We start from the raw sequence: 64970 nt of genomic DNA, 5'->3' as shown, positions 1-64970 counted from the left end.
TTAGGGCTTATGCTCAGGGGATGTCCTCCTGAAAAATCATGCTAACCTTATTTTCCGGTTAGGTCTTATTTTCGGGGAAACACGGTAAGAACAATAACGACCTAGTCTTTGGAAAGTTTAAAGTTCATACCACAGTATTGTTGACTATAATCATTCTGTTTTGCATTAGATTTCCGGGACTTATTTATCTACAAGATGTAAGTTCGTGCCCTTAAACAGCATCTTACCACTCCCACACCCCCAGCCCCTGGTAACCAGCATCTACTCTACTTTCACCAGTTTGGCTTTTTCAGATTCCACATTCAAGTTAGATCCCACAGTGCTTGTCTTCCTGTCTGACTTATGTCACTCAGCATAATGCCCTCCAGGTCCACCCACATTGTTGCAATCTTTCTCTTTTTTTTAATTGAGGTGTAATTGAACTATAACATTATATGAGTTTCAGGTATACAACATAATGATTCAATATGGTGTTCACAGTATATACAATTTGTATATATTGTGAAATGATCACCACAATAAGTCTAGTTACTATCTGTCACCAAACATAGTTACAATTTTTTTTTTCTGGGGAAGAGAACTTTTCAGATCTATTCTCTTCTCAACTTTCAAATATACAAGGCAGTGTTGTTAACTATAGTCATTATGCTGTACATCACATCCCCATGGACTATTATCAATTATCTTATAACTGGAATTTTGATTCAGTTTGTAATCTCTTTTCCTATATGTCTACCATGTTGTCCTTTGCACAAAAGTACTTTATCCTCTGCAACTTACCACGTAAATTATTACTGAGTCAGAAGCTGCGTGCATAATTTCATTGGGCCAGCAGGGAGCCTTATGATGGTGAACGAAGACAGATGTCTGCCACCAGCGTCTGGAAGGAGACTTAAGAGAGCTTGTTCCTGCAGAGAAAACAATTGTCTCAACTGCAAAGATAAAGATACATGAATAGCAATTATTGACATGCCTCGAAACAGGCAGCTGGAAAGAAGGCCAGAATAGGAACCCATGATCTCCAGACTTGGGCTGTATCACTGGGATGTAGGTTCTGTGAGTTGGGCTGTGTCCACCCCAGCAGACTGGGAGCTGCTCCAGAGCTGGCATCACATCCAGTTCCTCTCCTGGAACAAAGGTCCTTGGTGGTTTACAGAACCATGTCTCATTTCCCAGATAAACTTAGGCCTGGAGAGTTGGAGAGTGAGAGACAGAGCTAGTCTGAGGGCCCTCACCCCTCGTGATCTCTCTCTCTCTCTCTCTCTCTCTCTCTCTCTCTCTCTCTCTCTCTCCTTAGACATGAGTCTGGGGCAGGGTGTTTCTGGAAGGAAATTAGGCCAAGTTCTATGTGTAAATCTGAGCCCCATGAGGAAACTTTAGCACTGAGATCTCCCTCAGGGGTGTGTGGTGAGAAAAATGCATTTATCCTAGATTTTTATAAAGATGATAATGATTCTTTCTTTCATTCTTTCCTTCAGCAATTACTTATTGACTGTGTACGATGGTCACAGGCACAGGGGATATGACAGCGGATAAGACAGACGAGGTCCCTCATGGGCTACATTCTAGGGAGTGAGAAAGATAATACAGAGACAAAGATATAAATAAGATGCTTTTAAATATAAAAGATGCAATATGTGTAAGGATATACAAGGGTCCTGGGAGGGAGGGCGTCCCACTTTCAGCTGACCAGGCAGGAAGGGCCATGTCTCAGATGGGAACATCTGAGCTGAGAACTGAAAGATGGAGAGGAATCAGCCACTTAAGGACCCTAAGGAAGTGTGGCCCTTTCACTCACATGGAAGAATTAGCATAAGGGTCCTTCATAAAAGGAATATGATTTAAATGTGTGGAAAAGAGCCCGAAGGCTAACGTGGCAGAATGGAGAGAGGTAGGAAATGAAACGGCTAAGGTTAGCAGAAGGCGGATCATGGAAGTCCTTTGGGGATATGATAAAGACTGGGTTTCATTCAGGGTGGAAAGGGAAGCACTTAGAGGCTTTTAAACTGTAAATGACATAATCTGATTTCTGGGTGTAAAGAATCTTCCTGGCTGAAGAAAAGACAGCAAAGTGGCAAGAGGAAAGACAGGAAGTTAAGATAGGCTTCCAAAGCAAGCAGGGGTCCTTGGGAAGGTGCTTGTGTTTTTGGTGGGTGGTAGCGGAGGACACAGAGGTAAGTGGGCTGATCTCAGTCAGCAAATATTTATAGAGTGCACTGTGCCCTGTTATGGGCACTGCAGGTAAAGTCATGAAGAAAACAAAGTCCCCATCCTCGTGGGGTCCCTCTACCAGGGGAGACTGGTAATTAACCACAGGAGCACATGGGCACATCACCTGACGTCAGACAATAATGGATGCAATGGAGGAAATTAAATTAGCACCTGGAGCAGAAGTGACTTTGTGCAATGCCAGGTATGGTGATCAGAAGTGGCCTCTCCATCTGGGGCCTGAACACCTGGAAAAATAGCAAGTTCAGATGTGGGAAGGTGGGAGTATTTGGCTGGTTCTAATACCATAATAGAAACAGCTAAAGAAGAAAACCAAAACAATGGAACAAAAGAAGTAATAAAAATAAACTTTCCTGAAAGAAAGGATTTGGGCCCTCAAGTGGAAGGGCCCAAACTAGGAAAACTGACAAAGAGGCATCAATAAGACACATTCCAGGATAACTACTAGTTGTTGTTTTTTTAAGAGGAAAACAATGATTTAGACATCGGAGCAACAAACCAAGTTATTTTGAAGGGCAAATAAATCAGATTAGTGTCACATTTTTTGACCATAGTACTGTGCTCCAGGAGAAAGTAGTCTAACAAATGTACGCCACTTGGGCTGGCCCGGTGGCTCAGGTGGTTGGAGCTCCGTGCTCCTAACACCAAAGGCTGCCGGATCGATTCCCACATGGGCCAGTGCCAGATGGCTCAGTTGGTTGGAGCACAGGCTCTCAACCACAAGGTTGCCGGTCTGACTCCCACAAGGGATGGTGGGCTTCACCCCCTGCAACTAACAACAGCAACTGGACTTGGAGCTGAGCTGCACCCTCCACAACTAAGATTGAAAGGACAACAACTTGACTTGGAAAAAGTCCTGGAAGTACACACTGTTCCCCAATAAAGTCCTGTTCCCCTTCAAAAAAAAGGAATAATGTATGACACTTGGCAGCATATTAAAAAAAAAATCCTGACTAAGTGGGGTTTATTCTAGGAATGCCAAGATGGATAAAACTAGGAAATCATTAACAAAATGTGTCATCTTAACAGAGCTAAGTAGAAAAAAATTGTATGATCATCTCCAGATATGCTAAAGGGGCACTTGACAAAATTTAATGTCTATTAATGTTAACACAAAATTAAATAGGAAGTGATAATTCTTAACAATATTAGGTATATAGATATCTAGATAGATAGATAGATAGATAGATAGATAGATAGATAGATAGACAGATAGATAGATATCTTAGCCTAAAATTCAGGATCTCGATGAGTAAATATTAGAGGCTGTAATAAAAATAACACTAGCAGCTGCATTTAAATCAGGAACGAGACAAGAACGCCCACTACTTTCACAACTACCTAGCACTGCACAGCCTGTCTTCCCCTGTGTGCTAGATCAGGACTTCCATACTATTTGATGGTCCCCATTTGGGAACATCTATTGAGAACCCACTGATCTGCCATGGGTTTTTCCCACTTTTCATAGACAAATAGGTGGAAGGAATTCCATTTTAAATGACTTGGCACGTTAGTTTGCCAAACATTCTTGATGAAACAAGTAAAGAGTTAACAGGAACAAGCTTGTGGGCTAACAGGAATGAGCTTAAACATTAACCGATTGGCTCTAATTCCCCTGGCCAGCACTGCACCTACAAACTGACAAGCACCTTACATTCATCATAGAGGAGAACAGAACAGTTCCCAACCCCAAATGCAACCCCCTGCAAAATGACATTCATCATAGTTGGGAACAGGACAGTTGCCAGGAGAAGATAATTGTAACGGCAGCCCCCCTGCAAGCTGACAAGCACCCTACATCCTGCATGTAAAAATATAAAACCCCAGCACTTCTTCTTATAGGGGCAGCTGTCCCCCATCAGACTCTACCCTGGCTAAACTCCATTTGCCAGTATTTCTCTCTCATCCCTCTGTCTCCACAGCTCTCCCTCTCAAACTAACCTGGCAAAACTTCTGCCAGTTGCAAAAAAGAAGTCTCTCTCACCCTTTTTAACTTTCAATTAATCTTTTCTCTGGAAACTCGTGTACAGTCTCGTAAATTCTTTTCCATTCTGCCAATGACCAGGGGTTAATTCTACACCAAGACAATTCTTTGCGCATCGCCAGTTTGTTAGGCATTCTTTGAGGTTCGAGTGATGTCAGGGTGAACCAGACAGGATGAGGACCCTGTGGTCATGTTGACAGTCTATACCCATTCGACTTTTGCTTTCCTAAAGGTTTCTACTAAGACAGACAGCAGCCACTTTCTTCCTAATCTTCTCCACGTGGGACTGTACCTACCTGAGGAAAACCAAGCAGGGAGACTAAACCTACTCCTTTCTCTGCCCCTGACTAACTCCTGGGGTGATTAGTCTCAAGGTAATTATGCATGATTTGATACTGTCATCAACTAGTAGACAGAAGGGACACTGCTCAGCTGGTGTTTTCTTCTGCTCCCTCCCTTCTTCCTTCCCTCCTTTGCTCTCCCCCAACCCTTTCTTCTTTCCCTCTTCCATCCTCCTTTTAAACTAAACAAGTTGTGGGGACAGAGCCAGGAGTGCAGTTTCCAGGCTCTCGCCCTCACGTGGAAAGGTGCTCACTCAGGTAGTAAATGTCCATCAACTGTGATTGGATGGCCATCAGCTGTGGCTAGTTGGCCGGCAGCTGTAGCCAGTGAGCCACTGGCCACTAATATAACTGCCATGGCTACACTAGCAGCAAAAATGGGGGCTAGCAAGAAGATGGTGGCTGACCTAGCAAAAGCAGATTGCAGCTAGCAAGTGTGGTTGGTTGACAGAGAAGTGGATGGCGGGTTGCGGATAGTGTGGCTTCCTGTGTCTCAAACCCAGCCGCCAGCAAGATTATAGTGGTATGACTCCCCTATCTATGGCTCCATGGGTGTTCCTTTTTGGCCTCACTGTATCCTGCATTCTTATGTGGGGAGCGGGAGCTGAGACCCTGCATGACACCCTGCATGACACAACATTCATTGCTTACCCTACTTTTAAATACAGGCACCTCATTTTATTGTGCTTTGCTTTATTGTAGTTCACAGATGTTATGCTTTTTATAAATTGAAGGCAAGTTCTTCCCCAGAAAAAAGATTCCGACCTGCTTTATTACAGTGGTCTGGAAACGAACCAATGATATCTGAGAGGACTGCCTGCTGCATTGAAAATCTCTTACCTCAGAGTTATTCAACTATCTACCAGAATCACCTCCACAAATGGTTTGCAGAACAAACAGAATTGCTGCTAGAATCTTGATACATGTGATCCTATTAACTTCCAAAGCCGCCATCTGACCTTGTGAACTGGCTTTACCCGTTGCTGGTAATCACCGAGTTGTAACAATTGAAAGTTGTATATTTTTTATATTTGTTTTTTTTTTTTTTTACCTAAGACAACAATGGCATCATTTAGCTTGCATTTCTTAGTGTTTTATTACTATGTTATCTGACCTTTACTACTTTACTAGTTGGCAACTAATGCCATTGTTCATTGACGGTTTTTCTGTTTGTTTGTTTTTTTCTTTTTTTAGCTCTCACTTCCTCAGTTTTACTCGGGGGAGTTCTTTAAACGTTTATGGAGCAACGATTTTACTTCCTCCTGCAAGGCCGGCTTTGCTTTGCTCTTGCTGTGTCGGAGCGCCCTCTATACGCGAAGCAAATCCTCTGCAGGAGCAGGCGCGACCGGCGCAGCTCTGGAACACAGACGTCAGACGTCAGCCTTTAAAACTCAAACAGGGCACTCCTGGTTGACCCATAGGAAAATAATTTCAACTTTGATTACCACCATCCACGAGAACTCCAATTTTTTAAAATATTCTTGCCCTAATTGACTGCTGGGCAATGAGTCTCCAGGTAAAATTGTTTATGATTTTGAATTATAATTAACTATGTAATTTAAGCCTCAATCTGCTCGATATATAAAAACATGACTCCTACCTCCCCTCTGTATTCATTAACTTCCTTGAGTGCATTCATATGTGGAGCCTAAGGTTTACCACCTTAGTGGTACACCAGCACTGGTCCAGATGGTTTTATATACTAACTTCAACCACTACAATTGTTCCTAAAACCAGCGGGTTGGGTTGGGAGAGTTATGGTATAGAAAGCGTATCTCTGCTTGGCAATAAAACCAGGATGCTTTCTATTGGAAGCCTGAATCAAGAATGTAGTACTACATTTTGGATAAAGTGACGTGGTATTTTTTTTTTGTAACTGCGTCCCACTTTCTTTTTATTTATTTATTTTTGTGGGTTCTTTTTTTTTTTTTTAAGTATGGAAGCTCAAGTATGATAGTTTTAAGCTTTACAAAAAAATAAAAATAAGAAAATAAATGGACACAACAGCACCTGGCCAGAAGAGCAGACTATCAGCACCTCCTCCATGGTACCGGGCACTCTGTGCAGGACAATGCTGAAGGCCCCCTCTTTTCTCCCAGAGCTGTCCCCTGTCACCCCTAAACCCCAAACATATGTGGAATCAGATTTCCAGGTTTTCGTCTATCTGTCACACACCACAGTTATTTCATTTAAAAAATTTTTTTTTGTTTTACATTTTTACACCAATGTAACAAAAAGGTGGTAGGAAAGGGGAGGCAGACAGTGTATTTTATGCCTATAAATGGGTGGGGGGAGACACGGGGCTGGGGCAAACAAAAAACACACCGTCTATGGGAACATGGTACGTGGTGGGAAGCAGGTGGCAGAGATGTATAAGTGTGTTTTGGGGGCTCTGTTCTCAGGGAGAGATGGCACTGTGCGGTCATGATGCAACTTGCTATGTGACCTGTCATGGAAGGGAAAGGGGAAAGGGAACAGAAAATGCGTTTTCTAAGAAAGGACTCCAATGAGTGCATGGCCTGTGTGTTCCATGAAACAGAGGTTTAACAGAACCAGGTCTTTTCTACAAAAATTCTTGTTTTCGTTTGTCTGCAAAATCTGCAGTGACCTCTGCCCGTTTGTTTTCCCGAATAGCACTCACTCAGCATACTTGTGATTTTATTTGCACGTCTTCTACCAGGTGCCCAATATTGGCTATTTGTGGGGAGCAGTCGCTCAGCTTCATCTTTCTCCCTCTGTCTGGTCAGGCTGTCTCCCAGGTTCATGATGCCAGAAGTGGATTTGTGGGTTTGCAGGTGTGGGAGAGGAACAAACTTTCCTCTCCCCTCAAGGTTCTTCTGGCTGGCCTAATAATCAAATAGACACGAGACAGATTAGCAAGAGAAAATAACCAAATTGATTACACACATATGTGTGAGAACCCGACACACATGAGTGAGCCAGAGACCCCACAGGCACGAGAGGGTCAGAGATAGAAAGGGAACATGGGTACAAAAGACATCCTGAGCTGAGGGTGAGGTAAGGGGCCTTGGGGGCTCTAAAGAGTCATTGAAGCATGATAAGAAGAGCAGAAGTTTGGTAAATAGAAGTTTGCCCTGCCCTATAGATAGGGGGAAAAGGTTATCTCTGATGATAATCTCTTATCAGGGGCAAGGTTCCGGATTCAAGTTCTTCTAAGTAGTTAAGGGAGGGGCAGAAGTCTCTCTTGAGCCTGCAGCCAAAGTTGCCTTGAGCTCAAATAATCCACATACCATAGAGGCACTGGTTGGAGTGGCCGGCTCTGAACCCCCACTGCAGCCTCAGCATCACCATGGAGGTCAGCTTGCAATGGGCGGTGCGACCACCAGATTCTCCTGCATGTCCAGCACGTGAATGGAATCCCACCAGCCTTTGATTTCTCTGCTCCATCCCCAGCCTTCTTTTTGAGGGTCACTACCGCAAAGCCAGGATCCAGACCTCAGAGGTAGACAGAGGACACATCGCCTTCCAGACACAGGTCTCCATACTGGTCAAAGGCATTGCTGGCTTCCACCTCCCAGTTTCTCAGCTCAGCAGAAGGCATGTCCCCCTCTTCCAAAGGAGGGCCCTGCTTGTTACTCCATGGTGACCTAGAGGAGTCCCCATCTCTGTTGTAGTCACACAAAAGGTAAAGGTAACCGTTTCCTACCACCTTGTGCAATTTTCAGTGGCTGGTAAACAGAAGACAGGAGTTCACATAGATTGGGATCAGGTCGATCAGGGCACTGAGGATTTGGGAATCCTGAGACTTGGGGAAAGGAGATGGGTGAGCTCCATTCTCTCCCTTCCCAGAGCCCCTGTCCCAGCTCAGGCCTTGCCCTAGTTTTCCTGGAATAAACCTGACTTTGTTGGCCTGTAGGTTTGCTCCTGGTGGTCATGGGCTACTCAGGTAAGGAAAATATGTCATTTCATATCAGGCCATACATTCTGTCCTGGGGTCTAAGAGAGCTAGTAACAGGGAGACAAGACCTGGTCTGAGATGTTAGGAACGTTAACAAGTTTTCCTTAAGAGCCGTTCACTTCTCCCTTGCACCACAATGTTTTAACATCCTCAGCAAATGGCCGAGCTGTCCAGCTTGGTCAGGTAGCCTGGAGGGCTAGGATGGATCTCACCGTCCCTGCAACCCGATGGGGGAGGGGCCAGCCAGGCTGGGAGCTTCCTGCCAGGGTCTGTGGTCAGAGACGGTGAGTACGCAGCTGTAGAGGAAGTTTCACAACCCCTGTACACAGGCCTGAGTAAAAGTATGACTGACCCTGGGACAATCAGGTCCTGGGCAGTAGGCATAGCGATTGGCTGTCGTTGACAACTTTGAGGTGCTCTATGGTGTTCTGCAGGTGACTTCACTTCTTTGGGCCTCAGTTTACCCCTCTTTCAAATTGGAAGTATCACCTGGTGGGTTAGTAAGTATCCTTCCAGCTGATAAGGGCATAAAAGCTTGAACTTGGAGCCAGATAGAGCTGAATTTGAAAATCGTCTTTATCGTTTTCTAGCTGTTTAGGACACACAAACAAACAAGCAAATAAACAAATGCAAGAGAAAGCAGAGCTAAGAGATTCCTGATGGCATGGTGGTTTACCTAGGTCAGCTATCCCTGTAGTGAGGACCACCCCTGGCCTTTCCTTTTTCACATATAATTTTTAAAAATTGAGATATAATTCATATACCAGAATTTCACCCTTTCAGAAATGCACAATTCAAGGTTGGGTGTTTGGTTTTGGGGCGGGGGCGGGCGGTTAGTATATTTGCAAAATTGTGCCACCAAAAGAGACCCCATAACTGTCAAGCCCACCACCCCCCACAAACACTAGTCTATTTTCTGTCTCTATGGATTTGCCTATTCTGGACATTTCAGATCAATGGATCACACAATACATGGCCTGTTGTGTCTGACTTCTTGCACTCGGCATATTTTTAAGATCCCTCCATGTGGTAGTGTGGGTCAGTGCTTCGTTCTGTTTTATGGCTGAATAATATTCTACTGTATGGAGAGACCACAGTTTGTTTATTCATCCATTGATGGACATTTCAATTGTTCCCACCTTTTGGTTATTATGAATAATGTTGCTGTGAACATTCATGTACAGATTTTTGTGTGGACATATGTTTTTAATCCTTTAGAGTACATACTTAGGAATGGAAATTTAACTTTTTGAGGAACCGCAAAATTATTTTCCAACAATTTGGAAAGCCATTGCTACACCATTTTACAGTCATCCCTAGATTCTTAAGGTTGAGCTTTGACTAATATAGTGTGTCTTGCAGGAGCAAAACAACACATCATTTTTACCCACATCGTGAAGAATAGCTTTCTCCTTCCTCTTCACCCTTAATACTCATCTTTCTCATCCAACTGTTAGGCACAACTGGAAGAATGAGTCGTGGGAGACCAAGATTGGTCTATTAGAATTTATTTGGCATGTCTGAGCTGCGGGAGGTCATGGAGTTTTACAGGAGGGGGTCAACAAGCCTCTTCCACCTTCAATGCTTCAGGGGGTTTTCATTGACAAAGGGTTTCAGGGCATGACCAAGCCCTCTAGCTCCACACTCTGACCCCTGGTCGCTGTCCAGCCGGCCCACGGCCACTGAGCACAGGCCCCTAGGAGATAAAGCAAGACAGGATTGAGACAAGATGGCTTTTAGGACGAGGTTTCTGCTCATGGCCTAAATATGGCTTAACACCAGCCTGGTCATCACTGTTCTCTTCCAAACAGACACAGCTCTTTTAACTTCAATCCTGGGGCTAGTCCTCATGATAATAAACATTCTTTAAACCCCTTACTTTTCTCTCCACTTAGTAGCTCACTAGAATATTTTATAATTAAGATATGGCATTTTTGTAATCAGAAAAATTACATTTTCTTGGTGAGAAAAAAAAAAAAACTCTCAGGAAGCATTTTCTGTGTTTCCCGAACGGGCTGCCATGGGAAATCATCTTTACACTCTGAGGCCCCTGAAGTCAGGGGCCGGAAGGGATCCATTCCTGTCGTTCCAGAAACCATGCTGACCTACAGAAGTTGCCAACTCTTTGTCTTCCCCCATCAGAAAGAAGGGTTTTCTTGAAAGGGGATGTAGGAAACAGGTAGTTACTGACTCAGCTTTCCCCACCATCCCTCTGAATTCCTAGAAATTTGTCTTTTCCCTCCTGAGACAGTGGCGTGGATGGACGTGAGATAACGAAAGCTCAAATGTAAGCCACAGAAAGTACAGGTCAGCAGCATCTTTTTCCTTCCCCACCTTAGAATCTTTGCTGCTCATCCCCCATGTCCCTTAAACACATCCAGTGCCCCCACAGAGGTCCCTGAGCCATAGCTCCGGCCTCCTTCCTGGCCTAGCAGCTTCCCCCCTTGGTCCATCCTCCACAAGGGCCCTGAAGGACCTTCCTGAATATGGATTTGACTCCATCCCTCCCCTGCTCAAAACTACACCACACAATGGAATGTTACTTGGCCATGAAAAGAACTGATACGTGCAACAACATAGATGAACCTTGAAAACATTATGCTGAGTGAAAGAAGCCAGACATAAAGAGTCACATATTATATGATTCCATTCATAGGAGATATCCAGAAGAGACACATTCATAGAGAAAGTAGATTGGTGGTTGCCAGGGCCTGGAGGAGGGGGAAATGGGAAGTGACTTGCTTCATGGGTATGAGGTTTCCTTTTGTGGTGGTGAGAAAGTTCTAGAAATGTATAGTGGTGATGGTTATGCTCCACTGCCAATATATTTAATATCTCTGAATTGTACATTTTATTTTAATTGTACACTTTAAATTAAGTGAAGTTTATGCATTGTGTATTTTACCTCAATTTTTAAAAAGACACTCCATGGCTCCCCCATTGTCCTCAGAATAAAGTCCAAGCTTCATGCAAGGTGTTTCTGACATGTCCTCTGATTATCTCACCTACTCCATCTATTCTCCCTTTACTCTCCAGACCCACCTGACTACTCAGCAATTCCTTACTTCCCTGCCACATCCTTGACCTGCAAAGGTGGTTTTCCCCTCTCCGTTGAAATACTTTCATCCTTCAAGACTCATTTTAGATACATCACGCCCTCTGGAAATCTTTCCTCAACGGTCCACCCCATATTTTTTTCCTTCATTGCATTTTTGTTTTGTTTTTCAGTTTTTTCTTTTCTTTTCTTTCTTTCATAGCATTTTTTATATCATCTTCATAGCACTTCTCATTATCTGAAATACAAATGCCCGTTTCCATTTATTTGTGTTCTGGCTGTCGTCTCTACTAGGTAATAAGTCCCATAGAGAATGTGTCCATCTCCATGGTTTGTGTCTGGCACCTCGAACAGCAGCATGCAGTGGGTGCTTAATAAAGAACTGTTTAAATGACTGTCACTCAGATAGCAGCTGGGACATCTTTGGCTTCTAAAACTCTCAACTCCATGGTTTTGGAAAACCCAAAGTTATCCCATACTTTTTTTTTTTTCACTATATAAATGCCCTTTATTTCTTTTTTCACATTTGCTCTATACCAAGACCTTTTGGAGACAGTTTACAGAGGTTTGTCCTCTACAGAAATCTGGCTCCTTGCAAATGTGAACTCAAACGAGCAACATCACCACCAACTGGGAGCTTATACGGAATGCAGACTCTCAGACCCACTAAATCAGAATCTTTACTTTAATAAGATCCCCAGATGAGTCACACGCACACTCAGACGAGAGTCTGAGAAACCCTGGGGAAATGATTTTGAGACTGTACCTAGAAACAGTAATTTCCTTCGTTTGCCAAGCTTTTGGGGGTTTAGAGTGAAGGTAAGGTGACTTTTCTAGGGTCACATGGCTAGTAAAGTAACAAGGTGTGGGATAAGGGTCAGACGAATGTGTAAAGCCTGGAGGGTCTCCACAATGCTCCATTGTCCCTGGAAAGACAACAGAAACTCACTCATGTCCCCAAAACAGCTTGTGGGGACAGAGCCCCAGAAAGCAGTTTCCAGGCTCTCGGCCTCACGTGGAAAGGTGCTGGCTCAGGTAGTAAATGGCCATCAACTGTGATTGGATGGCCATCAGCTGTGGCTAGTTGGCTGTCAGCTGTAACCAGTGAGCCATTGGCCTCTAATATAACTGCTGTGGCTACGCTAGCAGAAAAAATGGGGGCCTAGCAAGAAGATGGTGGCTGAGCTAGCAACAGTGGATTGCAGAGAGGCGGATGCCGCCAGAAAGAATGTAGTGATATGACTCCCCTACTTATGGCTCCGTGGGTGTTCCTTTTTGGCCTCACCATATCCTGCGTTCTTATGTGGGGAGCGGGACCAGAGACTCTGCATGACACCCCGCACGACAAATGGCGCAGAGAGCAGGGCACCCTGCACGACACAGCTTCACGTTGGTGCCACGCTCAAAACCCTTTATTGCCTCCCTGCTACCTATGACGGCCGCCAAGTTTTATGAATTCTGGTGGAATAACACACTCATGGTTCCCTCTGTCTCCTGCTTTGCACTAACTCTTTTATCCCTCTAATCAAACAACAACAATAATAATAACAATAAAAACCCTTCACAACTTTCCACTTCAGTGTCTCCAGCATGGCACACTCCTCCAGACTGTGTCCCTTTAACTCATCAGAAAGCAGCACCATAGTCTGAAGGAGATCACATGTCATCTCTGCTCTCTTCTGGCTGTGTGATGTTGCAGAAGCCATGTACCTCTCTGGGCTTCTGTTTCCTCATCTGTAAGAGAAAATGCCTGGAAGAGAAATTTGCTGACATTGCCCACATTTCACAGTCACGTTGGCTCACATCCCATTAGCCGATGAGAATTACCTGTCCAAGTCTGACACCAACGGGAGGAGGCAAAGTAATTGTTTTGATGATAATCTAATTGACTGGGGACACTAGCCAGGCACGGGCAAATAGCAGGTAGGACAAAGAAAAGAGCGCCTATTTGGTCAAGGGAGCCAGAGAAGGGAGCAGAAGTGAAGGTCTTTCCTGTGAATCGAATGGCCCCAGCGATTTCCTAATCCCTCCTCACTTCCTCTTCTAACTGAACACGCAGTTGGTGGAAGGGGCAGGGCAGGCGGGAATTGAAGGGTGAGGAAGCACTATTTCAACAGCAGGACTTTCCTGTCTCTCATTCCTGCAGCCTCTGCCTGCGCACGATGAGATGGTGGGCACCTTGGAATCGCTCATCCTGTGTGTAGAAACATCCTGGTCTGCAGCTTTTTTCCTCCAGGGCTCACAACGACCCCATGCCCCGAACCACAGTCAGGGATGGCCTATGTCTCCTGTCCGCCTACTTGGAAGAACTGGAGGCTGTGGAGCTGAAGAAATTCAAGTTATACCTGGGTCCAGCGACAGAGATGAGGGAGGGCAGGATTCCCTGGGGGCGTATGGAGACGGCTGGTCCCCTGGAAATGGCCCAGCTGCTGGTGGCCCATTGTGGGACAAGGGAGGCCTGGCTGCTGGCTCTTAGCATCTTTGATCGGATCAACAGGAAGGACCTGTGGGAGAGAGGACAGAGAGAGGACCTGGCCAGGGGTAAGGAGATGGTGACGGGACTGTCATGGCTGTAACCCACCAATTCCCTTCTCCTTTCTGATAATCACTGAGCTCACAAGGCCTGGGTTCTAACTTTTCCTTCGTTTTCGTTCACGCTGCATTGTGCCTAGAACACACTCTATCTTCTTTGCCTGGATAATTCTTATCTGTCCATTAGAATCTTGGAGGCACTACTTGCTCTGTGAATTCTTCGCCCCTCTTCTCCCTCCTTTTGTCCCTCACCTTCACCCACCCTAGCTGGCTTAGAGACCCCCCTTTTGTGCTTCTTTAGCACTCAGATTTCTTTTATTATATCTTCTGTCCTAGAAAATAATCACAAGGGTACTAACACTTATTGGTTCCCTCTTGTAATAAGGCATCCATTGTGCATAATAATGCATCAACACATTCAATGTTTAAAATGCTGTATGATAGATTTTATTATTATTATGCCTATTATATGGATGAGAAAACTAAGGCTCAGAAAATAAATGATTTGCTTCTAGACAAAAGCTCTTGAGATCGTACATGCCAAATGCTTAACACAGTGCCCAGCAGACAGTAAGTGCTCAGCAAACACCAGCTTTTGTTGGAAGGGGCAGAGATGGCATTTGAGCTCTGGTTTTTAATGTCATTTGTCACCTCAAATAGAACATTGGTCCCCCAAGAGCAAGGGTACTTCTGATTCTTCTATGTGATTCCAGGGTCTGGCTATGGCCAGGACCAGAGCAAGTTTGGCTAACGTTTGTTGAATGAACGTTCAAGTTGTGCCAATACCTGGCTATACACAGTTGCTTCTGTGAGGCTCGGTGTCTCGAAGGAGGTGTATGGCAGTGGTGTGCCAGTAATGTTGAACATCTCTGAAAAAATGAAGTATTTAATGACTCCCAAAACACAAAGGCTCTGGTTTGTGGCATTTGCTAATTTCCATTGTGTAAGTACCCCCAGCGTGGCTGATTTTAAGTTATTGATGTGATGTGTCACCTGGCTTGTAATTCACAGAAATTTAACAGCAGGCTCTCTTGAGCTGGAAATATGTGATGGGAAGAGATAAGCTCTTAAAGCCGTCTCAGATATTATCACATATGATTCCTTCTCTCCCTATCCCCATTCTTGGAGAATATTGAAGATGCATTGGACTTGGGGATATGAGGTTGGGTCACATTTTTACTTAGAGACAGATGAAAAAGTGCTACCAGCAATGAAGAAAGAAAAAGGCATAAATGTATTCATGTATGATTCTATAGAATTGCATTTATTTATAGACATTTTACATATTTATTAAGAAATTCAAATAATATCTAAGTATAAAGTGCCTCTTTTCTCACCGTTTCACATAGATCTCTCCCTGGCACTAACAGTTGGTAACTATTTGGTGAGCATCCTCCGCCAGGCTACGTTCTTTTACTTCACCAGGAGGTGAAGGAGTTCAGATGTCTAGCTTTGCTCTATTCTAGCTGTGTGATGCTGGGGAATCAGTGTACCTCTCTGGGCTTCTGTCTCTTCATCTGTAAGATACTGCACTAGATCAGCAGTTCACGTGTTAATAAACATAACAGTCATCTGGACACCTTGTTGTGAATGTAAAATCAAAGACCCACACTAGGGATTCTGATTCAGCAGGTCTGGGGTACCAGGCACCTGCATTTGGATGTAGGTGGTGCTCTTGGCATGCTTCAGAAAACACTAAGGTAAAGCATCTTTGAGGTCTTTTACAGCTTTAACACTCAATAATTACTTTTTTAAAAATTGTGATAAAATTATCTGATGTTATATTGGTGTTTATTTTCTATGCCCTGAGCTCTCCATGCCGCTAGAATGTAAGGTCCATGGAGCAGATACTTTGTGTCTTGGTTATTGCTATGTATCCAATGTCTAGAAAAATGCCTGATGCCCAATATATGTATATTTGTTGGATGAATGGATGGATGGCTGCATGATGGATGGATGGATGGATGGATGGATGGATGGATGATGGATGGATGGATGGATGATGGATGGAAAGACGGATGAATGGATAGATGGATCAGACATGGCCAAGGGCTGAAGGGGAAGGAGGAATCCAAGCTGGCTCAGAAGTTCCTGCCTGAGGAGATTCATCGAATGGATGGAGGTACCAGTCACCATGACGGGTACCCAGGAAGGAGAGTGGGTTATGGAAAACAAATGTTTCAATGATAGTGTTGTCACTGAACATTCTGGGGTGTGGGTGGGCAGGGAGTTATCATGTAGACAGTTTGACGTAATAGAAGCTGTTATTGAGTGCTAGGCAGGTATGTGCTAGCTGATCTCCCCCAAATTTCTCTTCCAGGTACTCCACGAGGTGACCCGTCTTCCCTGGGGAGCCAGTTGGCATGTTCCCTGGAAGTCTTTCCTGGAGCTCCAAGAAAAGGTGAGCCATGAGCCAGGTGCCCATTAGAATGCATTGGGCTACATGTATCAAACTACAAATGGAGAGTAGATCAAGCAAAAAAGCATTTATTTCATGTTTGCCTATAACAAGAAGTCTTGGGGTGGGTGGCTACAGAACTCACGGGGTGGGGTGGATTAACATCATCAAAGCCCCAACTTCCTCCTGTTTTTCAATTCTATCAACCTCCCAACATTGGCATTTTGTCCTAAGACTTATCTCCTCATGCTGCAAGATGGTGACCAAACCATCTCATATGAAATAATTCTTAGCAGGGACAAAAAGGGAGGCAAAAAACTTTCTTCCTCAAGTGGCTATCATTTTTCCAGGAATAAAATCCCCTGCAGTCAGTCAGCTTCTTCCCCTAAATTAGTCACCTGCGTAACTCTCGGTCAGGACCAGGATGCCTGGCCAACCCCAGACCAGCTACTGGCAAAGAGGAATGAGATCACTAGTGGTTTAGCAAAACCATCCTCCATCCCTGGGGGACTTCTGAAGGGACACTTACTGGAACCCGGGGGTAAACACCCGCTGCCTGAATAGAATCAGGATTTTTGGCAAGAAAGAAACAGGAGTATGGGAAAGACAGCAACACCGCCAACAATAACACTTTCAAGGGCACCTTAAATGCATTGGATGTAGCACCTGTTCAAGATATGGTAACTCTTCATTCTTGTTCTCATCATTATTTTAAACTTTTCTATTTCCCTAATAGTCCCCATGTCTCAAAATAAGAACCCTTTCTCTACAAGAACAGACTGTAAAACTTTTACAAAATCCAAACATCACTGTCCCAATTACCTTTGTTCCATTCAAAAGTGTTTTCTCATGAGAATATCAAAAGAGCAGTAGTACACTTGGTGGACTTTGTAAACTAGGAGTTTTAACATTGTTTGCCAATACACACTGAGAGCTAAAAAGATAACTTTGTCTATGAATAGATGAATGGATAAACAAAATATGCCATATATATATATATATATATATATATATATATATATATATATATACATACCATGGACTATTACCCAGCCTTAAAAAGCAATGAAATTCTGATACTTGCTTCAACATAGATGAACTTCAAAAACATTACGCTAAGTGAAATAAGCCAAACACAAAAAGACAAATATTGTATAATTCCACTTACATGAAGTACCTAAAGTAGTCAAATTCATAGAGACAGAAAGTAGAATGGCAGCTGCCAGGGGCTGGGGGGAGGGAAGAAATGGTGAATCAGTGTTTGATGGGCACCGAGTTTGTCGAGCATGATGAAAAGGCTCTGGAAAAGGACAGTGGTGATGGTTATACAACATTTTGAATGCACTTAATGCCACTGAGTTGTACAGATAAAAATTGTTAAACTGGTAAATTTTATGTCATGTATCTTTTACCACAATTAAAAAAATAAAACAGTACATGCATTTGTTTTTGAGAGAGTTCTGGAGCCAAATTCAGATATTTTTTTACCTTCCCTTGGGCTGATGTTATAGGCCTCTGGTGACATCCAAATCCAAAGGGATACATTTTGTCTAGATCAGGGTTTTTCCTCCTTGGCACTATTGACACTTTGGGCCAGATAACTGTAGATCACAGGGGTCTGTCCTGTGCATTGTAGGATGTTGAGCAGCGTCCCAGACCTTTATCCACTAGATGTCAGTAGCACCCCCCAGTTGTGTCAACCAGAACTAGCTCCAGATCTTGCCAAATGTCCCCTAGGGGGGGACACAATCACCCATTGAGAACCTACACTATTCATAGACATCTATACCAAGCACACTTTCCCAAAGAGACTTTGGGCAAAGAGTTTATAGAACGGGTAAGTTCTCCGTTGTAGATATGCATTTACCTTTTTTTCAGAGGAGGGGTGGAAAACTTGGAAACCCTGCTTCCCCAAACTCTAACGTGCATGCAAATCATGCAGCGATCTTGTTAGCAATACAGTTTCTGATTCAGTTGGTGGGGAGTGGGACTCAAGATTTCGCCTTTCCAGCCAGCTCCCTGGTGGGCCACATGGGGTTTAGTGTTCTTTCACAAGGCGGGGCCAGGTACAGGTGGTGGAAGTTGGCTCATTCTTCTAGGGGCTCACAGTGGTCTTCCCTCAGCCTGAATAGTGAGGCCCATACTGCTGGCGCTTGGACCCTCATTCGCATAGCAAGAATAGAGTACTGTGTGTGAGAACATTTTCATGTTAATGCCTCTGTTTCCCGTGGTAGGGGAAGATCTTTAAAGGGAAGTATCAAGGTTCTCTGCTCTATCTAGAACACTGTTCCAAGGATATTGCACAAGTAGGCACTGGGCCCTAGTGTGCTTTCACTCACGAATCCATGAAAGATTGCTGATGACTCTTCCACGAACCCTTTCATTCCTCTCCATTAGATCCCCAGGAAACCTACAAAGACTATGTCCGCAGAAAGTTCCGGCTGATGGAGGACCGCAATGCGCGCCTAGGGGAATGCGTCAATCTCAGCCACCGGTACACCCGGCTCCTCCTGGTGAAGGAACACTCAAATCCCATGTGGGCCCAGCAGAAGCTTTTGGACATGGGCCAGGGACACGCGAGAACTGCAGACCACCAGGCCAGCTTCATCCAGATGGAGACCCTCTTCGAGCCAGATGAGGAGCGGCCCGAGCCCCCACGCACAGTGGTCCTGCAGGGAGCAGCAGGTATGGGCAAATCCATGCTGGCCCACAAGGTGATGCTGGACTGGGCCGATGGGAGGCTCTTCCAAGACAGGTTTGATTATCTCTTCTACATCAACTGCAGGGAGATGAACCAGAGCGCATCTGAGCGGAGCGCGCAGGACCTCATCTCCAGCTGCTGGCCTGAGCCCAACGTGCCGCTCCAGGAGCTTGTCCGAGCTCCTGAGCGCCTCCTGTTCATCATCGACGGCTTTGACGAGCTCAAAACCTCTTTCCACGACCCTCAGGGCCCTTGGTGCCTCTGCTGGGAGGAGAAACGACCCACGGAGCTTCTTCTTAGCAGCCTGATTCGGAAGAAGCTGCTGCCTGAGCTGTCTCTGCTCATCACCACCAGGCCCAGGGCCTTGGAGAAGCTGCACCGTTTGCTCGAGCATCCCAGGCACGTGGAGATCCTGGGCTTCTCTGAAGCAGAAAGGAAGGAGTACTTCTACAAGTATTTCCACAACGTGGAGCAAGCTGGCCAAGTCTTCAACTTCGTGAGGGACAATGAGCCCCTTTTCACTCTGTGCTTTGTCCCCTTGGTGTGCTGGGTCGTCTGCACCTGCCTCAAGCAGCAGCTGGAGGATGGGGGGCTTTTAAGACAGACGTCCAGGACCACGACGGCAGTGTACATGCTCTACCTCCTGAGTCTGATGCAACCCAAGCCAGGGTCCCCAACCCTCCAGCCCCCGCCCAACCAGAGAGGGCTGTGCTCTCTGGCAGCAGATGGCCTCTGGAATCAGAAAATCCTCTTTGAGGAGCAGGACCTCCGGAAGCATGGCCTGGATGGGGCAGATGTCTCTTCCTTCCTCAACATGAACATCTTCCAGAAGGACATCAACTGTGAAAAGTTCTACAGCTTCATCCACCTGAGTTTCCAGGAATTCTTTGCGGCCATGTACTACATCCTGGATGGTGGGGAGAGTGCATCCAGCCCAGACCAGAACCTGATGAGGCTGTTGACTGAGTATGGGTTTTCAGAAAGGAGTTTCTTGGCACTCACGGTCCGTTTCCTGTTTGGACTCCTCAATGAGGACACAAGAAGCTACCTGGAGAAGAGGCTTTGCTGGAGAGTCTCACCTCACATCAAGGTGGAACTGTTGGACTGGATCCAAAGCAAAGCTCAGAGTGAGGGCTCTACCCTGCAGCGGGGTGCCTTAGAGTTCCTCAGCTGTCTGTATGAGATCCAGGATCAACATTTCATCCAGCAGGCCCTGAGCCACTTCCAAGTGGTGGTGGTCAGCAACATGGTCACCACGATGGAGCACATGGTCTCTTCCTTCTGTGTGAAGAACTGCAGGAGCAACCTGGTGCTGCACTTGAATGGGGCTGCCTACAGCGCTGACAAGGAAGATGGGGTGAGATGGACTTCAGGGCCCAGGATGCTACTGACACACTCGTAAGTACTAGCTGGGGCTTGTTGTCCAAGTCCATGCTCTTAGCCAAAGTCATGTTCTTCATGGGCATGAGTTTTCCCTTGCCCCAAGCAAGACTTGACAATATCTGGAGAAATACCTGGTTGTCACAACTTGGAGAGATGGGAGGAGTGCTCCTGGCATCCAGTGGGTAGAGGCCAGGGATGCTGCAAAAACATCCTACTGTGCACAGGATGGTCCCTGAAACAAAGAGCGATCTGACCTCCAAATGGCCATAGTGTCCAGGTTTGTTTCCTGCTCTTAAATAATACTTATTAGGACTAAATTGGGACCTATGTCAAGGAGAATGTATTCAATCAACAAATATTAACCAGGCTGTTGTCCATTGATGGATGACTGAATAAAGAAGAAGTGGTTCATAGATACACTGGAATACTACTCAGCCATAAAAAAGATGAAATACTGCCATTTGTGACAACATGGATGGATCCTGAGGGTCTTATGCTGAGTGAAATAAATCAGATAGAAAAAGATAAAAACCTGTATGATTTCACTCATATGTGGAATATAAAACAAAAAAATAACCAACAAACAAAACGAAACAAAAATAAGCTCAGACACAGACAACAGATTGGTGGTTACTAGAAGGAAAGGGGGGTGGGAGTGGGTGAAATAAGTAAAGGGGGTCAAATATGTGATGATGGATGGAAAACTAGACTTTGGGTGGTGAGCACACAATAGAGTATACAGATACCAAGTTATAATGTTGTACACCTTGGGGTGTCCGTTTATCTCAATTGGTTAGAGCGTGGTGCTAATAACACCAAGGTTGCTGGTTCGATCCCCCATTGGCCACTGTGAGCTGTGCCCTCCTTAAAAAAATAAAATAAAATAAAAAGCCAGCTAGGATTTAATAATAATGTTGTACACCTGAAATGTATATATTGTTATTAACCTGTTACCTCAATATAAAATATATATATATTTCATCTGTGAGATGAAAGGCATATTCCAACCCTAGTCCAAAGATTTTAGCCTGGTCTCTAACTACTTGCTAGCTACTGTGTTTCCCTGAAAATAAGACCTAGCCGGACAATCAGCTTTAATGCGTCTTTTGGAGCAAAAATTAATATAAAATCTGGTATCATATCATATCATATCATATCATATCATATTATATCGAGTCTTATAGTAAAATATAAGACCGGGTCTTATATTAATTTTTGCTCCAAAAAACGCATTAGAGCTGATTGTTCGGCTAGGTCTTATTTTCAGGGAAACACGGTATGTGACCTTGGGCAAGTAACACAAAGTCATTCAGAAGATAAATTAACATGAAGATGATAGAATACTTCATAAATTATGAGGGGACAATTGAGTGCCAAACATAATCATTGTAAATTGACTGGGTAAACTAGACTTGACCTGTTGTTGCTTCACGCAGGCCCGAGAGGAATGTTTTGCCGGATGCCTACAGCGAACAGCTTGCCACGGCTCTGAGCACCAATCCGAATCTGATAGAGCTGGCTTTGTATCGCAATGCCCTGGGAAACCGGGGGGTGAAGCTGCTGTGTCAAGGACTCAGACACCCCAACTGCAAACTTCAGAACCTGAGGTGAGTCTAGGCTGGTCTGGGAGCTTCTAATGCTCCCACCACACCCTGTCATGGGGCTCAGTCAGAAAGAACACAGGATGGTGTGTTAGTTTGCTCAGGCTGTCATAACAAAGGGCCATAGGTTGGGTGACTTAAACAACAGAAACTTATTTCTCACAATTCTGGAGACTGGAAGTTCAAGATCAAGGTGACGGCAGGGTTGGCTCCTTCTGAGGCCTCTCTCCTTGGCTTATAGACAGCTGTCTTCTCCCTGTGTCCTCTCATGATCCTCCCTCTGTGTGTGTCTTATCCAAATCTCTTCTTATAAGGACACCAGTCAGATGGGACTGGGTCCCACCCTAATGACCTCATTTTGCCTGAATCACCTCTGTAAAGACGCTATCTCCAAATTCAGTTACATTCTGTGGTCTGGGGACTAGGATTTCATCATATGAATTTCATGGGGGACACAGTTCAGCCCATAACTGATCAAGATCAATATTAGTTCAGGCGTCATTATCTCTCACTTTTCTTGTTTTTACTTCCTCCTTTCCAGGCTTCCTATCTCCAATCACACTTCTTGATTTCAGACTACTAGGGGTGCCAAAAAATATATACACATAACCTGTATTCAACCTTTGTTATCGGTATATATTGAGTATTACCATTTTAATACAGTTTTTTTTTCCTTTCTTAAAATGTGTATACACTATTTCATCTTTTCTTATGGCAGAATAGTATTCTGTTGTGTATATATACCACATCTTTTTTACCCAATCATCTATGGAAGGACACTTTGGTTATTTCCATGTCCATCATAAATAAAGCTGCAATGAACATCAGAGCACATATATCTTTATGGATAAATGTTTTCAGATTTTTTTAAAATTAAAGTTTATTGGGGTGACAGTTATTAGTAAAGTTACATAGATTTCAGAATTACAATTCTGTAATACATCATCTTTATATCACATTGTGTGTTCACCACCCAGAGTCATTTCTCTTTCCACCATCATATATTTGATGTTTTCAGATTTTTTTGGTATATACCCAGGAGAGGGATTGCTGGGTCACATGGTAAGTCTAGTCTTAATTTTTTGAGGACTCTCCACACTGCCTTCCATAACGGTTGCACCAATCTGCATTCCCACCAACAGTGTATGAGGGTTCCTTTGAGATTATTATGCTAAGTGAAATAAGTCAGACAGAAAAAGTTGAGAACCATATAATTTCACTGATATGTGGGATATAAAACTGAAAACAACACAGGAACAAGAAAAACAAATAAAGAAATAACAAAAACTCATAGACACAGACAATAGTTTAGTAGTTACCAGAGGGGAAGGAGGGAAATGGGTGGTAGATGAGGGTCAACGGGATCAAATATAGGGTGATGGAAGGAGAACTGACTCTGGATGGTGAACACACAATGTGATATATAGATGATGTAATACAAAATTGTACACCTGAAACCTATGTAGTTTTTTTTAAAAAATAAATTTAATTGGGGAATATTGGAGAATAGTGGTCTCTCCAGGGTCCATCAGCTCCAAGTCGTTGTCCTTCAGTCTAGTTGTGGAGAGCGCAGCTCAGCTGCAAGTCCAGTTGCCGGTTTTTTTCAATCTTTAGTTGTAGGGGGCGCAGCCCACCATGGGAATTGAAGCGGCAACCTTATTGTTGAGAGCTCACTCTCTAACAAACTGAGCCTTCTGGTGACCCCTCCAGAAGCTCAGTGGCAGCTCGTTGTCTTCAGTCTAGTTGTGGAGGGCGTAGCTCACTGGCCCATGTGGGAATCTAACTGGCAACTCTGTTGTTCAGAGCTCACGCTCTAACCAACTGAGCCATCTGCCTGCCCAGAAACCTGTGTAACTTTACTAACCATTGTCACCCCAATAAACTTTAGTTTTAAAAAATGTGTATACATATTTTAGCACCCTCTATATATGTATTACAAAGCTACAGTAATTAAAACAGTATGGTACTGGCATAAAAATAGATATACAGACCAACAGAACAGAATAGACAACTCACAAATAAACCCGTGCATATACAGCCAACTGGTCTTCAACTAGGGTGCCAAGAATACCTATGGAAATGTGTAGAAGAAGCAGATCCATAAGGATAGAAAGTAGAATGGTGGTTGCTAGGGAATGGAAGGAGGGGGAATGGGAAGGTATTATTTAACAGGTACAGAGTTTCTGTTTGGGATGGTAAAGTTCTGGAGATGATGGCGGTGATGGTTGCACAACAGTGTGAATGTACTTAATGCCCTTGAACTATACACTTAAAAATGATAAATTTTATGTTATGCGTTTAAGGCATGGTGGCCCTGCCAATCAGCAAATGTGGCCCAGAGAGCACCTTGGGGCCTGCTCAGGACATGATCCCTTCTTCTTCTCATAGTAATGGAGAAAAAAGAAGTGGAAAAGAGCGAATGTGAGGGGTCTTAGATTCCTTTCTTAAGAGCAGCCCCTATGAAAGCATTTCCTTGACTGCAAAGATCCAAAAACGTTTTACACTATTCTTATTGCTTTTATTATTTTTTTTACTGAGATATAATTCATGTACCACACAACTCAGTGATTCTTTTCTTTTTTGAGTATATTGCACAAGACTATGCAAAACATCACCAGGATCTAATCCCAGAACATTTTGATCACACCTAGGAGAAACACCGTACCCATGAGCAGTGACTCCTCTGATCCCCACTCCCCCCAGCCCCTGGCAACCATGAATCTCCTTTCTTTGGTTTTAGAAAAAGGGGAAAATAGATATAGACTAAAATAGGGAGGGAGAGAAAGGATAGGGGACAGAACCCGCAGACAGACCATGAAGAAAATGACTTGGCTCTTTTCTCCTTTTTTTCCATTCCAGGCTGAAGAGGTGCCTGGTTTCCAGCTCTGCCTGCCATGACCTCACAGCAGCTCTGATGGCCAATAAGAATTTAATGAGGATGGACCTAAGCAGCAATGACCTCGGGCTGCCAGGCATGCAGCTGCTTTGTGAGGGGCTCCGGCACCCCAAATGCAGGCTGCAGATGGTCCAGTGAGTCTTAACCTGCATGGTCTCCCCGGGCAAGGTCGTTGTCTCCTGGGCATGAAGTATCTCCTCAAACAGTGGTGATCCCCAAGTCTCTATCTTGAAATTAGGGCTGCCTTTTGACCGATGCCCTCAGACTCTGCCCTGGACTCTGCATTCAGAGAACCTCTTTCTGGTTTCCAATGACCCCACCATTTCCACATGGTGAGGAGTCCCTGGGACCACTTGTCCACCCAGAACCCACACCCGTCCTGGGTAGTCAGAACTCCAGAGCTCCCATGCCAAGAGTTTTTGGCTATGCAGTTCCCTATTCTTGCAATGCCACCGTTCTAGAAAAACAACCCAGGTTCCCACCTGTGTGCCTTCTTTACTACTTACACACTTCATTTGTGACACTTCTGGTCACCAAATGTGTGGGGTTTTCCCATACAAAGCAATTCTCTGAGACACCAGCTGGGTATCCTACAATTTAATGCCATTCTGACACTATCTGCCTGGAGTGTCACATCCCATAGATTAAGGGCTCAGTCCCAGGAGACTGCTCTCCTCAACTTCAGACCACAGTTGCAAGTCCAGGTTGTCACCTGTGCTTCTGACTGACTGCCTACAAATCAGAGGTTCCCATGACCTCCCATGACCCCCCCCCCTTCTATTAATTTGCTATAGCGGCTCACAGAACTCAGGGAAACACTTAGGTTTACCAGTTTATTAAAGGATGTGACAAAGGACACATATGAACAGCCGGGTGAAGAGATACTTAGAGAGAGGTCTGGGAGGGTCCCAAGCATAGGAACTTCTGTCCCTGTGAAATTGGGGTGCATCACCCTCTCATTTGGTGCATGGATGTGTTCACCATCCTAGAAGCTCTCTGAGCCCTGCACTAGTGGGATTTTTGTGGAGACTTCCTCACGTAGGCATGACCAATAAGTAACTAACTCCATTTCCAGCCCTTTTCCCCTCTATGGAGGTGGGGATGGGGCTAAAAATCCCAAGCTTGTAATTAATCATGGCCTGGTCTTTCTGGTGACCAGACCCCACCCAGGAGCCCACCCAGAGTCACCTCAATAGAACAAAAGATGCTCCTAGTGTTCTCATCCCTTAGGAAATCACAAGGGTTTCAGGAGCTCTGTGCCAGGACCCGGAGACACAGACCGAGATATATATATATAGATATAGATATAGATATTTCTGTTATATCACAGCCTCCCTCATTCTGTTCCTCTGATTGAAGCTTACTAGCCTTTGAGAACCATCTCAGTCTCCAGAGAGCCTTCCCTAAGTGCACACGCTGTCTGCTGAGTTGGGTGAGCCCTCCGCCATGATGGTGGTGATAAACAGTAGCTCCCTCCATGTGCCACGCCCAACTCCACACCCTCTACCTCCAGTAAATCACGTAATCCTCACAATAGCCCTATAACATTGGCACTATTATTAACCTTAGAGTCAGTGAACCTGAGACATGGTAGCCCATGAAACCGAAAACTGAGACTTGATGAAAACCTGCTTGAGGTCACAGGGTTGGCAGGTAGTGGAGATGAAAGCAAACAGGCCACTGAGCTCTAGAGCCCCCTACTGCTGTCAATGGCACCCCCTACATTGGATTTTAATTGTTTACCTTTTTGTCTTATTAGACAGGACACTCCTTGCTGCAAATGATGAAGTCTTGTTCTCTGTAGCTTTAGTGGCATGTGTGGGTTCATGTTGGGTAACTAAATGGTCCCGGGGAAGAGCCATCAGGATGCAGAAAAGCAAGACAGCACCCTCTCCAATGTTTCTTTCCTCCTGAGGTTGAGGAAGTGTCAGCTGGAGGCTGGAGCTTGCCAGGAGATGGCCTCAGTGCTCAGGACCAACCGACACCTGTTGGAGCTGGATCTGACAGGAAACCCGCTGGAGGACTTGGGTCTGAGGCTGTTGTGTGAAGGCTTGAGACACCCAGTCTGCAGGCTGAAGATCTTGTGGTAAGTTCTTCATGGTGCAAACTTAAAAGGCAAATCTACTTGTATCGAAGGATGGTATAAATATGCATTCACTATTTGTACATCCATGTTCATAGCAGCATTATTTGCAGTAGCCAAGAGGTGGGCACAACCCAAGTGTCCATCAGTGAGGGGATGAATAAAAAAATATGGTATATACATTCAATGGAATATTATTCTACCTTAAAAGAGGAATGAGAGGCAGCCAGGTATCTCAGTTGGTTAGAGCACGATGCTTGTAACACCAGGATTGCCGGTTCAGTCCCCGCATGGGCCAGTGTGAGCTGTGCCCTCCACAACTATATTGAAACAACTACTTGACTTGGAGCTGATGGGTCCTGGGAAAACACACTTAAATAAATAAAAGTTAAAAAAAAAAAAAGGAATGAAATTGTGATACATGCTACCACATGGATGAACCTGGAAGACTAAATAAAATGTCAATCATAAAAAAACAAAATTATATGTTTCCACACATGTGAGGTGCCTAGAATAGTTAAATCCATAGAGACAGAAAGTAGAACAGTGGTTGCTAGGGGCCAGGGCAGAAAGGGATGGGGAATTTAATGGGTACAGAGTTTCTGCTTAAGGTGATGAAAAGTTCTGGAGATGGGTAGTAATGATAGGTGTACAACAATGTGAATATACTTAATGCCACTGACCTATACTCTTAAAAATGGTTAGAATGGGTAACAATTGAGATTTTTCTCCCCAGCATATATCATCAGTTTGGCTCAAAGAAAATGTTTTAAAAATTCCCTTAAAAAATGGTTAGAATGGTAAATTTTATGTTATATATTCCATTGTATGTATATATTTTGTTATCCATTCATTCATCCATGGATGGACACTTGGGCTGCTTCCACCTTTTGGGTGTTGTGAATAAGGCTGCTATGAACATGGGTGTACAAATATTTCTTTGAACCTCTACTAACAATTATTTTGGGTATGCAACCAGAAGTGGAATTGATGGACCATAAGGCTATTTTTATTTTTTTGAGGAACTGCCATATTGTTTTCCCCAGCAGCTGAACCATTATGCATTCCTACCAATAGTGCACAAAGTTTCCAATTTCACTACATCCTTTCCAACACTTGTTATTTTCTGGGTTTTGTTTTTGTCTTTGTTCACTTTTTTTTTCTTTTGCATATAATAGTCATTCTAATAAGTGTGAGGTGGTATCTCATTGTGGTATTGATTTTCATTTCCCCAATGATTAGTGACATTAAGCATCTTTGTACGTGATTCGTGGCCATTTGTGTGTCTTCTTTGCAAAATGTCTATTTTAGGCCTTTGCACATTTTTAAAAACGAGTTGTTTGTTTGAAAATGCATTGTTTTGAAAATGGGCGTAAGGAGGATAAAATTAGCTTTGTATAGAAAACATTCCATAACGTATGTTCAATAGGTTGAAGATTTGTCACCTCACGGCTACTGCCTGTGAAGACCTAGCCTCCACCCTCTGTGTGAACCAGAGCCTGATGGAACTGGACCTAAGCTTGAATGACCTGGGGGACCCTGGGGTGCTGCTGCTGTGTGAGGGCCTCAGGCATCCCCAGTGCAAACTCCAGACCCTCCGGTGAGTCCTGCTTTGCTCACAGCCATAGGAATCCAAATTCTCAATCCTTGCTCTCCTGTCTGGGCTCCCGGGAGCCATGCTCCCTCCCCTCTTCTCCTAACTTCTAGCTCCATCTGCCTCCTTTCAAAGATTTTTCTGTCACAGGGCCTTTGCACCACAAGCTCTTTCTTCCTGGAATTCCTTTCTGCTCTGCCCTTTTACACCCCGATAACATCTGTTTTATCTGTTAGGACTCAAAATAAATCTTCTTCTCCATGGATGCCTTCCCCAACTCCTAAGATAAGATCTGGGTTCCGAGTTTTATGATCCTGTTTGACCTTATACTTCTCAGCATCGCTGTTCAAAATGTATCATTTGTGTGGTATTCTAAAAGCTCAGGAGCTATGGCAACTCTATATTTCAATGACTGTTATAAGACCAGAGGTCCTTAGAAATACGTATGTTTTTAAGTGGATGAACAGATGAATAAACAAATGAACAAAAAGAAAATGCAGCAAAGCTGTCCATTTTCAGAAAATTCTTTTTCTTTGTAGACCCAAAAGAGAGTCTTTCTTTTTTCTTTTTTTTTTTCTTGTCCTACAGTGACATCCTCAATTATCTGATGTTATTCTTTCTGGGAGATTTTTTTTTCCTCTTAAGCCAAAGTATGGCTTCTGTGGCTTTTTTTATTTTTAGAGGATTAGGATAAATCTGTGCCCCATTTCTTCACACTGTTCTCTCTACTGCACCCTTTAAACATTTTTTTTTTTTTTTTGGAGTGCAGGTACACATAATTAGAATGTTCATAATTCTTCATTGATACCATAATATCACTTTGGCCCTCACATGTCCTCTTTTTATTTACATCCCCTTCATTATACTCCCCAAATGTCATCTATAGGCACTCACGTCTGTATTTTACATAAACGATATATCTCATTAACCTGTTTTTTTTTTCAATTATCTTTGTACCTTTGAGATCTGTTCAGTTTCTGCATGTCGGTATAAGAATATCTATTTCATTCCTTGAAATTGACTATATTCCATGATTTGCAACATACCAGACATCATTGATCCATCTCCCTATTCTGTCATTTGGGTTGTTCCCAAATAACTTTACTGTTATGCACAGTGCTGTGATGTGTATTGTTGTAAATGTCTCTTTCTGAACAATTATAAGATTCCACCTAAGGATATAGAATTGCAGGATCAGATGAATTTGCACACTGGCTATCTCAGAAGAATGCCAAATTGCTCTCGAAAGATGGAAGTAGCAACCATCCTGCTTCCCCCCCATATCTTTATGGTTTTCCAGCTTTCTAGTTTTCAAACTCTGGTGGGTGGGAAATATTCTTCAATTGTATTTTTCTCATAATTAGTGAAGTTGAGCATCTATCTCTCCATATGTTTATCAGCTTTTTTGGTTTTCCCACTCTGTGAATTGCTTGTGCATGTAATTTATTTTTTATGCAGGCAGGCAGTTTATTTCTTTAGTATGTGTTCTATAGTTGTGGATTTGCAGTCCCTTAAATATTTTAAAGACTCATCCTTCATTTACTGCATATGAAGCAGATCATCAACCTGTCACCTTGTTCATGGACTTTCAAGCAGAAGTCTTTATGCTTTGAAGGCAAACCCATACATACTTCTATGATTTATATTTCTTTTTCCCCCCCTTTCTTTCCCCTCCCCCCACACACTCTGGTTCAAGCCATTGTTTCTCAGTCTAGTTGTGTAGGACACAGCTCCCTGGCCCATGCTGGTATTATGAGCCCTGTGCTTCCCCCGCCCCGAGTCAATCAGTCGCCAGTAGTCGGTCTGCCACTCACAGCAGCTCACGGTAGCACATAGCAGCTCATGCTGGCTGCTGGCCAGTCACGCTGGGTGCCGGCCACTCATGCTGGCCACCGGCCACTCATGGCAGCACAAGCCCACAGCAGCACACAGTAGCCCACAGCAGCTCACGCCAGCCTCCAGCTGCTCACGGCTACTCTCCTCCAGGGACAGCTGTTGTTCACAATCTTAGCTGCAGAGGGCGTAGCTCACTGTCCCATGAGGGAATCGAACCGGCGACCTAAGTGTTAGGAGCACGGGGCTCCAACCACCTGAGCCACCGGGCTGGTCCTGATTTATATTTCTGTGACATATCTAAGAAATCCTTTGCCAATGCAATGTCCAAGACATATGCAAGTTCTTCTTTATGTTTATATGTAGAGTTAGGCGTGGTCCAATGTCTTTCTCTCCAGTTTTTGCAACCCCATTTAATAAAGAATCCATCCTTTCCTTGCTGATTTGGAATGCCAATTCTATTATAAACCATTTTCCCATACTGTGTTTGCTTCTATCCTTTCCATTTGTCTCTGTTCCTATTCCAATTTTTCGCTGTTGTAATTGTTATGGTTTGTAAATGCCCTATTGTCTTTTGTTTTTTGTGTGTGCGAATTTTCATAGCTATTTGTAGACATTTATTCTTCCATGGAAATCTTAGAATGCGTTGGTCCAGCTACCTCAATGTGGCTCTCGTTGCCCAGGGCTGGGTCCTTTGCTCTTGTCCAGTGGCAGTTGGTCAGTCAGATATTCATATTTATGTAAATCCCACATGTCACCTAAGAACACTGACACTCGAAGGAAAGGGGAGTTCAGGTTTTCACAGTATAGTAGCTATATCTAAGGAAATGCAAGGATCTCTGAAAATTAGGGGAAGAAAACTACATATAATATAATAGCACTCTGACTCTCTTAAGCCCTCAAACACTCTCCCAATTGCAACGGTGGACACACTAACTGCATAGACAGTGGTTAAGCATGGCACTTAAGTCATGGACGTAGGCCCTAGCTCTGAGACCTGAGCAGAGCCTCAGTCCTCACACATGTGCTAACAGTGGATAATGATGTCATTTTCCTCCTAGCGGCTGTTATAAGGAACAAATGAAGTGATACCTATAAATCAGTTGGTGTTATGGGTTCATATGTTCAAATAATTTGTATGTTGAAGTTCTGACCCCAAATATCTCAGAATGTGTATTCATCTGTTAGTTTGCTTGGACTGCCATGATAAAATAGCAAAGTCTGGGTGGCTTAAAAAATACACATTTATTTTCTCATAGCTCTGGAAGTTTAAGATCAAGGTGTCAGCAGGTTTGGTGTCTTCTGAGACCTCTCTCATTGGCTTGCAGATGGTCACCTTGTCACTGTGTCCTCACATGGTCGTCCCTCTGTACACACACATCTGGTGTCTCTGTATGTCCGAATTTCCTCTCATAAGGACACCAGTCAGATTGGGTAAGGGTGCACCTTAATGGCCTTATTTTAACTTAATCACGTCTTGAAAGGCCCCCACGTCCAAATACAATCATATTCTGAGGTACTAGGGGTTAGGGCTTCCACAAATGAATTTGGGGAGGGACACAATTCAGCCTATAACTGGATCATTGCAGATGTACTTAGTTCAGATGAAGTCATACTGCAGCAGGGTGGGCCCCTAATGAGGGCTCCTTATGAAAAAGGCAAATTTGGACACAGACACACACACATGAGAAAGCCATGTGGAGGTGAAGGCAGAGATGAGGTGATGCATCTACAAGCCAGAGAATGCCAAAGACCGCCAGCAAATCCCCAAAAGTGGGGGGGAGGGGAATCCTGGAACAGTCTTCTTCGCAGCCTCAGAAGGAACCAACCCTACTGCCACCTTCATCTCAGATGTCCAACCTCTAGAATTGGGAGACAATAAATTTCTGTTGTTTACCGCCCACCCCCACTCCCACCCCTGTCTACGGTGCTTGTTACAGCAGCCCTAGCTATTAAATATTATTCTTTATCCTTTCTTTATACTATTCTTCCTTCCTATTCCCCCCCTTCTTAAAAATTTCTCTCCTCCACCCTCCTACCTGCCTGCTCCTTTCTTCCTCACCCTTGTTCTCTCTCTCGAGGGTCACGATGGAGTCTTATCACTCTCTCTGCACTGAGCACAGCACCTGGCGCATAAGCCTCCCCAGGAGATGTCCCCAGAGATGTCATGTCTGCTCTGTGCATTGTGTCTTTCCAGGTTGGGCATTTGCCGGCTCAGCTCCACAGCCTGTGAGGGTCTGTCCACTGTTCTGCAGTTCAACCGTCACCTCCGGGAGCTGGACCTGAGTTTCAATGACCTGGGAGACCGGGGCATGTGGCTGCTGTGTGAGGGGCTGCGACACCCCTCCTGCAGACTCCAGAAACTGTGGTGAGTGACTGGGGTGGGGGGTGGAGTCCCTGGAGAGCCAGTGTGCTTGTTCCTCCATCGTTTTGGAAGACACAGGAGTCTACAGGTAAAAAGAAAAACTGTGCAAAGAATTCACTCTGGGGGAATACAGACATGAAATGCTGAATTTTTCCTTCAATCATTGCCTCTAAACTTTTTCTGTAAAACCCCCTTTCCCTGGACATTTACTTGGGCAGATGCCTGGCTTTTCTGTAACCCTCATTTAATAAAAGTTCAAAGTATAATAAGCTCCAGTCAAATGCGAATTATCACTTCCTCCTTCTTCCAAGACTAGCCTGAGCCCCAACCTAAAAGACTTAGAATGAGGTGAGGTATATTGACTTTTTAAAATTGTCTTCCATTTCTGAGTCTTGCTTATCTGGGGCATTGGGTAATAGGAATGAAAATGGGAATTTAGGGACAGGATTTCTCCCTTAATTGGTGCTACTGGGGTTATTCTAGGGTGTCAGTACCTCCCCCTGATCCAGCAGGCATCCCACTGCTCCCCCTCTCGTGGGGACTGTGTGTGAGTTCTTGAGGGAACCCCATGGGCAGTGCCTCCAGGCTCCTGATGTGGATTAATTAATCTGGGTCAACCTCCTCGTACAGCCCCCTCCCCAGCTCTCACTATAATCTACTTCTGACCTTCTGTACCTGTGATGTGGGTGGCTATATGTCAGCAAGCTGTTTGGTTTTTGTTTTTTTCCCTCTTCCTTTTCAAGTCTGTTCTCTTGTACCTTTTGGAACCTGGCGTTTATCAGCCTCACAGTTTCAGTCAAACTAAGATTAAAATATTTCCATTTAACATCCCAGCTATGATAGCACTGTGAGGAATAAATGATACAGTACATGTAAAGCCCTTAGAAACTTTCTGTTCTCAATAAATGCTACCTATTCTTACTTGTGTTGTAACAGCAGAGAATACAGTAAAGAAACACAACTGGAGACAGAGTAGGAATAGAGAGAATCAGATGATATACTGTTGGGGTAGGCGACAGCCCATTTCACACTGGTTTCTAAAAATAAAGGATTTGTTAACTTGTGTAACTGAAAATATATGCTTCAGGCATGGCTTGATCTAGGTGTTTGCAATCTTTCTTTTTTTTTTTTTTTTTTTTTTTGGTGTTTGCAATCTTGATGATCATCTTCTGTACCTAATGCTGTATCGGCTCCATTATAAGATAAGGTTAACCTTGACTCTGCTTAGTAGCAAAATGCCTGCAACTCTATAGATGACGTCTTTCCAAGTCCAAGTTCTGAAAGAAAAAGCTTCAGGAAAAGTATGGTTCCAATTCACTGGGTTTGGGTGGAACCTGTGTCCAGATGGAACCATTCATGTGGCTGGGGACACGGAAGCCAACCATCTTAGGCATGGATCTTCTATCCACTTCTAGAGCTTGAGGACAATGTGAGCCCCAGATGGACAGAGATAGAGGTTTCGATGAGAAATTGTGGTATAATTACCAGAAGGGATGATGGGTACCTGGCTGCAGAGTCAATGGGTACCCATTATAGATGGAGCTGTGAATTAAGGAATGTCTTTAAATGCATCTCTTAACTGCTTGCCATCAAGCACCTTGACCTAGACGGGTTTGGTTCTACTCTGCTTTCCTGTAAACTAACCTTCTAAAAACTTTACCCTGATTTCCTATGAAAATAAGACTTTCCAAAAGTAGCTCTTGGTAGTTTTTGTTTGTTTTTAAGATTTTATTGGGGAAGGGGAACAGGACTTTATTGGGGAATAGTGTGTACTTCCAGGAGTTTTTCCTACTCAAGTTGTCCTTTCAATCTTAGTTATGGATGGTGTAGCCCACCATCCCTAGTGGGAGTCGAACCAGCAACTTTGTGGTTGAGAGCCCGCAACTGGGCCATCTGGCCACCCGGGAGCTGAGTTGCAGCTCATTGACTTCACTCATTTCTAGTTGTGGAGGGCGCAGCTCTCTGGCCCACGTGGGAATCGAACCAGCAGCCCCCTTGCCCAGAGCTCGGGCTCTAACCAACTGAGCCACCCGTGCTCCCCTGCTCTTGGTAGTTTTTCAACTACTGTTTATCTTTAACAGGCTGGACAGCTGTGGCCTCACTGCCAGAGCTTGTGAGGATCTTTCTTCTACCCTGGGGGTCAACCAGACGCTGACAGAGCTCTATCTGACCAACAATGCCCTGGGTAACACCGGTGTCCGGCTGCTGTGCAAGCCGCTGAGTCATCCTGGCTGCAAACTTCGGGTCCTCTGGTGAGAGAGAGTTCGTGGCTCTGGAGGAGGCAGGATGTGGGGCTTGGAGTTGGGAGTGAAGATCAATAACTAATCCCCCAGTTTGGACAAATAACCTAGAAAATTTGGAAATATTTCATTTGTCACTCATTCACCTCATATATGCAATTCGTGTGGAATATAGAGGACTGTACTTTGCATCTAATGGTTGTGTGACCTTAAAGAGTGTGCTGAATATCTATTTCCTAATCTGTCAAATGAGGCCATCGTAGTTTAGTGAGAATCTGTAATGCCTCGGCCTTGAATTCTCATTCCATCACTTTGTGATTTTTGTGACATATTTTTGCAAATTCTTCACCCTCTTAGCACCTCTTGACTATAAAAATGAGGAAAATAGTTGCTTCCTCACATAACAATTACAAATTCAATGAGTTAAAACTGTGTGTAGCTTAGAGTAAGCCTATTTATCAAGAGGGTTTGGTTTTAAATGAAGTACTAGGTAATGGAATTATTTTAACAGGGCAAGACACATAATATATTTGACATATCAATTGAATAATGCCCTGAGTGGCCTGGAATAATATTTGCCATTCTGTCCTCAGGTTATTTGGAATGGACCTGAATAAAGTGACCCACAGAAGACTGGCAGCACTCCGCATAACAAAACCGTACCTGGACATTGGCTGCTGACTGATTCTGTCTGCTGCTGCTTCTCTGGAAGTCTGGGACCCACTAATCAACATGATCAGGCTCTGTGTTTCCTCAAGAGACATAGTCATAGGCAGAAGTCCTTTTTGCTTGGGGTCTATATAATCCACGTGTGATGGAGCTTGGAGCTCGTTTTGGGAATGTTGGTGTCATGGAGATAATTTAGGGCAGGGCCAGATTCTAGAGCAGAGGTTCTCAGCCAGGGGACACTGAGTGTCAGGAGACATTGGAGCAGGGCGATGCTGGGGAAGCCAGGGATCCTGCTGAACCTCCCGCCCTGCACAAGAGCCGCCTACAACAAAGCATTTAACTGAAAATGTCAATAGTGGCAAAGTTGAGAAACCCTATTTTCAAAGAATAATGGTGCACTAAGTGTACTAGAAATCTTGGAAGGCTGGTGAGGGCAACAGCCCCAATAACCCTTGCAATCTGGTTTTACACCATGATTCTGCCCTGACTGGAGCTCATCAAACCGTGACTGGACACCTGCCACATTTAGGCTGGCCAGTAACCTACACCAGTCTTGGGATGAAAACGTGAAGGAAACCAACCAGTTTCACTACTGAGGACTTGGACTAGGGAACTGGGGACAGAGCCCCAGAAAGTAGTTTCCAGGCTCTCGGCCTCACATAGACAGGTGCTGGCTCAGGTAGTAAATGGCCATCAGCTGTGGCTAGTTGGCCGTCAGCTGTAACCAGTGAGCCATTGGCCACTAATATAACTGCTGTGGTTACGCTAGCAGAAAATGGGGGCTGGTCAGGAGATGGTGGCTGAGCTAGCAAGAGCTGATTGCAGTTAGGATGGCGGGTTGCGGACAGTGTGGATCCAGCCTCCAGTGAGTATAGTGCCGCCAGCGAGTATATACTAATATGGCTCCGCGGGTGTTCCTTTCTGGCCTCACCATATCCTGCGTTCTCTTGTGGGGAGCGGGAGCAGAGAACACGCCGGACGCCCCGCACGACAGGAACGTAAGACTCAGCCAATGGACTGTTGGAAGCCTTGTGAGTGGCGTCATGCTGAACCCATTAACTAAAGACATCCAGAGACCAGAACTCACTAGGGAGACTTGTAGAGGGCAGGTGATTTAGTGACCCTGTAACCTATGCAAGGTTGGAAAAGGAAGTAACAAGATTCTGAAGTCATCACGCCTGTGGACATACATTCCATAACTATTGAAAAACTTCCTTGAAATAAAGTTTTACTCAACTTTCTTTGCTTACTGGGTCTCCAACTCCCTTTAACAGTGGCTTCTGAAACTAACCTTTCGCATTAAGCTGACTAAACAAGAAACCTCAGGGCTGCCTTGTAAAGACGAGGGCCAATAAACTGAACATCTTAGTAGTATCGATGGTGGGAGTTGACTCTTTAGCAGGAAAAAACTCCTTGAATTTAAGAGCTCAGTTCAGTTACCTGGAGGCCCAATAGCTGCTGTGGTTTGGGGAAACCCTCCAAGGCCCAATGGGAGTCATGTGTATCTCCCAACTCGGGGAAAGATTTGTTAAAAGCGACCACCTTGCCCTGAGGTCGATTTAAATGCTGTTTCTGAAGGACACTCATATTGTACTTTTACCTTATTGTTTTGGCTAGGTTCAGCCCTTCTGGCAAAACTCAGATCTTCCCTTTTCCCAATTTTGTCCCCTCCCAAGTCTCAGTTCACCTTCTACCAACCTCAATATCCAGGAGCACAAACCTAAGTCAGAAAGCTGCTATTCCTTGAAATTTGAGGACACAATTCGTACTTTAGGTATCCAATTCCTATGAGATTTGGGTTATTAATGGCCAAAATGTATCTAGTGAACATACACCGACATAAAACTACAAATATCGTGTGTGAAGTGTAGGTTATGGAGAGCAAGCTTGTTCCGTAACCAGGATTCCAGCGTTCCATACCTATGAGTCAAGGTCTCCCACCCCACCCCCACGGTCCTATGATAAGTAGCTGAGACTACAGCTCACCAGGCCCAGGGCCCTGCCCTTCCCCCCACCATTGCTGTGTACGAGTAAATTGTAACCTTATTTGCCAAAGCTCCCACAGGGAGACAAGTTACACACAGAAGTATTACATGGGTACTTTCCACTTTATTTTACTTTATTAGGTATTGCAGAGTATTGAATTGAGAATCCCAGTTGTACAAAATCCCTGTGTGAGACACGCAATGTGTCAATCTGGCTAGTGGGGGGGCTGGCCAGTCTGAAGCGAGCAGACTTGGAGGGGCTGGGAAATTCATGAGTTTTACCATATCAAGTATTCAAAAACCCTCGTTTCCCAAACCAGCTCCTCGGATGCTTTTCTCGAACAGGGACACACAAAAAGGGAGCACTTTCCAGTCCTAAACACGGCAAGTGCGCCCATTTTGAGTATCCTGGCCTGAGGTGTCCACGGAGGTCACTGATGTAGGGGTCCCATTCACAGGAATCTGCAGAAAATGCTGGAAATGTACTCATGGGTCTAAAACAGCAAAGTAGTCAACATTATACAGCTTCATAAGTGGGTTTAGTTAACAGCTAAGGAATTCAATAGCTGCACGATTGGACGATGAACAAACGGGTTTTATAACTGACAAAGCTTTTCATAACCAATTTCAGGTTCCTTTCCCATCAGCAACTACTGCGGCCGTGTCACCGGGGAGGTGACCCAAACCATTCCGGAACCAACCAGAGCTCCACCGGTCACCCTGGTAGCAGTTCCGTGTGACTAAGGCATTTCCTGTCTTCGAAGACAATTTACTGTTAAAACAGGAGCCAAGTAAAAACACTTATTAGGAAAAAGTTGCATAGGAAACAGCCTGACCCAGCCGTCAAGATTTGGTTCCTTTGATGGTGCCCCACCGGTGACACTCAAATATTGCAGCACTTTCCGCCTAGACATCCGAAGAGTGCTTCCACATTTGAGTGCCACAGGCCGAGCAGCGCCCCCCAATACCTTCAGGACCAAAAAGAAGGTCGACAGCCATTCTAATCTTCAGAAGTTACTATCTCAATCGGTAAAACTCAAAAGATGGCGGCACTTTCCTCGACAGAACAGAAAGTGCCCCCACAGTTTGAGTCCCACAGGTTGAGAAACTCCACGAGGGACCGCAACACCAACCGAAGGTCTCAGACAAGGAACTCGTACAAAGGGTAAAAAGGTTAACATCGCCTTAATCCTAAAATCTGGAAAACAGATGGAGAATTAAAACGGTAATTTGTTGAGATCAGGGCACTTTCACCACCTCCAGTTTGCACATTAGAAGGTATCCTAGAATTTAGTGCATGCACCCACGCCACCAAACCGAGACTTAATACTAGAGTTAATTACAGTTTCGGTTTGGTGGCCTGGGGTTTAGCCCAAATGGCTCCATTTTGGGGCTGTTTTGTATCCACTTACAGGCACTTGAGGTTGTCAGATATACAGTCAATGCCTCAGAATACTGCACCAAGGAATGCCACTGCCAGACATCCATGGATATAAAGGACCCCATATCTCCACCCATATCTTCTTGTTCCAAGAGCCCAGACACAAGAACAGAAATAACAAGGAACAGGGTATTGCAATTATGGCATCTTAAGTAGAATTTTAGAATCTAGAAGGCAAGGTAAAGCCCCAAAGTACAAAGGCATAAAGGAGTAACCATGCTGGTGATACTTACAAAAGGTGAAGGAAAAGTCTCTAGGCAGTAACAGGTGGGCGCCGCCGGGCTCTTATATAAGCAGAAAAAACCTCATTCACCCTCCCCAACTCTGAAGCAAGACCACTCCCCGCCCTTCGTCTCCACCCAGACCCACCCTGCTCACTTTGATTGGAGCTTGTCTTGGTCAGAGATACCTCACATATTCTTTAAACTGTTTATTCCTTTATTGTTTATCTCACCAGAACTAATCATAAACAATGGGAAAATGCAGAGAATTACCCAGAAGAAAGTAATTCCATGTCCTGGGGGGAATATAACAAATTTGTGCATTTAACAAATTTTTTACAAATTAAAAAATTTTCAATTACAGCTAATATTCCATATTATATTCAATTACAGTTAATATTCCAGTTTCAGGTGTACAGCATAGCGATTAGACATTTATATAACTTACGAAGTGATCTGCAATATTTAAATATAATATTTGTTATACTTATTGAGCAAATAAGATACCAGGAGCTCTGTTAGTTCCTGGGGGGAAGGGGTGGCTAAGACCATGGATTTTATAGTCTAGAATAGTGGCTTTCAGCCTGGGGTGACTTTTGTTTTTCCTCTCCAGGGGTATTTGGCAATGTCTGGGGACATTTTTTGTTGCCTCAACAGGGTTGGGGGTGGGGGGGGCCACCAGCATTTAGTGGCTAGGGGCCAGGGCTGCTGGTAAACATCCTACGCTATGGGACAGTCCCTTATGATAAAGCATTGTCTCCAGCCCAAAATGTGAGTAGTGCCAAAGCTGACACTCACTGGTGTAGCAGTAGGGTGATAGGCAGAAAAAAAACCCAAAAGACAAAAAAAACACTCACACATACATATAATTGTGTTCATGTTAATTTGTTATATCTCCGTCTCTGCATATTTACATAAACACGTATACTGAGAACATACTTCTGTGCTCTTTAAATCCAACAGTCTGTTAAAAAGTATTTAAAATGTGTTTGGACGGCTATAAATATTAGAATACAACTTCTCAATGTATTTCCAATCAGATTTTTAAAGTGTGTACAGTTTTACTTCGTTCATACATATGAACGAAGCCTTACAATTCTCCCTGTGACAAATCTTTGAGAAGGAGTATCTCAAGTGCATGGGAGTTGCTGAGAATGATTGGATGAATTCCAGGAAATATATAAATAAGATAATAGAAAACAAAATGTGTTTCCATGGTTGAGTGGCAATAGAGTATGCTTTTACCATAATTTCACTAACCCCGTACTATTAGACATTTACAATTTTTATACATTTAGGATAATGTATTAGTAATGCTGAAACATTTTTGAGAACTTTGATAAGAGGGGAGGCCTCCAGAATAGCATGTTATCTCTAATAGCATTCTGTAATCTCTTTTGTGATTGCAAATTTTCTGTGCTCAGCAGTTTGTCTAATAACTTGCTTACTGGTTGGTTCTCAATTATTTGTCATAGTTTGTCTCATATGATTAGTTTCTGAGGGGACAGTGGCTTGCCTATCTTGTTCTTCTGTGTCCCCCAGCCCCAAAACCAGTCCTGGGCCTTGTGGCATTATAGTAAACAGGCATGGGACATTCATTCTCTTTAAGGATAACAAACTTTATTAATGTGATTGAATTGAAGGAACATTAAACAAAGATGACATTCACAGATGATTTTGAGTAAATTTAAAGCAAAACACCCACTTTCGTATTTTTCTATGATTCTTAACATTGTAAAATGATGTGTTTCTCCCACTTTCACTCCTCAGCATTGACAATTCTATGCTTTGTCTAGTCTTTGCTGTTTTGGTCATTTAACATGTGTATTTAAGGTCTCAAGTTAATATCTTAACTATTTTTTTCAACATTTTGTTTTCTATTTTTCCCAGAGTTACTAAGGTATACTTGGTTTATTAACTACTGATTAACTTTAAGTCTCAAGTTAATGTCTTTACTCTTTCATGAGTTTTGTTTTTTTCAGTTTTGTTTTTTCGGCTCCTGAAGGAATTAAATCCCAAAGAGCTAGGAAATGCGATTTGATGGCCTGAGATGGTTGGGAGCGGCTGGGGGTAATCAGGAATTCTTCCTGCAGCGTTGAAAGGTCCTCATTTGCAAATCACTAGAACTTGTTGTCATTACAATTACCCTGGACTCTCCACCCTCCCCACCCTGTCCTTAGCTTTATCTGACTGGTCTCCATACCAATAAGAACAGTTTCTTTTGTAAAAATTCCAGCCGTTTTTTGAAATCCTTTTATGCACAGTATTCACTCCTCTAATGCCTAATTTTCTTTGGAACAGTTTTAGCTATAGCCTGGGGGTAAGTGGATGGGCGATAATCCCATTTCTGAGGTTTAGGGAATTCTACCATTTTATCTACATTTACTGCTCTGGGGTGAGGTTAAGGGGAAAAAATGGGGGAAGAATTCTTTCCAGACTAGAGGAGATGCTTGTCAAGGGCACTTTGGTGTCATGTGTGTCAGACACCTCCAAGCCTTAATACATATCACTTAATATATACTGTGCATCTAAAATATGCTGCCCTCAATGTTTTCTGTTTGTTTGTTCGGTCCTCAGTCTTAAGTGCTGGGAATAAAATGATAAATAAAGGCAAACATAAAACCCTGATTCAGGTGTAGTCTACACAAAAACAAACAAGGCCACATAATAATTTTGTTTCAGCGCATGCACACACGCACACACACCCCGAGGTCACTGGTGTCACGAAAGGCCGTCTTAGAATTGCTCCAGCTTTCTGAAGTTCAATCCACAGCAACCCCTTTGCTACCTATCGTCCTCAGACCCTTCCCCACAAAACCCACTCAAAGCCCAAATCCTATCATAGGTTCCTTCCAACACCCTTTAGCTTGAGGCTTAAAGTTAACATCTGTTTTTTGCCTTTTCAAGTGATTGGGGGAAAAAAATCTGAAAAGAAGACTTAACACTTAATGACACATGAACATTACATCTGAATTTCAGTGTTCATAAATTAAGTTTCATTGCAACACAGCCACGTTGATCCCTTCATGTGCCCTTTGTGGCTGTCCCCTTGTGACAAATGCAGAGTTGGGTAATTGTGACAGAGGCCACGTGGCCCCCCAAACCTAAAGCATTAGCTCTATGGCCCTTTATAAAAAAAGCTCTGGCCGGTCTTTGTATTAGGGTGACCGGGACTAGACTAAGATGACATGGCGGTCTTTCTTGGGAGCTCATGTTTGTAAGCACTGTGCTCAAATAACTAGTAATTTTATATTAAGATAATGTGGATGGTGGAAGAGAAATACTCTTACTCCGATGCTTGTTAAAAATGCTAAGGAAGAGGTTATTCAAGATTTGCAGTATGGGGTGGAAGGAGGCAAACTTTTACCTTTATGTTCTTGGAGGGTCTTTTTGGCTGGGCCTGAGAATTAAATTGACATAAGACAGATCAACAGGAAGCAAGCAAGCAATTTTTTTTCTCCCATCTTAGTTTGTAGGCCTTGATTACAAATGGCTTTCCTTCAGCGAAAGTAGGATAGCTTTCATATGGAAATTTTACCTCTTGCTTTTAAGGAAAAAAAAAAAGATCAGAGTGTTTTTCTTGTATTTGCTGTGTTTTCAGGTACCTTTCACTCAAAATAGTTGATATGCCGAGTGACAGTTTGAGGTGGCATGTTCCAAATTCCTTCAGGGTCAAGACTTTCTCCATAGGAGCGGCAGACTGAGCTCAACTCCAATTATAAGAAGGAAAAATGGGGATTTGTAGCCAAAGAAGAGAGCAAGGGGTTAGTGGACGAAAAATTACTAAGAGGAGATGCCGTGGGTAAGGGGATTCTTACGAAACTGGCCTTACAAGATTCTTGCCCATGGCAGGTCAAGGACTTAAACAGTAACTGCTGGAAGATGAGGAAGGTGATCAGATATCACGGTGGATCAGACATTAAGGGTGGAGGGACTGACTTAGCTAAGACTGGGCTGGACAGGCCAGAGGCACATCAGGGGCCAAGGTCGAGGTCATAATTTTCTCCATTACAAACGTGACTTGTGGGATTGATGGCAAAGCTGGGGGCCAGGGCTGAGAGAACGGATGGGAAAACTAAGGGCAGTGGGGGCGGGGGGTGGGTGTGGGTGATCTAAACCGGAAATGGGGGCTTTGAGGCAAGAATTCTTTCCTCTCCAGGATTCAGGAAAGACATTTAGACCCTCATTCAGGGCAAAGAATGAGATTTGATGAGCTGTTTAGAGAATATGTAGACTATCTCAGAACACAAAGAGTAGGCTTACATCTGTTAATGGCAAATTCAAATTCTATTTACTATGGAAACCTAGGGGTGGAAGTAGGGACAATGAATGGGACATACTTCCATTCACTGGATTTCTAAGAATTTATTTCTAAGACTTTAGCAAGCCAGAAAGGTTTTAAAAAACAAAACAAAAAACTTAATTTTAGAACAAGTTTAGATTTACAGAAAAACTGGATAATGCAGAGTTCCCATCATAGCTGTGCTCAGTTTTTCCTATTATTAATATCTTACATATCTTAGTGTGGCATGTTTGTTACAATTAATGAACTAATATTATGACTTATTATTAGCCACAATCCATTATTCATATTTCTTTAGTTTTTTTCTTTAACCTAATATCCTGTTTCTATTCCAGCATCCCCTCCAGGAGACCACATTACATTTAGTTGTCATGTTTCCCTAGGCTTCCCTTGGCTGTGACGGTTTCTCAGATTTTCCTTATTTTTGATAAACTTGATAGCGTGATAAGCATACTGCTCAGTTGTTTTGTAGAATGTGCTTCCACTGGGATTTGTCTGCTGATTTTCCTCCTGATTAGACTGGGATCATTGATTTGGGGGAGAAAGACGATACACGGAAATGTCATTTCCATCACATTTCAGGAGGACGCTGACCAAGACCCTCTCTGTGGCCAAACTTGAGTCAGGTTTTCCTAACAAGGTCTCAGCTTTGGACCTTGACCTGCTCCTGGCCTGCCCTGTCCAGTCTTAGCAAAGAGTCCTGAGAAGTCATCTTCCATCCTTGGTATCTGATCACCCTGATATCTGACCAAGTTCCTTATCTTGCACTTGATGTCCAAGTCTTTGACCTACCTTTTAGCAAGACTCCTGTTAGGCTCCTTTGGTAGGAGTCCCCTCACCCATGATATCTCTTCTTAGCAATTTTCTGTCCACTGACCCCCTCACTCGATTTGTTGGCCTGGATCCTTCCTGTATTTGGAGTTGAGCTCAATCTCTCTCCCCTATTGCAATAGTCTTGACCCTGTGTCATTTGTCTTGAGTGGGAAGACTTCCTTATTTTTAACAAGTGTCCTGTGGATAACTTTCTCCCCCACAATTGTTCCAGAGCCCACACTGTCAAACTCAGCTGTGTGATTTACACTAAGACCTCATGCTCAAACATATGTTACTGATGGGGTACTTGTTAAAAAAAATTCAGAGAGCACATGACAAAGCCGTGAGGGACAGAGACACAGTTTGCGGAGAGAAGATGCGCTATGAAGGACTTCTCTGGTCTGTGTTGGGAAGCCAACATGTCAGTGATCTGGGTTCTGCCGTCTGCCCTCCTGGTCTGTGCTGTCCAGTACAATAGCCATTAGCCACCACGTGTAGCTTTAAACTCTAATTAAATTAAGAACTCAGCTCCTCCATCTAAAGTCACCAGGCAAAATAGGCTGTGCAGCTCAATCTGACGCTCAGGTGAACAACGAACGGTTTTTTGGTGCAACTTTCCAATGTAAGTGTGTCCCACAACATGCGTGTGTATCTGAAATGCACATTTAATGGCGTGCCTTGCATTTCTTTCGTCTTAAACCTGGCAGCCCTCCTTCAGCCACAGCAGGCAAATAGTAATAAGTAGTGCCCCGTGGTTACCACACCAGACCGGCAGACATAGAATATTTACACCCTCCCAGAATCTTTTATTGCTGACCTATGACATGGCTGCTATGGGAAGAATCAGGTCTGGGATGGAGAGGGACACTGCAGAAGGAATGCAAGGTTTGGTGAGGGCAGGTATAGGGGAGAGGTCTAGAAAATGTGATTAGATTCCAATATATGAGTCACACACTTTACAGCTTCTGGGAAAAGAGATTTCAGGGCCAGTCACTTCAAAGAGTAGGTTCTGATGAAGTTGGTGGCAATTTTTTTTTTTTTTTTACACACAGAACAGTGACAGGGAATTCCTCTTCATATTAGTGGAGACTTTAAGAGGGATCAGGGTGGGGTACAATCTCATTTTCTCTATCTGTTGAGGATTTACTAGGCGGACTGTTTTTAAATGTCCAGACTCCATGTTGCTGGACATTCCTAAAGAATCTTGTAATGTATTTAGTTGTTCAACAAGTATTAATTGAAGTAAGTTATTTTCCAGGTCTTAATTCAACAGTAAGAAAGGGAGATAAAATTTCTTAGTACTTGGGGCCCATTGTCAAGAGCTCATAATTTGAAAAGGGTAAAACCTATGGCAGTTGCGTGGAGGGGGTCAGTACAGGGGTGACTCCCCACAGTTGGGGAAGTTTTATGAAAGGTGTTCTTAAGAAAGTGTGGGGAGAAAAAATTTTTCCTCTTCCAACTTGGGTCCAGTAGTTGGGGAACCTGAAAATGAACTAACAATAGCTGGATTAACAGAAGAAAAGATAAGGTTTATTTAAATTCTCATGAGGGATCTTCCTGTAGTGTGAACCTTGGAGGAATAGCCAGAAGAAAAGTTTCTATCAACTTAACAAAAGGAGGGGTGTTAGGGCTTCATTGGGAGCGGATGGAAGGTTCTCTTAGGCTTTTTGATGCTAAAGAAAATGGGCAGTCTGTGTTGGCCTCGGACTTAGCAGGAAACTCGCTCGGAGGGGGGTTAAGAGCAGCTGTATTTTGGTGTGTGTGGTGGGGGTGTAAATGAGGGAAGTTCATGTAACTTCTTTGTGCATCTCCTGCAGTGCAAACATTTGAGATTAAAGACAAAATAATCTTTATCCCGACCTCTGGTGTCTGTGTGGGTCCCCACGTTAAAGAGTGGGAAGACTGGCAAGCATGGTAAGGGTGAGGGGTCTGTAGGAAGGTGCTGTGAGACTTGCCATTAGCAGGATAAAGGCTTTGACCTGAAAGGCTTTTGAAAGGATACCCTCAAGAGGCTGGAGTCTGGAATCCTGAGGTCTGTGAGGAGGGTTGACGCTTCAGTCGGAAATGACCTTGGGAGGAGAGAACATGTCTGAATTAATCCATAGCATCTTTCTGGGGCAGCTGCATCTGCGCTCAATGTTTGATGAGTCAATTATGAATAGAATCTTGTTAAGTTTGATTTTTATCGTGAGCAATTGGGAGCCAATAAAATATACTTAGATGGCCACTGTCCCCATTTCACAGATGGACACACTGAGACCCCAGCAGAGTCTGAAATCCCAGCTGTCACCTCCTCTAACTGGACAGGAAAGAACATTTTGGGTGAACATGGAGAAGAAAGAAAGAACATGGGTAGACTAGAAATAAACATTGAGGATGAGGTATAAATCCCCAGGAAGACAAATGTCTGCAATCACCCAGGAGTTCCTTTTATAGAGAGGACTTATATTTAGTGGGGAGATTTGTGACTTGCCACATAAATTCCAGTGCTTGGGCCACACTGGGCTGTGGCCGCCTATCCCATCAGGCTGGGAGCAAAGCGTGTTAGTCACATCTCTACTATCTTTTAGCTTAGGTGCTGGCCTGGATGGATGGATGGGGTGGATGAGTCAGTGAGTCCCATACAGCAGATCTGGGGCTGGACCCTTGAGCCCCAAGAAGACTGACAGGTAGCTTAATTGATTATGGCTCCATTTACTGAGCATTGACTGTTTCCTAAGCAGCATTCTTTCATTTATTTGTCCCAACCACGAGGAAGTGCAATGGCTACTGCAGCTCTCTTTGTATATTTGCTAACCCAGAGATATCAAACCATTTGCTGAAGGTCACAGAGCTGGTACAAACCAGAATTTACACTCAGGCATCTGAGTGAGCATTGTTATCTGGCTAAGGGCTATGAGGTGTTTACTTGGGAGTTTCCTTCAGTGGGAGAAGGCAGGCAGGGTAGGAGAGTGGTTAGAGCACAGTCCTTGAAGGCCAGTAAGCTTGGAACTCAAATAATAATGGTAATATTTACTATTCTAAATAGTAGCATAAACAATAGTGATAACAAGAGTAGTACTTTTACTAGAAAAATAGCAATACTTAAAGTAATAATAATAGTTTTATTTGTTTTAAGTACTATTATTAATGATAGTAATACTTATTACTATAATAGTAATATTTGTAATTAATGATAGTAATTCTTACAGGTACTAACAATAAGTGATAACATTGCTTATAATAACAGTAATGCTTATAATAACAATAATAATAATAATAGAAATGCTTATCCTGTGGTCATATAGTAATACTTACATTATCTTCTGATTAATGAGAACATATTACAAGTAAGACATGTCTATCATTTCACAGATGATTTTCCTGTAGGCCCAGCCTCATTGTGTTAATTTCTTAAATGGGGATATTAAAAATCCTGATTTTGTGGTATTACAGTGAGGGTGAAGGAGGGTGAAATAAGGCCAGGGAATGTCAGATCTTTCAAATCAGTGTCGTGTGAACAGAGATGATTGGATTGCACCCCAAAATGGATGGTCAAATATCTTTGGAAATCTGTGTCCTCAAATGGGCAAAGGATATGAACAGAACATTCCATGGGAATAAGCTCCCTCTGTTGGAAACCCAGTGCTCAGATACCAAGGTTGTAGCACAAAATGGTGAGACCCTGTGGTGGCCACTTGGCAATTAGAATTACAGAAGCGTTTGCCCTTTTACCATTTCTTGCTAATTATCCTACAGAGAAAATTGCATGCATACATATTTAAACAAATACATGGTTATTAATTGTAGCATTGCGTGTAACAGCAAAATATTGGAAACAATCTGTCAATAAGGGACTAAATTAATTCTGATCCATGCACACACATTGGAATGGAATTCAACTGTGCAGAAAAGTGAGGAAGCTTTCTTTGATTTGGAAAAATCTCCAGGATACACTGTTGAGTGAAGAAAAAAAAAAGGCTCAGGAGAATGCATACGGTATGGGAGAAAGTAATTTTAAAAAGTCAAGTAACACAAGGCACTAATTAAGTGATATCTGCAGAGCCTATCATGTGTATGTGTGGTGAGCAAACACCACAGGGGTGAGAGAAACAAGGAGTGAAAGCTGCATTTTTCATCTTTTACAAATTATTTTAAAATTTTGGAACAAGGTAAATTTAATCTGTGGGTGAAAAGGGGGCCACATACTAAACCTCACAAGCCCAGGGGAAGCCTGCTTGGCAGGCCATAGAAACTCAAGAGACTGAAAGTAAATAACCACCTAGGATGGTGTGAATATAAAAATTCCTAACTAAAACTGAGTCAGGGCTGGTCATCAAGTCCTAAACTTGTAGTTTCCTTGACAAAGGTCAATTTTTACCTAAAGTGAGCCTGTCTATTGTCTTTTTGCATTTAAGATAACCTATCCTTGGAATGTCAGAGTAATCCTGTTTTCCAGACCCCTCAGGCCACAACCACCAGAGCAGGAGACCACAGAACCCCTCAGCCCTCACTGTTATCTTGTTCCCTGAATACCATCTCTGTGTGCTGTAAATGTCAATTATTAACTATCCTGTACCCACCCAGGTAAAAGTATGTGTCTCTCCATTTTATTTTTTATCCAACCCGAGATTTCCCTGCTTTGCTTTCTTCCACCTCCCTAATCTACCACCAATGGATTCCATGTAACCCTCTTCCTTTGATTCTAATGTATAAAAGAAGCTGCAAACTGCCATTCTCCAGAGCATTTTCTCAATTTAGTGGGATTTTGGTTCCGTGCGAATATCGTCAGTTTGGCTCAAATAAACTTTCATAAAACTTTTTCTTAGAATACTGGACATTCTTTCATCGACAATCAAATCTATTGTCTTTATTCAACTGTAGAATATAAGAAAAGAAATTGGGGAAATGCTGGAACCTACATTGTCCCTCTTGAAAATTCACAGTGCAGCATCTGTGTCTGGCAGGAGGGAAAAAGAATCAAACCTGTGTGACTTCATTTTCCAAATTATTTTTTAGGAATATTTGTTTTTTGTCTTCCTCTCGGGCTATTCCGCATCGTACAGACATCAGTCTGGGGCAAGGAGTTTCACAGAAAGCGGTTAGCCTAGGTCATCTGGTCACCTGGGGGCCAGGACAAGGGTTGTTTTAAGGTCATTGGTGTTTTATAACAACAAAAGCTCATATTCACCCAGCACTTACCAGTGTCTGGCCCATTTTATAAAAGGGGGAAATGAAGCATAGAAATAGATATTAAAGGAATCCAGTAGCTGGTCAAGTGGTGGCGTTGGGTTTTGTACCCTGCACCCTGGCAGTAAACGTGTTCTGGGCCTCAAGACACAGCCTTCTCAATTCTGGTTTTGTTCGTCTCTCTCCCCCTGCTGGCCAGGAAAGGAAATGTTTGCAGGGACAGCGTCTCGGCTTTCCCTGAGATGGCCTCGCTCGGCGCGACCCCTAGTGGCCTGCTTGGGGCCTGCTTGTGAAGGGCTCAGTATTTCAGTCAATTTGGACTGAGGTCAAATTTGGTTTACTGATCTGCATCCATAAAATCTTTCATATGCACCCTCGCTGCTAGTAGATCTCCCCTACCATCTGAAGTCCGTTAAAACTCACAGTCCTCGAGATTCCACCCAGCAAATACTTCCCTACACCCCACTGCCTCCCCTTTGGTGCCTATGATGTCAGCAGGGTGACAAATCAGCATCTTATGTGCTCGCCCTACATCCACTCTGGCTTCCCTGGGATATGTTCTGGAGCTAGACCAGAATGTTCTTTTCAAAACGCAAGTAATTGTCCTGACATAAACCCAGCTAAAAAGTACCTTAATAGTCCCCAGTGTCCTTGAAAAAGCAAATTCTCACCAGGTTTTGCAGGAAATAAATAATCTTGTCCCTGTTCGTTTCTTCACTGTAATTGTCAGCATATGATTTTTTCTTCCTGGAATGCTTTTTGCTAGCTGGTCACCAGGCTAGTCTCTGTGCATCCTTTTAAACTTACATGCAGTTTCTTCAGAAAGGAGGATGAAAGACCAAATCCCCCCATTTTTCTCTTTTGCACAATAGATCACAATTTTTTTAATGCTCAGAAGCTTTTATTATAGCGCTGCCTTTTTTTTTTTTTTTTTTTTTTTTTTTTAGGGAATCAAACGTTGCAAAATGAACAAGAACATCCTGGGTTTACTGAGTCTGAATCAGTCCCTGGTTCAGGGGTGTCATTGTCAATTGGAGGGAATAGAACCCAGGAACATAATGAACTGTACCAAGAAAGTACAACCAGCAAAATCCAGACTGTAGGACGCTCTCACAGGTCCAGTGGTTCAGTTTCTACAACATAGATGATAACAAAGGGAATATACTATTCAAAAAGGCCCGGGGGATGGAGAAGCATCAGAAAAAAAGAAGTATTATTTCAATATGAAGTATTATTTCAGTATTATTTCTCTATTTGCATGATGTGTCTCTGTATTCTACTGGGACCATACGATCCTTGAAGACAGATGTTGTTCTTGAGTTCCACGTCCAAACAGTAGGACAGTGTTTGGCGAGGAGCATGGCTCAAAAACATTTGTCTTAATCAGTGCGCTAGGGTGACAGATGAGTCTTCCGATGAGAGACTAAACATCACCTGGCTGTATTTCAGAATTAGATAATGGTGATATTGCATAATCCTGTGAATATACTAACACCCACAGAAGTGTACACTCTTTAAAATGAAGAATATTATGGTGAATATTTTCTCTATGAAGAAAATGAAAAGAAACAGATCTAAAAAGAAGGAAAAATCTGGCCTGTTGCTCCCACTCCTTTTCCCTTAGCCTTTCTCCTCTTGAGACTCATTGTGAACACCGTTGAGATGTACTCTTGTAATTGTCTGCCAATGGGGCACGAGCGGGCAGTCATGGTTCCAGGGTGCCAGAGCTCCCCAGTGCCCACAGACTCTTGTCCTGACGTTTCCATCGATTCAGCAGATCAGGAACCACATTTAAGGCACAGTGATGTGGAGAAGACTTCATGGAGAAATCTGTGCCCCAGAAGGCCTTCAAACTAGTCTGGGGGCTGGGTAGTAAGACGGCTATAGTCAGGAGTGGATGAGAAAGAGGGTTAGTGAAGTGTACCCACTTAAGGGACAGGAGGCCTGGGTTCTACTTCTGGCTCTGATGCTGGCCTTCAAGAGTGATTTTGGGCAAATTCCTCTCACTTTTTAAGAAATAGTTCCTTACCTCCACTGTGTGTTACAGGACTAAGGATTGTCAAAATGTATGGCAGAAACCTTAACCTAAACAGGAATTAGGAAGGTCTACCAGGACAGGACCTCTCTGGCGGTGCAAACTGTTGGCGTGTTCTACTTACACAGCAGGGTAGGTGGATGATGCTGAGGATGGGAGTTCAGGTCTCACTGTAGGACTTGTTAGAGCAGATCCTCCATGGCTGTACCACGTAGGTTGCATTTCCAAATACATACTCCTTGGCGATGAAATGCTCCCTGGATTCCCCAGTCTAACTTCATACATTCACCAGATTACTTAACTTTCTCTGGGTCTTCAGTTTGGCTCTGATGTTCTTAAATTGGGTTCGTTCTCCTAATGTCAAATATTTTTTCTTTTAATTAAAAAAAATATTTATTTGTGTTTTGCCAGGACCCATCAGCTCCAAGTCAAGTAGTTGTTTCAATCTAGTTGTGGAGAGCGCAGCTCACAGTGGCCCATGTGGGGATCAAACTGGCAACCTTATTGTTAAGAGCACTGGGTTCTAACCAACTGAGCTAAGCAGCCGTCCCCTCTTTTACTCTTTAGTTACAGTTGACATTCAATATTGTTTTATATTAGTTTCAGGTGTACAGCATAGTGATTAGACATTTATATAACTTACAAAATGATCACCCTGATAAATCTAGTATCCACCTGACACCATACATAGTTATTACATTGACTGTATTTCCTATGCTGTACTTTACATCCCCACGATTATTTTGTAACTACCAATTTGTACTTCTTAATCCCTTCACCCTTTTCACCCAGTCCCCAATCCCTTCCCATCTGGCAACCATCAGTTTGTTTTCTGTATCTATGAGTCTGTTTTGTCCATTCACTTATTTTGTTCTTTAGGATCTACATATAAGTGAAATCATATGGTATTTGTCTTTCTCTGTCTGACTTATTTCACTCAGCATAATACCCTCTAGGTCCATCCATGTTGTTGCAAATGGCAAGATTTCATCCTTTTTATGGCCGAGTAATATTCCATTGTATATATGTACCACCTCTTCTTTATCCATTCACCCAAAACCCTAACTAGAAAAGACATATGCATCGATATGCTCATTGCAGCATTATTTAGCCAAGATATGGAAGCAACCTGAGTGTTCTCTTCTCCCCTTTTTACTCCACAGGCTTTGTTTAAGAACCACCAAGTTAAATGGAGAAACAGTGAGTAGAAAGAATAAGGAGGGCTCCCAGCCCACGTGCATCTAGCCAAGGGGAGGAGGGCCACAGTCCCCAGACACCGTAACAGCTTTTGGATCCCCACAGCACACCTCTGCCTGGTCCCTCAGAAGCCTGCATGTGTAACCCAGAATGGAGTTCCGTACAGTGTGACTCTCAGCTGGACAGGCTAGTAGCCACAGTTCCTACCTTGTCTTCTACTCCTTATGACATAGCCCAGGTCATAGAAGCCTATGGGTGTTTTGAAGAGGAGAATTCCAACACCTTCACTTGCATTGGAGACATACAAATATTGTCCAGGTATTATCAATAGCAGTAGCTTACTCATTTAAATGAAGCTAATATGCATGACATAGGTATATATGCTTATATGTATATATAAATTTGGATCATATAATTTAGGTTAATTTTTAAAAACAACTTTAATGAAGTATGGTTTACATATCAATGAATGCATCCATATTAAGTGTATAATTCAGTGATTTTTAGTAAATTGAATGAATGTTACAACCACCACCACCATAAGCAGACTTTCATCACTCCAGTTGTAAGGGTGAAATTTGGTAGATTTGTAATTAAACTTAGCTACCAGTGGTTTGCAGTTTCTAATATCAGCTGTTTCCTCTTTGTTTCTCCTCCCACTGTTTAACTGAAGAACTCTGTTCCTTTTTTTCAAGGCTACCCACACCTCGTTAATTAACAAACATCGTAACCTGAAAACAGCAGCTTCTTTAATCCTCAGGTGCCCAGACGGTACCCAAGATCACACCTCCTTACAGTTTTTTGCAGACTGCTACGGACAATGAGATTTAAAATAACAGTGAGGGGTCGGCCTGGTGGCTCAGGTGGTTAGAGCTCCATGTTCCTGACTCTGAGGGCTGCCGGTTTGATTCCCGCATGGGCCAGTGGGCTCTCGGCCACAGGGTTGCCAGGTCAGTTCCTGGACTCCCGCAGGGGATGGTGGGCTGCTCCCCCTGTGGCTGGCGACCACGGCCAGATCTGGAGCTGGGCTGCGCCCTCCACAACTAAGACTGAAAGGACAACAACTTGACTTGGAAGTACACACTGTTCCCCAGTGGGGTCCTGTTCCCCTTCCCCCCCCCAAAAAAAAGAATGAAATAAAATAAAATAACAGTGAGGCAGACCTGAGGCCTCAGAAGACCCCAGGAGACAGCTTCTCAACTATTAGCACTGAGGCCTGCTTTCCTTTGTTTTTTCCCATTTACCTGCCTAAAAAACCTTCCCACCAGTCTAGGAACGGGGAGGTGGCCTTTGAACTGGAGTTCACCATCCTCCCAGAATGCCGGCATTCCGAATAGACCTGCTTTTCTTTCCACCAACCACGTCTCTCGATTTTTAACTTTTGTACGCGGCAGGCGGCTGGACCCTAGCATGGCACCATAATATTTCCCTTATATTAAGGACGTGATATTTGACTCGTTTGTTTATTTTTCTCAATTGTCTTTAGAGGCTATATGGAACAAAGCAGATTTGGGCAACCACTGTTGTCTTGATTACACAAAGATACCTAGCAAACTTTAGAGAATTAATGATGAAGTTAAGTCTTAAAATAAAAGTTTTCACTGACTCTGGGTGGTAAACACACAATGGGATTTATAGATGATGTAATACAGAATTGTACACCTGAAATCTATGTAATTTCACTAACAATTGTCACCCCAATACATTTTAAAAAATAAAAATAAATAAATAAAAGTTTTCAGTAAGGTGGCGGGATATAAATTTAACATACAGAAACCAATATCCTTCAATATCCTAATCAAAATATACAAACATTAACCAGTTAGAACCCCATTTTCAAAAGCAACAATGATAAAATATTTTGGAATAAACGTGACAGGATTCTTAAAAAACCAGTCTGACAAAAAAATTAAAGCCCTCTTGAAAGGCACAGAAGAGACGTGAACAAATGGGCAGATATTCATTTTTCTTGGTAGGATGATCCAAGATCATAAAGACATCAGCTCTTCACAAGATAATTTACAGATTTAATACCATCCCAACGAATAAGCAATACGTTTTTAGTGGAGCTCCTTTACTTGAGATTAAAGTTCATACGGAAAAACAAACATATAAGAATAGCACGAAAAACACTGAGAAAGAAAAGTTGTGGGAGGGGAGCAGATCCCACAGATATGAAATAGAACCAGGAAGCCTTTCTAGTTAACAGTGTGGTACAGGTACATACAGACGCAAACTGACTGGTGGAGGAGAAACAGACAGGATGCTTAGTCTGGTAAAAAAGTCTCGTCTCATCACAGAAGCAAATGTGGTCCTGTAAATAAATGATGCCAGTATGTCTGGTTAGCCATTTGAAAAAATAAAATTAGACTAATACTTGACACCATGTACAAGACAAATGCCAAATGGATCAGGGATCTAAATGTAAAAATTAAAACCACAAACGTGCAAGAAGAAAACATAGATCAATTCCTATATTCACTGAGTGTAGGCTAAAGTTTTCTAAGTATGACTCAAAATCAATAGTCAATAAAAAAGTTTTCTAAGTATGACTCAAAATCAATAGTCAATAAAAAGGTTGATAAGAAGGACCACATAAATTTTTTTCTTTTTTTAAATTAAATTTATGGGGGTGACAATGATTAGTAAAATTATATAGGTTTCAAGTGTGCATTTCTATAATACATCATCTATATATCACATTGTGTGCTCCCCACCCAGAAAAATTTTTCAATGAAAAAGGAAGGAAATTCTGACACATACTGCAAAATGGATGAATCTTGACATTATGCTCAGTGAAGTAAGCCAGTCGCTAGAGGACAAATATTATATGATTCTACTTACATGAAGTACCTAGAATTGTCAAATTCATCAAGACAGAAAGTAGAATGGTGGTTGCCAGGGGCTGGGGGGAGGGGAGATGGGCAATTGCTATTTAATGGGGACAGAATTCCACTTTTGAAAGATGAAAAGGATTCTGGAAATTGGCTGCATGACAATGTGAATGTCCTTGCCATACAGAACTGTATACTTAAAAATGGTTAATATGGGGGGGTCACGGGAGCACGAAGAGGGTAAAGGGAGTCAAATATATGGTGACAGACGGAGACTAGACATTGGGTGCTGAGCATACAATGGAGTATACAGATGATGTATTAGAATTGTACACCTGATACTTATATGTTATTAACCAACGTCACCCCAATAAATTTACTTTAAAAAAAACAAAGTTGAGGCCGGCCTGGTGGCGCAGGCGGTTGGAGCTCCATGCTCCTAACTCCGAAGGCTGCCGGTTCGATTCCCACATGGGCCAGTGGGCTCTAACCACAAGGTTGCTGGTTCAATCCCTGAGTCCCACAAGGGATGGTGGGCTCCGCCCCCTGCAACTAAGATTGAACACGGCACCTTGAGCTGAGCTGCCACTGAGCTCCCAGATGGCTCAGTTGGTTGGAGTGTGTCCTCTCAACCACAAGGTTGCCGGTTCGACTCCTGCAAGGGATGGTGGGCTGCGCCCCTTGCAACTAGCAATGGCAACTGGACCTGGAGCTGAGCTGCACCCTCCACAACTAAGACTGAAAGGACAACAACTTGACTTGTAAAAAAAAAAGTCCTGGAAGTACACACTGTTCCCCAATAAAGTCCTGTTCCCCTTCCCCGATAAAATCTTTAAAAAAAAAAAAAAAAAGTCAGAGGTGCTATATCTATACTTATGAGAAGGCCACGACTCAACTTGATGATATGAATTGGTTCAACCCATATACCCTTTGTTGGCTTTACATGGTATTTCCTTACTTCTTAATACTATAGATCAAATTTCCCCAAAGACTCAAAGATATAAACCATGAATTATTGCTACACATTACCTAAAAATTACACTAAATTTACCAATAATATTATAGTGTAGAGAACACTTTAGTGAACAAAGATGTCCTCAGCTAGAAGAGTGGAATATATATTCTTGGGATGTCACTCTGATAACTTTGTCATAACAACACACCCCAATAAGGTCAACTGCATCACCTGTGCAAATTCTGGGTTCTTTTTCCTATTTGGGAATCAGTTTCTTCAATGCCAACCCAGACTCATGGTTAATTGCTTTGTGGAGTTTAGGCCCTTCTTAGCATATAACTCCCCAATATCTTCAATTGACAATGACATATTACAAAGAGTCCAAAAGGAACAACACCCTTCTTTGGTATAAATGGTGGAACGTACTCCATCAATAAGAGTTGGATAATGTGAAGTAGTCATCCAGATTCTTTCCTCTGATTTGGCTGTTATAGGAAATAACATAGCCCAGCCCAAGCCCTGGGGAACAAAGAAACAGTTTAACTTCCTTAATCCAAGTAGTTATAAATATTGAAATAGCCTTACATTTTCTTTTGGCCAACCATATATTTTGGCCTTCGCCATTGCTAATATTTCATGTTGTTCATAGATTAACATTACAGGTGAGTGTAGGAATAATCTTTATCTATGTTGAAAGGCATCCTGGTTATCTATCTAAGTAAACTCAAGGAACCATTGGATCTTGTTTCCTTAGTCAAGCTTAGGAAACCTGGAGTCATAGTTCTGGAGTGTCTTACAGACCTTTTTTATAATACTTTTGGTTGTCTCAGGGTTGTTAAATACCTGCTGTCCATATCTTTTTTTTTTTTTTTTTAAAGAATATCACTGCATTTATTTTTATATAGGTATTTTTCTAAAGCTTCAACATTTTTCTCAAAAATAAGAACCCCAAAGCTTAGAATTGGATCACTTGGCCCTTTCTCTTCTCATCTCCTCCCAGTTCAAAATGCTTGCATCTCTTAATGGCCAGCATCCTCTCGGATCTGCAGTTAGGCTCAACACATTCAAGCCTCAGCACAATCGTCTTTGTGGTTTTAGCCCCCTTCCGGAAAATTGGCTTTGTCTGCCCACCATAGCCACTCTGCTTCCCACCATAGCGCCTCTTTGCCTGGGCATACAGGGAATCCTTGCCCTTCTTGTACTGGGTCACTTTGTGAGGCTGAGACTTTCCGCGCTTTTTACAGAAAGTCCTTCGGGTTGTGGGCATATTGACCATCTTTACAGTAGAGATGTCCACACGATGAAAATGGGAAACTCAGCGTTTCTTGCCTGGCTCCGCTAGCGCCTAACAGAAAAAGCTGTTGTCCATGATCTTAAATGCGTCTGCATATCCACAGTCCCAGAGATGATTGGATAAATGATTAAAAAAACACAAAAAACCCAACAGGATAAAGTCATGCTAACCAAGGCTCTAACTGTTAACCAGATCTCTACAATGAAAAATAGTGTTCAATGTTTGTACAATCCCCGAGGATCTCTCCAGTGGTTTTGTCCGAGTGAGGACCTAGAGGGGAAACTGAGAATGAAAACGTTTACACACTCTTAGGAAAAGACTGTTCTGTTGGCATGATAAGTAGCCAGCAGAACTAGTTTTAAATTCCTTTAATTGACCAACAATAACTTGCTTCAATGAACACAATTTTGCAAGACAATCAGTAAGTAATAGCCTCTAACTTCTGAAAGTCAGCCAATTACGAGTGGGCAAACTCCAATAAACACACATCCCCAGTATTAAGTAACCGACAGGCATTACACCTGAGTGATCCTGATTCTACAGGTGATGTCCACCACTCACGCCTCTGAAAGCCCATCTATACCTAAGGTCCACAATTCCCTACAACTTGCTCTGTTTGTTGAGGCTGCACCTGGCCAGCATAGCACTTTGTTGCTACAGTAATCAATAAACTCTACTTATTTCACATATTGAGTTGTAGTCTCACCATCCTTCACAAGTTTAAAACCACAAAGTGATACCGTTATATATCTCCAGAATACCTAGAATGAAAATGATGGAAAAAAACAAGGATTGGTGGGAATGTAGAATGAGGATATTCTGCTGTTGGAAGTAAAATTGGTGTGACCTCTCCTAGGTAAATACCCAACACAATTTTGTTCACATATTCATTATCAGATATCTACTAAGTGTTCGTAGCAGTACTATTTTGTAATAGCCCCAAACTGCAGCCTACTTAAAAGCCCATCAATAGTAGAATGGATAAATAATTTGTGATACATTTATTAATACATGTTCTTTTCCAGCTTTGTTGAGGTATAATTGACATATAACATTGTGTAAATTCAAGGTGTACAATGATGAAATATCTTACTGCAACAGGTATGGGCAAGCTGTGACATGCAACAACCCTATGGATGGATCTCCAAGCCCAAAACTGAGTGAAAGAAGCCAGACCAAAGAGCACACACTACGAATCCATTTATATAATATACAAAATTAGACAAAGTCAGTTTATGCTGCTAGAAATCAGGACAGTGGTTATCCCTGGAGGGGTAGAGACTGTTTGCGAGGAGCGTGGGGGGAGGGGAAGTTCTGGGGTGATGGTAATGTTTTCTTCTTGTCATAGATGCTCTTTATATGGGTACGTTCAGTTTGTGAAAACTCATCAACCCTTATCCTATGATATGTGCAATTTTGTTTGTGTGTTTGTAATGTTGTACTCCCAGAAAATTAAAAAGAAAAAAACTAACCTAGGAGTGGTTACATTTCTCTTTTTGATTCGACAGATGTCCTACGTAAGAAAATCCTGTTTGGCAAATTAAAAACTAAGACTTGTAACAAACAATTACAATTATTTCTAGAATCTCTCCTTTCATAAGGTACGGGAGAAAACCTTTGGTGTCTAGTTGCTTTGCTACCAGTGTCCCCCTGGTAAGTGGAAGAAACTGTGATTACACTTGTGTTGGGAATCTGTTCATCTTCCTCCCTGGTCATGTGTCTTCTACCAACTCCCCTCTGATTTAGTTTCTTCTCTGTTACAGCTGGCTTGGCCTAACAGATTTGAACAATTTGCTAACTGCAACCAGGGCAGGGACAGGATATCCCCTTGCCCAAGGCACAGAGTCCAATACATGTAAAAAACAGGAGACATAAGGAGCAAAAGCAAAAGAGAAGGCGACAGAGGGAAAGGTGCAGAAGTGTTTCCATCCAAGACAGAGAAGGGAGGCAGGAAGAGTGGCAAAGATGGACAGAATAAAACACTGAAGAGACCCAGCAATCCCTCTTCTGGGTATCTACCCAAAAAATCTGAAAACATTTAGAGATAAAGACACGTGTGCTCCAATGTTCATTGCAGCTTTGTTTACGGTGGCCAAGACATGGAAACAACCAAAATGTCCTTCGATAGATGAATGGATAAAGAAGTTGTGGTATATATACACAATGGAATACTATTCGGCAGTAAGAAAAGATGATATAGGAACATTTGTGACAACATGGATGGATCTTGAGAGAGTAATGCTGAGCGAAACAAGTCAGACAGAAAAAGCAGAGAACCATGTGATTTCACTGATATGTGGTATATAAACCAAAAACAACAAAAGAACAAGACAAACAAATGAGAAACAGAAACTCATAGACACAGACAATAGTTTAGTGGTTGCCAGAGGGTAAGGGGGGCGGGGGGTGGGGGGTGGGAGATGAGGGTAAGGGGGATCGAATATATGGTGATGGAAGAACTGACTCTGGGTGATGAACACACAATGGGATTTATAGATGATGTAATACAGAATTGTACACCTGAAATCTATGTAATTTTACTAACAATTGTCACCCCAATAAATTTAATTTAAAAAAAAAACACACAAAACACTGAAGAGTGGGGGACAGGGTTTCTGGTTGTGCATCACAGTTCACAATGATTTCAACATCAATTTTAAATAATCATATTTAATGTATACTCAAAGCACCCAAACTCAATTTTGGTTACACAATTGAGTGACAGTTTCGTAGACGTGGGAATGTACATGAAAAGGAACAGATGTTACTGTTTGAGAGATGGAGGTCATGGGGCTAGGAAATTAAGGGAGAGGTGATGGTAATGGCATGCTCACCTTGCAGAGAGGGTATTTGAAACACAGGATAATTATTGAGTGAAAAAGGAAAAAGAAAACAAATATAAGCATATCTCTTACCTTTACCAAAGTAATATGAGATGAATTAAATATAGTGCTAAATTATATTGGAAAGAAGAGGGGACAGGGAAAAAGCACAGGTGGAAGTGAGTGAAATTCTCATGAATCATAAGAGGAAAATAATGCCTGTGAAGGGATTCAGAACAGCCCTCCCTCCCCAAGATATGCCACTTTGGCTTGTGGATTATTTTGAGCTGAAGGCATTCTGGATTCTGTGGGCTCATGAGAAACTTTTACCTCTCCCTTAAATAATTTAAATTTGGGGTCTTGCCCATAATAAGAATTACTACCAGAAATAACTTTGTATGACCTGTCGATAGGGCAGGGAAAACATCTGATTGCTGTACATCTGCCCTTCTTATCCTGCAATGACCTTCTTCCCCTCTGAAGCCCCAGGGTGCCTTACTGCATTCCCAGCTCAGAATGTCATATATACCTCAGTTTCCCTTTCTGTCTCTGACCCTCTCGTGCATGTGGCATCTTCTACTCTCTACTGTATGCAGTGTTCCCATACATATGTAATTAAATTTGGTCATTTTGTCCTGTTAATCTGTCTCATGTCAACTTAAGTATTAGGCCAGCCAGAACAACCTAGAAAGGTAGAGGGAAGTTTCTTCCTCCCCCACATCAGAGATTTTGTGTCTTTCAAATTCTATACAATGTGATATTGCAGATGGTATTCTCAAAGCTCAAATCACTGTTCTAATGTTATTTTAAATTCTTTGCATAATCCCTTCTGTTATTTTATGGTTGTTTTGAAAAGTTAGAATCTTAACGATGTGGAATTATTTCAATATAAGAATTCCATATACAGTCATGTGTTGCTTTAACAATGGGGATACATTCTGAGAAACACTTGGTTAGCCAATTTCGTTATTGTGTGAACATCACTGAGTGTGTTACACAAACCTAGATGGTGTAGCCTACTGCATACCTAGGCTGTATGGTACAGCTATTGTTCCTGGACTAGGAGTATGTTACTGTACTGAATACTATAGGCAATTATAACACAATGGTAAGTCTTTGTGTATCTAAACATATCTAAACATAGAAAAGGCAGGCACAGTAAAATTACAATACATAGTATTATTATACAATTGGCAGTGCAGTAAGCTTACACCAGCATCATCACAAACAGTGAGTAATGCATTCCACTGTGATGTCATGATGGCTACAATGTCACCAGGTGATTCAGCTCCATTATAATTTTATGGGACCACCATCATATATGTGGCCCATCATTGACCAAAGTGTCATTATGTGATGTGTGACTGTAAATCATTTCCAAATGTCCCACTGTTGTTCAAGAGGGGAATATGTCTTTATTTCTAAATCCTGGTGCCTATTTTAGTGTCTGGCATATACTGGGCCTTTGGCAATGTTGAGTGGATGACTCCATACTCTTTTTAAATTTATTTCTTTATTTTTCAATTACAGTTGACATTCAATATTATGTTAGTTTCAGATAATACAAACTAGTGATTAGACATTTATATACTTTATCCAGTGATCCCCTCAATAATTCTAGTACCCATCTGACACCATACATAGTTCTTACAATATTATTGACTATAGTCCCTACGCTATACTACTATACGCTACTTCCTTTTTTTATTTATTTTTATTTTATCGGGGAAGGGGAACAGGACTTTATTGGGGAACAGTGTGTACTTCCAGGACTTTTTTCCAAGTCAAGTTGTTGTCCTTTCAGTCTTAGTTGTGGAGGGCGCAGCTCAGCTCCAGGTCCAGTTGCCGTTTCTAGTTGCAGGGGGCACAGCCCACCATCCCTTGCGGGAGTCGAGGAATTGAACTGGCATCCTTGTGGTTGAGAGCCCGCGCTCCAACCAACTGAGCCATTTATACTCTACTTTTTTGACTTGACCATATATTTTATTCAGTAGCTGCATCACGTTGTTGAAGCATTTAAACCTTGCTACTATTGGAGAGAAAACAAACTTTTTTTGGGGGAGGGGAACAGGACTTTATTGGGGAACAGTGTGTACTTCTGGGACTTTCCAAGTCAAGTTGTCCTTTCAATCGTAGTTGTGGAGGGCGCTGTTCAGCTCCAGGACCAGTTGCTGTTGTTAGTTGCGGGAGTTGAGGAGTCAAACCAGCAACCTTGTGGTTGAGAGCCCACTGGCCCATGTGGGAATTGAATCAGCAGCCTTTGGCATTAGGAGCACGGAGCTCCAACCGCCTGAGCCAACAGGTCATCCCTAGAAAAATACTTTTTATGTACTCTCTTAGGTTCTGTGACTAGGGGCCTGCAAAATAGACAGACAAAAGACAGATTAACAGGATTATTTGACCAAATGAGCCTTGCTAGGTTCCTTCCTGTCTAATAAGGGATTATTTATGCATATAGGAGCTAACAAAAGTAGCTTGCTAACTGGTTAAAGTTAGACTTTGTAGGGGACAACAAGGGGGCAGAAAAGTCTTCTAGGGGAAGAACAAACAGTTTTCCTTAGGAAGAAAAATAGGTTTTTAAAAGAACAAAGGGGAGATAAGAAACTTCATGATAATTTTTACTTACTCAAGTGTGAATGGTATTTCCATTTTCTTTGGGGCCATAAAACTCCCCACAGTGGGGAGTTATAATAATAGGTTTACTCTATTTCCTCCTCTTGGAAGTTGTCCCTCTCTAAAGAGGGAATTTATGGCAGCCTTATTTCCCAGAATTTTCTGCTTTTAGACAGATAAGGGAAACTCTGAGAAGGCTTCTTTCTATATCTATTGACTCTCAATATACTTAAAATAGTCTTTATTTCAACTGGGATTTCACACAATCAACTGTAACTCTCCATAACAGCTTAAGCCCCTTCATTCCAACATGTCCTTGTGTGATTGGCTTTTTAAAGATCAATGTTAAGAGTTAATGAGTACACTTAAACCCAATTTGGGTTATTTTTGGCCAGTGTTTTAGCATGTGGGTCATTTGATCTTCTTATAATCTGATCTGTCAATCTTTCCCCAGATGCCTTCACTGCACAACTCCCCTTCCTGCTCCCATGTATTTCCTTCCGTGAACCAGTAGTGCTTCTTACATCTTACAGCGTGTTGTCTTTCTCCGCCTGCATTCTCAGCTCTCCCAGCAAACCGAGCTTCTTGTAGAATGGGATCAAATCGCACTCATCTTTATCTTCTTTGGTCCCTGTGTGCAAGATTAACAAGAGAAAATGACCAAATTTAATTACATATGTATGGGAACACTGTGTACAGGAGAGAGTAGGAGACGCCACAAGCACGAGAAGGTCAGAGACAGAAAGGGAAACTGAGGTATATAAGACATTCTGAGCTGGGAATGCAGTAAGGCACCCTGGGGCTTCAGAGGGGAAGAAGGTCATTGCAGGATAAGAAGAACAGATGTTCAGTAATCAGACACTTGTTAAATGCTTATATCGTGTGAATTAACAAACACTAGAGATTTTAAGCTCCCTGTCTTCTGGCTGGAGCCTGGGGTGTCCTCAACACTTGAGTATCTCAGGTCGTGTGCAGACTGTGGAAAGTTGAGAAGTGTGTGGGGGTTCAAAATGAGTAACTCCCAGATGTGTCACTGTGGCATGCAGAATATTTTGAGCTGGAAACAATGAAGGCCCAGAAGGCTCAGGAAGAACTTTTGATCTTTCCCACTTATTGCCTAAAAGAATTTAAGATAGAGGATCTGTCAAATATATGGTGATGGAAGGAGAACTGACTCTGGGTGGTGAACACACTAATGGGATTTATAGATGATGTAATACAGAATTGTACACCTGAAATCTATGTAACTTTACTAACAATTGTCACCCCAATAAACTTTAATTTTAAAAAAATAAAACAGAGAGGATCTGCTCCAGGAAAGGAGATATCATCATAAATATCTATAGTTTAATTTGAACTAGGCATGATAGACAGGAAGAAACCTAGCAAGGCCGATTTGATCAAAGTCCTCCCTGTGTTCTATTGTTTCAAGATGGCCCAACAAACATTTTACTAAACATTAACT

General features: G+C 42.9%; 1 protein-coding gene and 2 pseudogenes across 1 annotated transcript; 1 reads left to right on the top strand and 2 right to left on the bottom strand.

The window, feature by feature from the left end:
- Positions 1 to 5806: 5806 nt before the first annotated feature.
- Positions 5807 to 8857, bottom strand: LOC109437005 (F-actin-capping protein subunit beta; annotated as a pseudogene).
- A 4771-nt stretch (positions 8858 to 13628) lies between these two features.
- On the top strand, positions 13629 to 37063 carry NLRP12 (NLR family pyrin domain containing 12). The gene is made up of 10 exons (XM_019715886.2): positions 13629 to 14069; positions 16381 to 16461; positions 18856 to 20557; positions 21979 to 22149; positions 25003 to 25173; positions 26955 to 27125; positions 28552 to 28722; positions 32747 to 32917; positions 34996 to 35166; positions 35748 to 37063. The coding sequence occupies exons 1-10, from the start codon at positions 13781 to 13783 to the stop codon at positions 35833 to 35835; spliced, it is 3186 nt and encodes a 1061-aa protein (XP_019571445.2). The 5' UTR covers positions 13629 to 13780; the 3' UTR covers positions 35836 to 37063.
- A 20668-nt stretch (positions 37064 to 57731) lies between these two features.
- LOC109437015 (large ribosomal subunit protein eL42) lies at positions 57732 to 58052 on the bottom strand (annotated as a pseudogene).
- Positions 58053 to 64970: the final 6918 nt, after the last annotated feature.

This window comes from Rhinolophus sinicus, linkage group LG11, assembly GCF_036562045.2.
Source record: "Rhinolophus sinicus isolate RSC01 linkage group LG11, ASM3656204v1, whole genome shotgun sequence".
Taxonomy (NCBI): Eukaryota; Metazoa; Chordata; class Mammalia; order Chiroptera; family Rhinolophidae; genus Rhinolophus; species Rhinolophus sinicus.
The sequence above is the reverse complement of the archived record's forward strand: the minus strand, read 5'-3'. Positions and strand labels throughout refer to the sequence as shown.

Coding starts and splice junctions, on each gene's coding strand:
- NLRP12 (XM_019715886.2), top strand. CDS start 13,781: ATGCCCCGAACCACAGTCAGGGATGGCCTATGTCTCCTGTCCGCCTAC. Junction 20,558..21,978: donor AGGATGCTACTGACACACTC/GTAAGTACTAGC, acceptor TGCTTCACGCAG/GCCCGAGAGGAATGTTTTGC. Junction 27,126..28,551: donor TGCAGGCTGAAGATCTTGTG/GTAAGTTCTTCA, acceptor TATGTTCAATAG/GTTGAAGATTTGTCACCTCA.